This window comes from Candoia aspera, chromosome 1 (genome assembly GCF_035149785.1).
Source record: "Candoia aspera isolate rCanAsp1 chromosome 1, rCanAsp1.hap2, whole genome shotgun sequence".
Classification (NCBI taxonomy): Eukaryota; Metazoa; Chordata; class Lepidosauria; order Squamata; family Boidae; genus Candoia; species Candoia aspera.
Genome location: NC_086153.1, coordinates 332,858,260 through 332,930,348, shown reverse-complemented (window position 1 = coordinate 332,930,348; position 72,089 = coordinate 332,858,260). Strand labels below are relative to the sequence as shown.

General features: G+C 42.9%; 1 protein-coding gene across 1 annotated transcript; it reads right to left on the bottom strand.

Moving 5' to 3' along the window:
* Positions 1–13,993: 13,993 nt before the first annotated feature.
* Positions 13,994–71,615, bottom strand: ATP8B3 (ATPase phospholipid transporting 8B3). Its single transcript, XM_063289193.1, has 29 exons — positions 71,526–71,615; positions 57,519–57,581; positions 55,766–55,857; positions 54,360–54,473; positions 53,337–53,435; positions 51,656–51,717; positions 50,342–50,414; positions 48,629–48,699; positions 46,441–46,523; positions 45,919–46,077; positions 44,322–44,410; positions 42,959–43,152; positions 41,105–41,318; positions 39,676–39,679; positions 38,757–38,796; positions 38,460–38,614; positions 32,172–32,360; positions 31,290–31,402; positions 29,000–29,164; positions 27,762–27,873; positions 26,932–27,007; positions 25,703–25,844; positions 23,884–24,154; positions 22,150–22,373; positions 20,537–20,620; positions 19,223–19,474; positions 17,040–17,166; positions 16,449–16,579; positions 13,994–15,028 (listed from the first exon to the last, which is right to left on the bottom strand). Exons 2-29 carry the CDS (start codon positions 57,571–57,573, stop codon positions 14,666–14,668), a joined length of 3,753 nt encoding a protein of 1,250 aa, XP_063145263.1. The 5' UTR covers positions 57,574–57,581; positions 71,526–71,615; the 3' UTR covers positions 13,994–14,665.
* Between the last annotated feature and the right edge of the window lie 474 nt (positions 71,616–72,089).

Genomic DNA, 72,089 nt, shown 5'->3' with positions numbered 1-72,089 from the left:
CTAGATGTCCCCCCCCCCCCACAGATAACCCCACCTAACACTCCATGGAATTACCCCTTTACCTAGAGAAATCCCCTTTTCCTTTGACCCAACACCCAAACAGCTTGTTGATACCAAAGATGTTCTCCGGTCAGGAGAAAATAAATAAATAACCAATCAGTAGCCCTGCCTTTCTGTCCAGCACAAACCTGGTAAGCCTTTGACAATGTTCTCTGAAATACCTCAAAAAAAATATTTAATGTATAGTTTATGTGACAAAATAATGATGATGATGATAATAATAATAATAATTACTTAGCTAGTTTTTGGAATTTGCAACTTGAAGCTTTATACTGTTAAATTATAATTTTTGCAGAGATGGCAAGTGTTACTATGTTGACATGCTCAATGGAAGACATATTGAATGTTTGGAAAGGAAAGGAAAAACTGGTTAGTTTCATGATTTTTTTTTTTAAAAGAGAAAGATTGAGAGCGAGAGAGAAAAAAATGAAGGTTCCTTGGAGTTTACAGATTTCATATTTAAACAAGTCCTTTAAAAGAAAAATCACAAATAATAGTAATATCCTATGCTTTGGGGATGCGTTCCTTTTTTCTGCTGAGTCATGTCTTACAAGAGTATTTATTATATGTGTTTATGTGTTCAAATGTAATTTAAGAAGGAAAAAACAAAAAAAAAAGAAATGAAAATTTGATTTATGCATGAAAAATATACTCTTTCTTGAAGTAATGTAATAATTATTGAGAGGGGGTGGGTAGGGTGGGCGAGGTTGGATTTGCCGTGTTGTTTGTCTAAGAAGATTTAATTTCAATCTGGAGGTATGTGCATGGATCAATTAATTTCATGTGACTGTGGATGTTTCTTTGTCAATTCTCTCTTTTTCATTTGGTTCTTCCTTTTCCATCATTTTCTTTCCTTTGTATATTAGTGCATTGTTGAAAAACAAGCTGGGTGTTGGAAAAAGCTGCTTTGCAAGTTAAGGGGGAATAACAGCTCATGAGGGCAGGGGGTGCACTTGGCTAGTACGAATTTCAGCAGGTCCAACATCAGTCAGGCAGAAGAATTGTGTCTCCGTCAAAAACTTTCCTTCACCTCCCTGCCCCTTTACCTTTCCAACAAACCCAACAAGTGAACTCTAGCATCTTTTTTCAGACTGGTGTGTTCACTTTTAGCATCCAATCACAAGTGTCTTTATTCAGAAGAGAGAAAAAGAGACAATCATTTGCAAATATATATATGTCTATATATATATATATACACACACACACACACATCAAATCCAATTGATCAGTCAGTTGTCCTCTCCTGTGGTCCTCTTTGAGACAAAGTGACACAATACAGCCGAGTGCTGTTCTGAATTTATGCTGATTCCAACACCTTTTTGAGACAGGTCCTCCTTGGGGTGGTCTGGATGTGAACACACACACACGCACACACAACTTTTGGTGGTCTCCCTCACCACCTCCATTTTCCTAAGACAACACTGTTCAGACGTTCTAAATCCATGACAAGCAGACATAGCTTGGTGGTGGGGCACAAGTTAAATGCTGAAAACCCAAGGTGCATGTCCTAACATCTCCACTAGGGTTGGGGAGAACATCTGCAACCAGTCAGTAGAGCAAGTGCCCATCAGTGTAGGTAATACGGACTCATGTGGCACAGTATAATTTCTACTGTTAGGCGCATGAGGAGTATTTACCAATAAATGACAGGAATCTGTTTTGCGTGAAAATATCTCCAGTTCAGACTGGAAAATGGTTGAAACCCTGGAGAGCTGCTCCGGTGAGTATAGATAAAGTTGAGCTAGAAGGAGAGATCGTTGGCTCCTTAAATCAGGTGTCCATAAAGATGTATGTCTTGTTCTTCCAGAAATGTTCTGGGTTCAGGAGACCTGTTACTTCTGAAATGCACAGTACAGGACCAGCCACACTAAAAAGCATGTCAGGAAAAAAAAGATTTAGCATTAGTTCTCTTTCATAAAGGGGAGATTTGCGTTACCTGGAGAAGAAACAGATTGCTCAGGCACATGCGAAGAGAACTTAAAAAACAAAGCAGGGGTCCCTTGCTTTTTCTGCTTGCATGTCTAGACCATGACCTCGTATCATTCTCAAACAGTATGAAGAACCAATCTTCCCATCAACCAATCATCCTTCCATTCCAACTGAGGTATTAACAGACCACTTTTTTTTTGTCCTGGAGATAATTATCTTGCACAAGAAGACAAGTGCTATACATTTTTGGAACAGTGAGGCGGAAGAGGAGAACATTTTTCTCTTCCCTAAAACATTACACCACAGCCAGTACGGACCAAGAGAAAATCACGCCCTCATCCTCCAAGAAAGTACAGAATACTGAGTAGGTAGGACCTTAGGCCGTGGTCACTCGCCCTAGCAACTTCCAGTCGTCCAACCATGGTTAGGGTTAGATGACCTACCCTGTCACAGTCTTGATGGACAGAACCATTGCAAGCATGTGCAAGCTCCACAGGTGGAACTCCCACGTAGGTTATTTGGCACATGCGCTTTGAGGCACTTTTGGTTCTATTGCCTGCAATCAGTGGGGAGGCATATTGGTCCTATTTCACCCCTTTTGAATTGACTGTGTTTAACAAGGTGTTGTTCAAAAAGGTCAAGATGGGGGCAACAATGGTGCAATCATAGCTCCATTTTTTACGCATGTTGCATATGGCGGAGATCCAAGTGCACCATTGTGGCCATGCTGACTTTTTTTTTTTTGTCATACCTGGAAGGCACACCTGGCTGAGTGTGTCTTTTAATGTAGGCCAGGAGTGTACAGCTTCAAGATCTTGGGAGAGACACACACACTTCTCAGTCTTAGATGTTCCTCCCATGTGCATAAAACTTCTCTAAGGTTGGACTCACACAACACATTTAATTAGTTAAAGGTTGGCTCATTTGTGATTCAGTGTGTTGGACGAACCCAGCCATTCGCTCAACATCTTGGGTGAAGCAGCCCTCTCATTAAGCCATAATATATGATTGGTCTGTTTGGGCCCAGCATGTTTGGTAAATAAGGCTATGATGTTTTCTTAACCCATGTTTAAAGTTAAGTGTGTGGTGTGAACCCAGCCTTAATGTGACCAAGGAGGAAACCATTAAATACATACGTAGCAAATAATCACATTATCCGTATTAGTTATTTTAATGAAATTGAATGCAAATTAAATTAAACCATATTAAGCCTCGGTCTTGGCCACATCCTGTTCTTGCACCAGTAGATGAGTCACCAGTCCATTCTGGTTGTGGACTTCCTGGATAAAAACAGAAGCCTAACTTCCACTGCATGATGCTCCCCAAGGAGCAGCACAAGAGAAGCATTATGCTTGTAGAGCTGCTAGTGGAAATCATAGCAGATGGACATTGAGGCAACTGTTTGTGGCTGCTGATATATAAACCTCAGATAGTGCTGGACTTTTTCATGAAATCTTTCATCGCCATCCTGTGAAAAAGGCTTTCTTCTTTGGGGGATCTTTCAATGGCGCATGGGAACGGAGACCAAATGGTTTCTCTTCTCTTAACGGATGAAACTGAAGGCACAATTCCTTTCACCCTCAAGCATTTTCAAGAGCAGTGTTTCTCAACCTTGACAACTTTAAGATGGGTGGGCTTCAGCTCCCAGAATTCCCCACCACACACCTTAAAGTTGCCAAGGTTGAGAAACACTGCTCGAGACCAGTGTTTCTCAACCTTGGCCATTTTAAGATGTGGACTTCAACTCCCAGAATTCTGGGAGTTGAGGTCCACACATCTTAAAATGGCTAAGGTTGAGAGACACTGGTCTCGAGCATCCTGTGTGGATTGTGCTGCAATCATTTCTAATGCCCTCCCCCAACTTTAAAAAGTTACACTACATGCTGTTTTATTGTGGTGATAATTTTGGCTTTCTACCATGAATTGTCTTCTCCTGGGATGCCTGTCCTTTCAAGGCCAGCATTGCTTGAGACAGTAACTGTGAAATCATAAGGTGAAGGACCAGTCACAGCCTGGTCTGGGTTTAAAGAAACAGTGGACCTCTTCATACAACATGCATAACCCAGGAAGCCACTAACCAGTCATACCTTCTTACCATTGGTTTTGGCAGGACACAGTTACAGTAAGTGGGTCAGGTTTTCTCTATAATAAGGAATACAGAATGTCTACCCATATCCTCCAACCCTATCTGATACGAGTTTTTGCACCAGTAGACAAGTATTGATGCTTCATTCTATCACTCTCCCCTTCCCCACTGGCCAGGCAGGAAACAAAAGGTGTAGCTTAGACACTGCAACCATTTGGGAGCTGTATTTCATGCTGCCAGCCTCAACACTGACTTCTGTAATGGAGAGAATTGCTTTTTCAGCTGCTCTGTATCTCCAGCTCTTCTTGGAGACCCTTCTGGGCAGGTTTGACTATTGACTGAGTTTTGGCCTTTGTACAACACAGCTGACCAGTAAGACCAATCTCCCCCAAACCCAAGATAGTTCAAGATGTTCTAACCCTGCCTTGTTGCTGTCTAGGATTTGGTGTTTGCAAACACCTTAATCCTGCCTTTGACCTAGTTAAGTGGGTTGGCGCTGGCTCAGTTGGCTGGTGTGTTGTAAGCTCTTGCACAAGAAAAGTATTGGCAAAGATAGGTGGCCCTGATCATTCCTGATGCAGGAATTGATCTTCTTAGGAGCAGTAATGTGATCTAGAACATACCGTCTATCCCAAGCAACCTGAGACGGACACTTCTTTTTTCTGTGCTCTCAGTGTGGTTCCAATAATGGTGTTATGGTCTGGGCAGTTGAATCTTGCAATTGAGTCTGTCTGAGGATCAGAATCCAGAGTGTGGAGTTAGGAACAAGTGGGCTTGGGCCTGATTCTCCAACATTTAATCTATTTGGGATCTCATAAATCCCTTGCTCTTCTTCTGCTTCCTTGGCTGAAGATCCATCCAGGAAGTCCATGGCATGGAACTGCCATGATAATTCAGCAATATCAATCTGAGAGTGAGAACCAATGGTATATTTTAAAAAACGCAAATTTTAAAAAAGGTAAATGTAGGTTCTGTTTTCTCAGTCTAATGATTAGGTATAATAAAAGTAAAGCTTCCCTCTGAGCTTGATTTTTGCCAATTATAAGGACACATACAGAAATGGTTGCCATTCGCTTCTTCCAATTTTTGTTTAACTTCTCAGCCTAGGCTCCCATCCATGTACTAATTAGGTCTAATCCTGCTTTAAAATCAGCCATGGCTGACTAGGTGTTGCCATCTGGTGCCTGATTATTAGAGGTAATAAAAGGGTAAAAAATTGGTATCTTTCTAATGCTTCCAAACACTAGAACTTGGTTCACACATTTGTGCCGATTGCTTCCTCACAATTTCAGTGGATAAATAAGCATTAAATAAGCATTGCATTTGAGGCAATATAAAAGGTCTAGTGAGATGTGTTTGATAGACAACAGCTTGTTCACACTTGCAAATCACTCCTTGATGGAGCAGTCATCTGAAGCTCATGCTTGACTGATTTGATTGATTACATACCATTAAGTCAGTGTCAACTATTAGTGACCGTTCTCCAGGATGATCTGTCCCCAGCCTGGTTCTTCAGGTCTCCCAATAATACACCCAAGACTGCTGTAGTTGAGTCCATCCACTTTGCTGCTGTCATCCTCTTCTCTATTCTTCCACCTTTCCCACCATTATGAACTTCTCCAGAGAGCTGGGTCTTCTCATAATATGTCCAGAATATGATAATTTGAGCCTGGCCATTTATGCCTTGGGTGAGAACTCCAGATTTCTTTATTCTATGATCCATTTGTTTGTTTTCTTGGCTATCCATGATATTCTCAAGAATCTTCTCCAACACCAAAGTGAAAGGCATCAATATTCTTTTAATCTTCCTCACAGTTCAACTTTTGCTTGCACAGAATGCATTACCTTCATGATTCTGATCTTTGTAGGTATAGATGTATTACAACATCTGAATATTTTTTCCAAGATCTTCATTGCTACCTTACCAAGTGCTAACCTATGGCATATTCTCTGACAGCTGGTTCCTATACAATTGATAGTCAATCCTAAAAGGAAGAAGCTATCCAACACATTAGTGTGGTATAGCTGTTGTCGTTAGTTTGGCTGCTGTATCTGTTGTCATTAGTTTGATTTTCCTTATATTTAATTGTAGTCCCATTTTTTCACTGTGCTCCGTCACTTTCATTACTAGTGTTTCCAGATTAGTTACATTTTTCAGCTATCATAGTGTCACCAGCATAACACAGGTTACTGATGTTTCTTCCTCCATTTTTAAAGCCATGTTCATCTTCTTCCAGTCTAGCATCCTTCAGTTTATATTCTGCATTTGGGTTGAATGAATCAGGAAAGCACATATAGCTGTATCTTACTCCTTCTTTGACATGGAGCCAATCTGTTTCACCATGTTCCATCTGGACCTTGGCTTTCTAAGCTGTATATAGGTTTCACATAACAACAATGAGATATTCTGGGCTTCACATTTTCCTAAGGACATTCCACAGCTAGACATGCTTGACAGAGCTGAAGGCCTTTTAATAGTCAATGAAGCTCCTTTGACTTCTTTTTGGTATTCTTTGGCTCTTTCAATTATCTATTATGCATCAGCAATAAAGTCTCTTGTTTCTCAGCTTTTTCTAAAAGCAGCTTGAACATCTGGCATTTCCATTTCCAGGACGGTTCTAATCTACACTGGACGATTCTACATACTGTTTTGGTAGCATGTGAAATTAAGGATATTGCATGATAGTTTGCAGACTCTGCTAAATCTCCTTTCTTTGGTATTGCTGTGTAGCTTTTCCAATCTGTTGGCCACTGTGTCATTCTTCAGATTTGCTGGCATAGTTTCGTCAGAAATGTTACTGATTCTTCTTCTGTTGCTTGCCATATTTCTGTAGATAATCCATTAATTCTTGTAGCCTTCCAACTTGGTAATGGCTTGAGTGCTGATCTAATTTCTTCTGGCATCAGATGGTCTTATAAATAGGGATTATCTTCCAAGATATCTTGGATGTTGACATCTCCAGGGTACAGAATTTCAGTATATGCCTCCCATCTTTGTTTATTTTCTTGAATCTATTATTATCTGTCCATTGGCATCCTTTAGCATACTAGTTCAAGGTCTCCTTCTGAGTTTGGAGATCTTTTGGAAGAGTTCCTTTTTCTGTGTCTGTTTCCATCCTTGATGTCTTTACAGATATCATTGTAATAGTGCTTCTTGTTTCTTCTAATGGCTGTCATTGTTGTTTATTCGTTCAGTCGCTTCCGACTGTTTGTGACTTCATGGACCAGCCCACGCCAGAGCTTCCTCTCGGTTGTCAACACCCCCAACTCCCCCAAGGACGAGTCCGTCACCTCTAGAATGTCATCCATCCACCTTGCCCTTGGTCGGCCCCTCTTCCTTTTGCCTTCCACTCTCCCCAGCATCATCATCTTCTCCAGGGTGTCCTGTCTTCTCATTATGTGGCCAAAATATTTCAGTTTTGCCTTTAATATCGTTCCCTCAAGTGAGCAGTCTGCCTTTATTTCCTGGAGGATGGACTGGTTTGATCTTCTTGCAGTCCAAGGCACTCTCAGAATTTTCCTCCAACACCACAGTTCAAAAGCATCGATCTTCCTTCGCTCAGCCTTTCTTATGGTCCAGCTCTCGCAGCCATATGTTACTATGGGGAACACCATTGCTTTAACTATGCGGGCCTTTGTTGTCAGTGTGATGTCTCTGCTCTTGACTATTTTATTGAGATTTGTCATTGCTCTTCTCCCAAGGATTAAGCGTCTTCTGATTTCCTGACTGCAGTCAGCATCTGCAGTAATCTTCGCACCTAGAAATACAAAGTCTTTCACTGCTTCTACATTTTCTCCCTCTCTTTGCCAGTTATCAATCAAGCTGGTTGCCATAATCTTGGTTGTTTTGAGGTTTAGCTGCAAGCCAGCTTTTGCACTTTCTTCTTTCACCTTCATCATAAGGCTCCCCAGTTCCTCTTCGCTTTCAGCCATCAAAGTGGTATCATCTGCATATCTGAGATTGTTAATGTTTCCTCCAGCGATTTTAACTCCAGCCTTGGATTCCTCAAGCCCAGCTTGTCGCATGGTGTGTTCTGCATACAAGTTGAATAGCTAGGGTGAGAGGATACAGCCCTGCCATACTCCTTTCCCAATCTTAAACCAGTCTGTTGTTCCATGGTCTGTTCTTATCTAATGGCTGTCAGAAACTCAATATTAACTTCTTTCCTGAAATATTTGTCTTGGTTTTGCCTTCTCTTCTCTTTTTGGCAATTCTCACTGTCTGTCCGGACATCCAGTTTGGTTTCTTCATCCTTGGCACATTCACATTCATCCTTAACAACCTCTTTGATTTCATCCCACAAGATAAGGAAGGTCCATGAGCTTCCAGAAAATCAAAGTGCAGCTTTTAACATTGCAAAGCTAGGTGAGTGTACAATTTTGGAAGTTTAGATTATGGCTAATTTACATGTTGGAGCAGGTTCTTCCTCTTTGAAACATTTCAAGGCAAGCAAAAATAAGGATTAAAATAAGCTGTGTTGGGTATGGAGGGAAAAGGAGAAGACCTACAGTAAAGATGAATGCAGGCTGCTTTTTCTGACCACATGGCCAGCAGCAGCACTGCATCCAGTTTTCCAACTTCCCAGGGCTTGTAACTGTGTTGGACAACACTGATGAGATAAAATATCAGCTGCATTACATTAAAATTCTCAAATCCTTGAATCCACAGAGATGTTAAGAATTACCTAGACCAGTCTTGTTCTCAGTGTAGGACATCCCAGCTAAAGTATCCCTTAAAGTTATTAACTATATTAACGTAAAGTTATAAAATTTTATTTATTAAGTTTATTAAAGTTGACTGTCTAGTTTCTGTTTAAGGAGCTTAATTACACCTTCTTTGAGATCACTGGTCATTATAGTGGACTGCAAGATCTTTTGGCAAGGTGGCTTCTTCAACAGGAGAGCACATACGATTTATGCAGAAGGTCCCAGATCAGCACACTACTGAAAAGTAAAAAGTTACAAATGTTGTAAAGATCCTTCTTCTGTCTATGAACCAAGAAAGGCAAGGAAGGGCTTAGGGAAATATGCCTGACCTGGTATAGAGGCGTTCTTGACTCACAGGAAACATTTAAGGAATTTCATAAAAAATCCAGAGTTTCAATATGTTCAATGAAATTCCTTCAGGGTGGTGGATGTCGTATCTGTTTGGGTACCTGTTCATCAGCAAAGTCTGACTATGGTCATGCTTTTTGCAGCAAAAAGTTAATGTGACTTCTGTCACACTCCGAAAGGGACACTGCTTTCCTCCACGGATAAGAAAATACCCCAATTCAGATCAGTCACAATTTGTAGCCCTTCCAGGTATTTCCAGAATTCAGGGTTCTGATTGCCAAAATGTAGTGGCATGTTTTTTTTTTCTTCTTGATTTAGAGTTAGGAAATACATAAAAATTGTAGTAACTCCTAAAATTACCATTGCACTGCCTGCTAAAAAGTGGGAACAGAAATGGAAAATCCTGATCCTGCTTCTTCACTGGATATAAGTATCAAGCCCATTCTGCATCACTGCCTACACCTACACTTTACCAAAAGATAAAGGATGACCCCATAATTTAGTTTCTATATTATATATTTCTGGAGCGGGAGGGGAGGTTTGCAATGGCAAACCACTTCTGAAAAACCTAGCCAAGAAAACTGCAGGGACTTGTCCAGGCAGTCTCTGAGAATTGGACATGACTGAACAGGGGGGAAAAAAATAAATCCAAATCCACTTTTTTTTTTTTTTTGCATCCTTCTTTCTGCTGGTGAACATTTCTGAGTTTAAAGGAGAAACTGCATTTGTTTTATTCCTTCCCCTGACCTCAAAATAAAGTGCTCTTGGATGAGTGACTTCCTATTTGTTGGGGGAAGTGACTGTTATTGCTCAGCTGGAAGGATTATGGGAAGCAAGATAGCATTTCAACTCATGCTGGCCACACAAAGCCCCATTCAGAAGCAACTGGTCTAGGACTGCCCATTCTTACAAGTTAACTGGATGAATGCAAAACACCAAGACATGATGTGTTTTCCTTGATTACAGTTTAGTGTGCCGTGTGAGGCTAGTTCCAGTGGTTTGATGGCTTAGGATGTTCTGCAAATGCAATCAGTGGCTGTTCATTTGATAAACTATGGTTAAGCAAAGCATGATGTGTATCCAAACCTTTGCTAGCATCTCCAGTAAATGAATAGTTTTTCTCTGCACTTTGCAAGAGAAAAAAGGGAGAAACAGCTGTAGGAAGGGTTGCTTTTTCTAGTACCAAACCATCATTTGTCACAGTTGGTTCAGGATCAAATGTTTCCTTGCATCGAGCCTTGCAAGGAGGCAACTCAGGAAGCCCCCTGGATTTCTTGAAAGATCTTTACTGCTAGTAGGGTAAAGTACAGAATCTTGAAAACCTGCTGCAGTAGTTCTCCAGATCAACTTATACCTTGCGTAATTAAGGCAGGGCTACTCAGATCAACTTATATCTAGCGTAATTGAGGCACAGCTACTCATGAATCTCTTTCTTTACTTCTCCCCTTCCCTGGCTGACATGTCTCTTTTGCAGCTGTCCTGTTTCCTCCCTCATAGTTCCTGGGCCTTCTAGAACACATGGAGCAGAAAGAAAATAGTTGTGCAAGGGACAAATGAATCCATGAGGGTTGTTTTTCCCAAGGCAAGGGTGTTGGGTGGGGGGCATCAAAAGAGTCAAGATGGCATCTGTAGCCACGCAATCAAAGCACCTCCTTTTTAAAATGCATTGCATGTACAAAGCATGTAAAAAGAAGGTGGGACTTTGATTACACCAGTGCAGCCACCATTTAAACTTTTTTGACCTGAACACTCCTGCCCCAAATAAATGTTTAGTAATAGCAACAGGTACATTTCAGGATTTTCACATTTGAGATGCATGGTGTAGTAAGGTAAGAGGAATAAAATTGCTCCGATTTGGACATATAATTTCACTTTTGATCTACTGGAGATTTACATATTAAAATGACCAACTTCCCAAATGACTGGATTTTTTTTTTATAGTCATTCCATCTGGGAGAAAAGGAGACTCACTGCGATCTGGAAGGGGGTGGTGAAAAACTGGATCTAGCCACCCAATGTGTGGGGTTTAAGATGAACCAGTGGCATAATCTGGAATTTCAGTATCAACATTTGTGTCTTGTCTATCAAAGCTGTGCCGAGTAATTCAAATTTTGTAACTAAGGGGAAAAATCTGGATCTAGAAGTGTAGATGCCCAATTTCAAAATCTGACATAGTTTTTACTTCTAGTACAGATTATAAGTTTCATTCCCCCCCCTTTTTTTAATTTGAATGAATAGAATTAAACTTTGTTTTTCAGTGTTTGGGTGACATGCTATTGTTTTATTCTGTGTTTTTCCAGTTCTGTTCTATGATTCTTTTCGCTTATTTTTAGCGACCAATTTTAAAAAAGAACGTATGTGTTGGGCACTTTATCAAATAATAACAACAGTAGAAGCTGTTTGTATCATTTGCAGCTGGGTTTTAGCGTCCAGTAGCCGTGCTACATCTTTTTGACTGATTTTTGAAAGGAAACCAAATCAAACCAAATCCGACAAACAGAAAAATCTCTGTGTTCATACTGTTATATACTGTTCCATGACTATGTTGTACGTTACTACAAATTTCAGGTTCTTCAATAAATTATTTTTGTCATTCACCTTAGCTCCTGCAGCCCATGCGTATAATAAACTTGCTGCACATGCTCCTCATAGAATCCCCCATTAAAAAAAAATGCAAAGATACAATTTACGCTTACTTCTAAAAGAGAGTATCTGTCATGAGTAAGGATGGTTGTTAGGACAGTATCTTTTAAAAGATCCCAGTCTCACTTGGTGAGCATTTGGGGGATGAGAACCTTGTGGGTGGAGCCAATGTGGGGTAGTACAGGTAGTCCTCCACTTACAACCACAATTGGGACCGGAATTTCTGTTGTAAGTCACTACGGTCATAAGTCGACTCACCACATGACCGGACCGGAATTTATGACCATTTTTATGATGGTCGTTAAGCGAATCCAGTTTCCTGAAGGGACGTTTTTTGCCAGTTTTTGCCAGAAACCGGCAGAAAAGGTTGCAAATCGTGATCAGGTGATTGCAGAACACTGCAACCAGTCATAAATGCGAGCTGGTTGCCAAGTGCCCAAATTGCAATCATATGACTGTGGGGGTGGTACAATGGTCATAAGTTCAAGTACAGGTCGTAAAGCACTTTTTCCAAGGCTGTCATAACTTTGAACCATCATTAAATGACAGACATGTCGAAGACCATAGTTAAGATGTTAGACAAGGAGCAGGGAGACCCAGGTTCTAGTCCCTTTTTAGCCGCAGAAGCTCATCGGCTGACTTTGGGCCAGTCCCTCCCTCTCAGCCCAAGAGCCCATGAGATGTAGTGGGGAAGATGCTGGTCTGGTAACAAGAGCGGGGACGCTTTTATTTGGAGCCTGGACAGGTTGACACTTCCTGCTCTAACTGCCTCCCAGAACACAGCATCCTGGGAGGAGCAAAAGGGCAGCCTGCAGTTGAAGATGGCAGAAGGGCAGATGGAGTGTGCCCCATGCACTTGGATATTCACATCCTGCAAAACCTCATTCTAGTGCACAGGGCAGCTTGAATGAGATCATTTTCAAGACCAGACAAGACCAGACAGACTTTGCCAAAGTGCTGAGTCAATTTTATTTTAGAAATGCTGGATTGTGCAAAACTGTTAAAACACCCGTGAATTGAACCCCAATTTTAATGGAAGCCCCAGCTTTCAAAACATAGCTGGAATATACATCATCTCTCTCTCTCTCTCTCACACAAACACACACACACACACACACACACACACACACAGACCACACAGCACACACAGACAAATTCTGCACGCTGCTTAAGGGGAAATTCATTACATGGGGCCTGCAGACCTACAGGTTTATTCCTGGAGCCATGCTGCTTCTGTCCAGCAGAAGGCAGCTTGTACTGGCAGAAGTATCACCAACCATATCATTCTGATGCCCTCTAGAGCAATGTTGCTCAAACCTGGCAACTTTAAGATGTGTGGACTTCAACTCCCAGAATTCCCGAGCCAGCCTGCTGCCTGGGGAATTCTGGGAGTTGAAGTCCACACATCTTAAAATTGCCAGGTTTGAGAAACACTGCTCTGGAGGATCCACTCAGTATGGCACCCAACACAAACTAAATAATACAACACAGGATGGGTAACTAATAGCTTTTCAGAAATTACTGGACTACAACTCCCAGCAGCCTTCACCACAAACTATGGTGGCTGAGGTTGCTTGAAGTTGTATTTCAGCAGCTTCTGGAGGGAGGCTGGTTCTTTATCCATTACGCAACACTTGTTTTCTTTTCTTAAAAAAAAAGCTTTGCAGAGAATTTTATGAACAAGTTCACTTTTTAAAAAAGAAATATGAAAATACATCCTGCTCACCTTTCTCACAGCCAGGAAAGGTAGATTAAAATCCACTTTTTAAAATAAATCTTAAAAAGCAGATTGAAAATTACATCATAGTATTACTTTGATTCTCTGCCCACTGCCTGTAAGGACATGATAGCTGAATAGAGCTTCCATAAACAGGAGCAGTCTACCTCTAGATACAAATGCTGGGTAATAAGCAGGTGGCACGAGGACTGACTGTTGGGGAACTTCCACAGATCTCCCGACCTGCTGTTTGAACGTTTGTGCTACATTAGATGGTCCTGCTGTTGGATCCAGCTGCACTTCTCTTATTTTCTCAAATTACATGAATTGGCATTTCACAAGTTAGCCGCAATGAAACTTGAATACCAGACGCTGGGGACAAAAAACAGAGGAGGGCTATTGCCACGGTGACCTATTCATGGACTTCCCAGAGACCTTTCACTGGTAATCATGGCAAAGCGTGCGCTGTATTGCGTAGCCTTTTCTCCAATTTGGGAGAGAAGCTTTCTTTTTGGCACAACGGACTTGGCTTTGCAAATCAGTTTGACAGCCAGGCACATATACCTGAACCACATTTCAAGTGACAGTGAAAGAGAAGTATAGTATGCCTTTCTTTGAGCACTTACTATCTGCTCTTTCCGTAACATCTTCACCATCAGAGATGGTGGCTTTCTGCAAGCAAGGATTTTTCCTTTACCAGGAGCTACCCTGCACAGTGCAGAGACTTCAGGGGCTGTCTAGGGGAGGCGACCTCAGATTGAGATCTGCAAAGCCCTCCAGATGTGAACCCGGAGCAAATACTGTTTTGCTAGGATCACACGGGCCTACCGGTAGACACAGACTGCCCACCATCTCTAGGTAAACCTAGCCAAAGTAGGTTATCACTCACAAGATTATTGCACAAAATAGAAGTAAACCTTCAGATACTGGCAGGAAAAAAAGGATGAGAACATCTGAACGATGAAGTCTGAGACAGGTGTCTCTAGGGTTTGAATTCAGAATTTTACAAACTACAATCAGACACTGTCTGTCGAAAACTTCTGCCAAGGGCAGTCCTCAGTTTCAGGAAGAAATCATGGCGTTCAGGGCAAAAGTCATCCCTGTGCAGGGCAGGGAATAAAGGCCCAGCAGTGGCCATTCCTGTTATCAGTGATAGGTTGGCAGCTTTGTCTCCTTCAAGAGAGTTGGACCTTCTGCTCTGCAGAAGCCTCTTTAGGGGCAGTGTTGATTTCGGTTGGCAGTGGGCTGTCTTTTCCAGGGAGGTGGGTGCTGCAAAAGCCATTCAGTTGGCTGCGGACACGGACACCCTTGATCCGTAGACTGGCTCCCCGGGAGATGAGGTCAGCGTACCCTTCCTTGTGGGAAAAGGCGTAGCTGGAATGCCTCTGGAGTGAATTCCTGCTGGCATGAGACATCAGCTCCACGGTTGTCTGCTTCTTCTGCATCTCCTGGACTTGCAACGTCTGAAAGAAAAGGAAGAAGGATGATGGATCATTGTATAATGTATGTACCAGCCTTCCTGAACTACAGCTCCCATACTCCCTCAAATCAGGGCATCATGGGAATTGCTCACTACAACAGGAAATTTTCAAGTTGGAAAGAGTCTTCCTATTAAGCGTTAACACATCCTGGCCATGCCGATCCTGCTGTGGCTAAAACAGCACCGTCTTTCCACAACAGGGTCACTAGCGGGCTTTAGGGGGAACCCAAAGTTTTATCCTAGCAAGCAAAGTTTTCTTCGAGTCCAGATCAACCTAGTGACCAGGGATGGCTGCAGGGAGGGGCTCAAGAAGTCAGATGGCAGTCACAACTATGTGGCCAAAGCCCCACCCTTTTTTATATGTGTCACGTGGGTGTGGCTATCACCCTGACCTTTCTGAGCCCTTCCCTGCAGACACCCTTGCTGGTGACTTTCTGGACCTCGACAATTTCTCAGCAACAGTCTCAAATTGGTTTTCCACTGGCTTCTTCCAGATATTTTGTCAACTCCCCAGCCTAACCTACAACTCTGGCATTTCCTGGTGATCAGTATTAATTCAGATCCAACTCTGCTTAGCTTTTTGAGGTCAGCCAAGGTCTGCTTGATGCCACCATTTCCTGCACTTTACTCAAGTAAAAAACATATTGGGGGAAGGCTGGGGAACCTCTAAAGATGGGGGTACCAAAATCAGTGTGGATTGGAAAGAATCTCTGTTTTTTTGTTTGTTTGTTTCGTGTCCAATGTAGGTTGGGATGTGGTGAATGGAAAACAGGGAATAGGGATGGAATGGAATACTCTGGTCAAGGGCGTCTCTGGCTGTTACCCAAGTAGCGGTATTCCTTCCTGGTACACTGTGTTGCAGGGCTCACTGGTTCTCTCTACTACTAAAATGAAAAAGCCGCCAACTTTCATCCTATTAACCAACTCCTCCCTAAACCCTGAGAAAGCAAGGCTAGATTTGCACAGTGCATCTAACTCAGCCTTTCTCAACCTTTTGACCCTGGAGGAACCCTTGAAATATTTTTCAGGCCTCAGGGAACCCCTGCGCATTCAGGCTCAAATAGAGGCCAGAAGTTACAAAATTATTCTATTCGTTTCATGTGTACTGTAGGCCTGTCTATATGCATTAACAGTGTTCTTAAACTGAAAATAAAGAATGTGAAGTTGCCCAAATTTAAAATAATTTTTTAAAATAAATCGTGATCTCCCAGGGAACCCTAGTGACCCTCACGGAACCCGAGGGTGCCATGGAACCCTGGTTGAGAAACCCTGCTCTAACTGGTTACTAAAATTATCTAGCTTCTGCGTTAACATAATACACTGAATCAGAAACAAACTGGACTGGGTTCACACAACATACTAATCATTACGACGCCTACCGTTTCAGCCAATCTGGCTCATCAAGCCACTCTTCTGTGACTCTCCTCCACCTCCCCTTGCAACCAGACCCATCGAAGCCCCTGGAAAGCAGGACTCACCTCTGACAGAGTTGGGGGGCTGGTGATGCTGCGCACAAAACGGACAGCGAGGGAGGGGACAGTGTTCACCACAACACAAAGCAAGATGACAAGCAAAGCAGTCGGGTCAGACAGAGCATTCCTGGTGGCCTCTGGAGGAGAAAGGAGGAGGCTGTGAGCAGGATAATTCACCCTACTTGCTAAAACTGAAACTTGAGTTTGCATAACAGTGTGGTGTACAATCAAATATGCCATTTTATGGCTCGACCTGATGACCAGGTTAACACCATGTCAAGACAGTGGATAGATTATCTAAATGTAACTGAACCACAACTGCCCAACCCTTCTTCCGGCTTCAGGGATGGACCAACCAACCCCCTTCTTGAGCCGCTGCACCTCTTTTTAATATGACATTGAAAATTTTGGTTTTAAGGTAGGAGAAGCTGGGAGAAAATAAATGGGGGATCAAATTTACCTCATTCTCTTTCTTTTAACATCTTGGAACCACACTGTAAATGTGACCCAATCCCCCCCTGGAGTCAATCAAGCTTGCAGCCTAGATTTGCACATGCAAGAGAAGACCCCAGACAGTTACATCTGGAGGCACCTTACCAGGAAAGGAGAAAATCAGGGGAGCAGCTCTAAAGGCTTGGAAGTTTTGAGTGATGTACGTGAAAAGGCAGTAAAGCACAAGGCTGAGCAAGATGGCCAGAGCAGAGAAGAATGTCCAGAATTTGATCTCCATCATGATCTGTGCAAGGAGGGAAGGAAAAAAAGGCGCTGTCAGAATTGTGCCTGGAAAACTGGTTGATTTGGGGGAGGAGAGGGGTAAAACTGGCAAAGGAGAATGGAAAGAGTGGCTGTAAAACCTGGGCATACATGTTGCATGCAGCAAAATCTCTCACTTCCATTGCATTCATTTCCTACTTAAGAATTATACTATGCCCTGCAGCAATAATAATAATAATAATAATAATAATAATAAAAAAAAAAATCTGATCAATCATGTCTGATTCTTGGAGACTGCCTGGATAAGTCCCTGCAGTTTTCTCTTGGCAAGATTTTTGGAAGTGGTTTGCCATTGCCTGCTTCCTGAGGCTGAGAGAAAGTGACTGGTCCAAAGTCACCCAGCTGGCTTTGGGCCTAAAGCAGGACTAGAACTCCTGGTCCCTGGTTTCTAGCCCGGTGCCTTCACCCCTACACCAAACTGGCTCTCATATGCCCTGCAATAGATTGCTTTAAAATAAATACTACAGTGTCAGACATGCTGGTCCTGTTCCCATAATATATTTAACTGGGTTAAGTGAGGTTAAGATGGAGTCAATCGACCCAGTCAGCTAATCCTGAGAGGGATCAAATAGACCCGGTCAAACTAATTTTGTTCAGCTTATGATTTCATGGGAATGGTTTGCTAGTCCTGAGACCAAGACAACATTTTAGAGAGGCTCTGTAAAAATGGGTCTTGGGTTCTCTGTCTCCCTGGCAGTTTTGGTTAACCTCTCCCCCACCCCCCCTGAAATCGAGTAGAAACAAATGGGAGGTGAATAGGACCCTGACTCCTAGAAACTGTCCACAGCAGTGGTGGCATCAATGTGGATTTCCCCCCCTTAATTATCTGTCTCTGGAAAAAAAAGAAAAAAGGAAGTGGGGCAGGAAGTGATAACCACTTAGCTTGCTTGATAACGGCAGAGAGGTCCGCAAAAATGGCAGTCCCAACACAGCCCCACCATTCCCAAGCAGGTGCTCAGAATGCTGATGGTGCTCCTGGTTGGGCCTGGGAGTGACGGGGGTGTTCCTGTTCAAGGACCAAATTCCCACTGGACAGTCACTTCTCCAAAGAGCTGATACAAAGAACTAGGAAGCTTCAGGTTTGCACTGAAGGAAGACCAGGTTCAAGAGAACTGAGTTCACCACACAATATCCGTAGGCCAAGATGGGGGTAACCTAGGAAGACTGAAGGCTGAAGGATCTGGGGAAAAGACTGAGGGGATGTGTGATATCAAGGTTCAGGCATGTAAAAGCTGCCATCAGGAAGATGGCTAGGAACTCTTCTCCCTGGCCATAGAAATAATGGATCTATCTATCTAAATTTTGTATAAATATAAGGAAAAACTTCCTGATGGTAAGATCTGTACAACAGCGGAACTGTCTACCTATGGAGGTTGTAGGTTCTCCATCTCTGAAGAAGTTTAAGAAGAGGCTGGGCAACCAGTTCTCAAAGATGGTTGAACTGGTTTTCCTACAGATTTCAGAGGGTGGGACTAGACTGATTTTTGGAGTCCTTTCCAGCTCCAAAATGCTATGCTTCTATTCACTCTCACCTCATGGAATATCAAATATCTGCTTTGCTTTACTGACCATATTGCCAGAACAATTTTTTTAAGCTAGAGAATGGGCAGGTGCAAGTTTAAAAAAAAAATCTGGGAGACAAACATAAGATCCAGAATAAAGCTTCTGGGAGAAAAGCAAATGTGGGAAAGACTGAACAAATGGGATGGGTTGTTTTTTTTTAAGTACCAGTTTAAAGCTTTTTGCATTTTTTTTATTGCATTAAAATAAAATGCAATAGAGGCAGGATCTTTCTAGAAAGGCTTCTTCCCTTTCTCAGCACCTCCTGGAATGACCATGCACAATCCTGGGCCAGCTCTTTATTCATTTGATTTTGGTGCCACCTGACTCCAGACTATATCTGGGCTGCATCTTTAGGGATGTTTTTGAAGGCATCTGCTCCTAAATCCACTCCCAGAGGAATTCATGGAGAAATTCTTTCCCACTCAACTTCCCCACCACCACACAAGCACACTCACCTCAGCAATGACGGTTAAGATGGCGGAGGTTGCAATAGTCATAGCAAAGGACTGATAATCACCAATGACCTGGATGCCAGCTCTGTCCCCCATGGCCCACATGGTGATGTAGAAGTTGACCAAAGAGACAAGAGACCCATGGACAAAGGACAGAAAGAATGTCCGAAAATTGAAGAAGAGGTCTTTCTGGCCTGCCTTGTACAACTCAGGGAACTGCAGACTTTTCTTGGCATTCACATCCTAATGGGAGCAAGAGAGAAACAAGAGACGGCAATCAGGCCAAGGAAAGGGGGAAGAGGACTTCTTGGAACAGCAGAACAGACTGCCAATTCTGGCAGTTGCAGATTAAACTTATCTGGAGGGAGTCACACTGGAGAAGATTACTGTAAAACAGAGGTGCAACTTAAACTCTGTGGTTTTCCCCCTCCTGTTTCTTTCTATTGGCCCCCAAAATGCTCCATATATGACCCATTGAACCGTGGTAGCAAACAAGTGAATGGTAGCACTGTTTTCCCATCTTTGTTTCTTTGCTTTTTGCAAAATAAGAAGTAAAACAGATGGGTTGAACCTTCGATAAACTTAACCTCTTATCTTACTTAGCCCTTACATCCGCTCCAACAATGGCAGAAAAAAGCCAGAATTTGACACTACCTCTCCAATGACATCATCAAAACATCGCTGCACCCTCTGTACTCAGCCATGGAAAATATTGCTCAAAAAAAGGCAATAGTTGAGCGTAAAATATTTCCCATCTCTGCCTCAGTAAAATAATATGGTACAAAATCCTATTCAAAAAGGGATACTGCTGCCCCCTGCTGGTGATGGCAGGTATAAAGGTAACAATCAGATCTCCAGTTCCTACACAGCCGTGTTTCTCAATTTTGGCAACTTGAAGATGTGTGGACTTCAACTCCTAGAATTCCCCAACCAGCATGCCAAGTGAGGAATTCTGGGAGTTGAAGTCCCCACATCTTAAAGTTGCTAAGATTGAGAAATACTGGTTTAGAGGAACCAAGCTTGCTTGTCTCTTTTCCAAGAAAACACTGCCACTTCTTTCCACTTGTCTTCAGATCCTTCTTCATGGTTGTCCTCTGAAATTTGCTCTGCTAAACCTAGCTATCCTCATCTAAAACACCAAAAACACTTTGCACTCTTGGAGGTTGTGGCCAAGTGGACTTTTTCTTCCTGTCCTTAAATCAGGGATGTGCAATTTTTTTTTTTTTTGCCCTAGGGAGGTGAAGGATATTTATGAATATATCAGTGACCATCTTTAAAACATTGGGCAGCACTGAGAAAACATACCTGTTCAAACAAGCCCAAACACAGTACTGGGTACGATGTGTAGAAAACATTATAAAGGGCAAGGAACCAGCCCTCCAGCAGAGGCTGAAGCGAAAGGGGAAGAAAAGGAAAGGAAAGAGAACGTTAGAAAGACACCTTGAATCCCACAGCCAGGGCCGTCATTTTCTTCCTCTGCACGTTCTCTATTAATGCATTATCCAGAATCAGAACAGAAAAATCTTTAAAACCTGCACACCCCTATGATTACGTTTCTGAAGTGGACCCGTTCAGCGATTTGCCCTTCTTCCATTCTTTCAACCCTTCTGAACTATCTATCTATCTATCTATCTATCTATCTATCTATCTATCTATCTATCTATCTATCTATCTATCTAATTAATACACTTCTTGGGTTAAAACAGTGTTTCCCAACCTTGGGATTGAAGTCCACACATCTTCAAGCGGCCATGGTCGAGCAACACTGGGTTAAAATATGTCAGCACAGTGCACAAGAAATGCATTAAAAAAAAGAAAGAAGAAAAGGGAGAAGATTTTACGTATGATATTTAAGACTGTAAGCCACCCAGAGTCACGAATGTGAGAAGGGCAGCCAAATAAATAAATAAATAAATAAGAGCAAATGCAACAGCAATAAATTAAAAGCATCCCATATATGATAAGGGTAAAGGTACATAGGGGAAAAGGAAATCTAAAGACCTTGATTTCACGAAGGGCCTTCTCTAGACGGAATCAATCTACATCTGGGGAGGAACAGCTGGGCGTCCCCAGCTGTCACGAAGTTGGAGGGGCAGCTTTTCAACTGCTGTGCCTATGTTGTGGAACAGCCTCCCTGTGGAAATTATGCCTGATGGTCCTAAAATGTGAATTCTTCTGGACAGCTTAAACAAAGGAGTGGACATCATGCATTACTGGTAGATATTTTGCTTTTAGGAGGCGGTGATGTTTCTTTTCAACCTAACTGCGGGTGTTTTCACTGTATTATTACCGTATGCGTGTAAACCACAGACAGTCTGTTGGGTTGTGGGGGGAATCAGTGGAAGGAGGCAGAAGGAGAAAAAGAAAAATACATTTGTGCATGGCATTCACACACATTCCTAAAATCGGGTGGCTCGTGAATATCAGGGAAGATAACATTCCAGAGACCATGGGCCATCACAGAGAAGGCCCACAGTGGTTGTGGATAATTGCTAGATGTCCATCTACAAATTACAGGATCAGCAGCTAGATCCCCTGTGATGATCTTCATGGCCCCCCAATCCAGGCAAGGGCTTTGTCTCTGCATGCAAGCACCAACAACAATTCTGCTGGACTGCTGGTGAAGATGCAGCTGTGCTTGCATCTGCATAAGGAGACAACCTGAAAGAACCTCCAAGGAGCCCTGCCAAGCCTTCTGCAAAACGGGGCTGCCTCAGTGCCTCTCCCTTGCCCTGTAATGGTAACCGACATAAGCATGCCCAGGTAAAACACATTGGCAGGCACCATGGCTGTTCCAAGGCCATGGAGTGAGTTCAGAAGACATTTATGCTGAGAACCTTGTCACATAAGCTCAGAAATGAAAGGCAGACTGAAAGGCCCAGAGTCAGGGATGTGGGGGGAGGCAAATTAAAATTCACCTGTGCTGTGAAGCCTGTATAGAAAGCAAACCAGATTTGCACCATCATGCCAGCAAACGTCTTGAAGAAGAAGTAGCGGAGAAATTTGCAGATCCGGAGGTAGGACCACTTGCCATGGACGAAGAGGAGCCTCTGCAGATAGCAGAACTGAGCCAGCGCATAATCACTGCACTGCACCGCTTGCATTCCCTCTTGCCCACTGATTCCAACCCCTATGTCTGCAGCTGGAGAGAAAATGAGGATGGGGTAGCGTTAGACCACATTTCAATCCTGACTTCAGCAATTATCTATGGCTTTGTGAAAAGCTCAGAAAAGTTTCCGGCTGAGGTGGGGATGGGGCAAGATAGATTTTGATCTCTGGAGAACGCGACTACAAGTCCTGTTTGCATATCGTCCCAACTTCAGTTCCCAGATAGAGGCCAAAAAAGAGTGGAAAACTGCCACCTGTCCAGATAAACCAGGTAGATAACCCTGTCACTATGAAGCCTGAGGCAACTTTGACCAATTCTTAAACAATCCTCAACAAGAGATCTGTTTAGACTTCCTGTAAGGGAAAGTTCTCCCTTCCTTGCTGCTTGGAAATGAAACAAAGCTAAAGACAGCTTCCAATCAAATTCAAGCTGAAAGAGTTTCAACTTCTAAGCTAGCCTACAGGCATGGGATTTCTGAAGTCTCCCATCCAAGTACTAACCAAGTTCTGTGGGGCTTTTCAAGGTTGGTCCTGAGGACTTCAAAAGAAAAGCAAGAAGGGTACAGAGATAAAGGAGGATGTAAAAAAAAAAACAGGGAAAGAGAAGGGGGTCTTCCCTGGTCCCACTCTCCCTTTCTTTGGCCATGTGACCTCTGAAAGATAAAACCTCAGGGCAGATGGCCTTTAATAGGAAAAAAATTCCACATCCCTGGCATAGACAGTATCGACATATCAGAAGAGACACCAACAAGGCAAACTGAAGGGCCTCATGGAACATCACATGATGAAATCTGATGAGTTGATCAGGGCATCTGTGGGAGGGGCGATTTCAAAATGGCAGGAACCACCAGGTGATTGAAGCCCTTTTCATGTGTGTCGCACACATCTTATGGACACAACAAGGGTGGGGCTTCAATTGCCTGGTCATGCCCACCTTGTTAATTTTGTTGACCCCCTGTGGTTGAAGTTGCTGTCACATCCCCCAGTTCTCTAAAAGAAACTTAATTGGGTAGAATTCATCCATCTTAGAAGCTTTTCCAAAGAAAAATGGCCCCCGAGGTGCCAAAAGGTGCTGGGATAATGGTTACAAAAAGGCCCCTAAGTGTGCAGCCAAAATCAAATCTGACATGTCCTCAACCCCAAACTTCTCTAGCGCGCTTTCTTTTCTCTCCCACCTGTAAGACCAATCTAGCTCTTTCCACACAGAAATGAAGACTTTGTGCTTATAAAAGTTAAGCTCATTTTTCCATGGTGACACTGCCATCACTTACATGGGTCCAGTTCTGCCATGACCCAGACCAGCCCCAAACCCTCCGCCTTACCCAGGCAAATCTAATCAACTGCAAGTTTAAATCCACCTTCCAAATGTATTGGACTATAGTTCCCATCAGCCACAACTAGCACAGCCAACGACTCATGGCTGGTCCTGATGAGAGTGTAATCACAGTGCATCTCGAGGGCCCTTGGCTGAGGAAAGCCAGTTTAAGATCATAACCTGGCTACCCAAGCCTGTATCTTTGAGACCAAGAAAGGCAGAGGCTCACTTTTAATCATGTTGACATCATTGGCCCCATCTCCAATGGCCAAGGAGATGGGGTTCTTGTGTCTCTTCACCATCTGCACAATAAGGGCTTTCTGCTTGGGCGTGACCCTGCAGCAGATCACAGCTTGGCAGGTGGTGGCCAGTTCCACAAATGCTTTTTCAGTGTGGTTCCTGTGGTCCTTGCTGGTGTCTGCTCTCTGAAAGCCCAAGTATTCCAAAAGGCCTTCCTTCTTCTTTGCTTTCTTGTCCTCCTCCATGTGAAAGATTTTATCCTGGGGAGAGAGGAAACCAAGACATAACCCAGGGGTCTGATTTCCTTGTCCAAGATTATAGCTGTCCTACCTTAGCCATTAGAGCAGTCAAAGGTCCCTTAATTAAAACATGGACTTTTCCCCACCTAGATGGAAACTTGCCTCCTTCTGCATCTATCAGTTTCATCCTGGTTTACTATTTCCCCAATGAGAACTCAGAGTAACCTCAGAGTGCTCCATTCCTATTGGGAAGGTTCCTCTTGACTCTTTAGAATATCCCCCTGCCCACAGGATTTCTTTCTTTCCTTCAGGAATTTTTTTGGGAAGTCTGCAAATATTCTACTCTCTAGGACATGGGCAATGCACCTTTGGCCCTATATAAGCATCAGCACATAGAGGTTGCACTCAGTATATAAGATGGAATTGGCAAAGCCTGGCCAGCTAGCTACATACAGACATCAAATACTGCTTTTGCTGACCAATAATAACCCCAAATTATCCCAGGCGTGAGCATGGCCCAACGTTTGACTGTTGTCAGGGGACATTGGAGAATCTATGGCTCAAAATGGACCTCTTGAACTGTGCAAGAGCTTAAGGCACCCATTTTATTTTTTAACTCCCACAAAACATAAACTTTTATCACTTGGGGTAAATTGTGCCATTTTGTATTTTAACTATTTAAGGGGAAAATGAGGGCCTTAAGATTCTACAAGATGAAAGAGGATGTTTGATGACCCTACTTAGTGCTTGCTCCAATCTGCAGCTTCAGTGGCATTTAGAAAACAAGCAGACTTTATCTAAAAGTGATCCTAGCTGGTCAGAGATCATACAAGTATGATGTCATGTCAATGATCAAATCGGGCTATATGATGACACTATAAAAACCAAACCAACAACAGGACAAAAAGTATTGCTTTCCTTTTTAAGAGGATTCTTCATGCCGATGGAACTAATCAAATCTGGCAATACATTGCTATTAAGCCATATGCAATGAGGGAAAACCCAATGCTAAACTCTGATGGCGTCCAGTTGTCACATATTATAGGCTGCAAATTGAATGCTTACTTCACAAGGTAGTCTTGTGATGTAATGGTATGTGGGAAAGACCTTGGGAGATGGGAGGGAAGAGATGCTGCTTTGGGAATGGTCAGATAAGAGAGGGCATAGCCCACAGCTGCATAATGGGTGGAGAAAGAGACTCAGAAAGGACCCTCCCTAACTTTTCAAACTGTAAAAGAGACAGCAGGAGATTTGTACTTTCAGGCTTGCAAGATTCTGTTAATGTAGCCTTACAATAAAGTAGTATTAGCATATCTGGTTGTGTTTCCTGTCTGGTCTGCCTGGGAAGGCTGACATGTGCTCCAGCCCTGAATGAAAACAATCAGGATGTCCAAGATTAGCTACCTGGATCTCATGGGGATGGGTGGGCTAACTTATCAAAGGTTTAGCATGCTTGATTGATAAAAGCACAAGCTTTCTCCTATCAATGTGCAGGAAAGTATCTTATATTTCATAAACAAAATACTAGTTACTGTAGAAGGGAGAGACCCATCAAAAATGTTATCTTACAAGGAAATCCCCAGTGACCACCAGTGCTTTTTTGCCATGCGTTGAGGATGCTTGGAAAGGCGGAAAAGAGCTGGTGTTGCAAAGGACTTCACCACTGCCAGCCAAACTGTTGCTGCTGTACCAAGGTGGTTCAAGAATCTCACTGCAAAACAAGGTGGGTGGAAAACAAGAGCAGGGAGCTTGAACCAAGGAGCACAAGTCATCATACAGATTGAAATCACCAGCATTGACCCACTTGCCCACGTTGCATCTGCAACACATATCCCAACCCTCCAGCGGTTGTGACATCAACAGAATATTCACGAACAGTTTAACTTTTGAGTCCGAGATTTATTGATTATTTATTCATTTGATTTCTGTAGCCGCCCATCTCAATAAGTGACTCTGGGTGACATGCAATCATAAAAAACAGAACAATTAAAACAATACGAAATAAATATATATGGTCGCTGAGTAACAATTGCCATAGATGTTTCATATAGCCAAGAAATGGGGCCCTTAACACAATTGGGGCTCCAGGCCTGGGCACATAACCAGGTCTTCACAGCCTTACAGAAGGCATATTTTATTATTATTTGATAATAATATTAAATATTTTATTATTATTATTATATATGATTAATTTATTTTAATATATTATAATATTATGGAAGGCAAATGTGGGGAAAGGTTCTGCAAAGAAAAACTAAAATTCAGGGATACAGCCCATATTTGCTCTGCACTCAGATAACCTCCCTACAAGATAGAGAGATGGACCAGGAAGATATCTTGGGCCCAGCTGGAATACCATAGCGAAAAAACAAATGAAATATAAGTATCTGTTGAAGTTGACACTCTAGATGTCAACATTATTTGGATGAATGTGATGATGAAGTGAAAGAGGAAGTTCAAGATCAGCCCCAGACATTTCCAGACACAAAGGGATCGTGCAGTTTTGGGGAAAGGCCTCTGTATGAACTGCATGAGAACTGCACATTCAAGACAGTCAATATGGGTTATAGAGATTAATTATATGACTGTTTGAGCATAATTCACGCACAGAAAGCCAGTCTGGTGTGATGGTTAAGGTGCTGGGCTAGAAACCAAGATACTGTGAATTTTAGTTCTCCCTTTGACTGCAATTGGTTTCAATGGATCTAGATCCAACCCTGGATTATTTTTCAGTTTGAGTCCATTCCTTTCACTTGCCCAACCACAGACATCAACACACATCTTTCATGCCTCCCTACCTGATTTCGCTTTCCTCCAGAATGGTCATGTCTGCTGAAAGGAGTTGGCAAGCAAATCCAATATTGACTGCAGTTTCTGCAAACACAGTTAAGACCAGAAATGGGATATAAAAGCTGGAGCATGGCATGTTCTCTTCTATTTCTGTTTCTTTTTTTGCAACAAGGTTTTTTTTTAAGACTACCTTAAAACAAATGGTTTTTGTAATACACAGATATGCCAAATATCAAGCCCCATACAACTGGGCAAGATCAAGGAAGCCAGAAATACACAGATTTCAACAACAACAACAACGTATCTTTAAAACTCATCCGGAGTAAATACAGAAACTTGGAAACTCCTTGATAGTGGTTAGTTCCCTATCTAATCTCTGAAGGATCTGAAACGCTGCTTCCCAGATTTCTCTCCACCAGGGCCAAGTTGCTGTTTATGAGATAAGCTGTTCACTACCTTGCTCTGGGTCTCTCAATTTTTGAAGCCTCCTCTCTCTTCCATTCCTTTCCCAGTCTTCCCACAATCTCTTACATCTGAATTGATTGGTTTTTAAACGTTTTGTTTGCAGTCCAACTTGTTCAGAAAAGATGAGCATACACCACACACAAAGTATGGATATCTCCATCTGAATGTGTTAAGGGTACAGTGTGTAATGCATTTCAGGTTTGTTTATACAGTTTATTTTTTCCAGATTCTGTAGTTAGTAGAATCTGGACATATGTCTTGAAGCAGAGTGACATCATTTGGATGCCTGCAAACTTTTTTCTTCTTCTTCAGAAAAGGATGTCATTTCTGAAGGATTCACTGGGACTAGAAACTCATGAGTTGGCTGATGTACCTTGCTTATCTCCAGTTAGCACCCACACTTTGATGTTCCCCCTTTTGAGCAGATGAATGGTCTCAGGGACCCCTTCTTGTAGTTTGTCTTCTATGGCTGTGGCACCCAGAAGCTGAAAAGCAAAACAAGAGATGGGTCAAAAACTAAAATAAAACTTCACAGAAAGGAAAAATTGGCCAGGGGAAAAGTCATTCTAGATTTGGCATTTTGAAAGATTGCCCAGCTCCCTTTCCCTTTCCCTTCTCTTCCTTTTTTGCTTCTTTAATTACATTCATTTAGGGTGCATGTGTCTGAAACAAACAAAGGCATACATTTGTTAATCTCAGGGTGGATCTCAGATGGGCATTGCATCCTAATGGACGAGCAAGTGCTTCACTTGCGAAACACGCAACAGAAACTCCAATCTCCAGGGTGCCATTGGTGCCATTTTCCCTTAAGAAACACCTCCATCCCTGAATGCTTTAATGCCTGGTCTTTTGGTCAATTATGGCTTCTGCGCATGACTGAATACAACATGTGTCAGAGTTGCAGTCCTCCATGGTTTGGGAGCACAGCTGCATGGAGGGCTAATCCCTGTTTGTTTGCCTGAGAACAGCCAGCTTTTAAGCTCTTTTGTGTGCCACAGAAAGGTGGTTCTCCTGAGCTTTTGCTTTGTTTGGGTTTTCAAGTAGTTTCTTTCAATAAACATTTTTACTTTTGCAAATTTGGGAGTATTGTTTAGAGACGTGCACATTCAGACTGAAGCTTGCAAAGATGCTTTAGATCTGATGTGGATCAGCAACTCCTTAAAGCAGTGTTTCTCAACCTTGGTGGCTTGAAGATGTGTGGACTTCAACTCCTAGAATTCCCCAGCTAGCCATGCTGGCTGGGGAATTCTGGGAGTTGAAGTCCACACATTTTAAAGTCACCAAGGTTGAGAAACACTGATCAAATGTGACTGAAGGTATTGTTACACACTACAAGAATGTCCATTTGTGTCACCACCCCTCGTTACCAACATACACATTGATGAAACACTGCAAAAAGAAAGAATTCTTGAAGTTGTACCATGCCCATCCCAGTGGGGGTGCATTATAAATAACATGTTTTGGTTTTAGCTACTAAAACTGATTATACCAGCTGGTGTATGTCTCTTTTCAGCCAAAGCAAAATCAAAGCATTTCAACTCCCAGAAATGAAACAAGAGCCAAGATGTCACTTTGACTTGGCTGTCAGTCCTGACCAAAGCCAACTTTTACCTTGAGATTCTGCTCAATCTCCTCATATACTGTGTCCAACGCTTGGGCCCGGCCCTGTAATAAGACGCTAGCAGCATGGTGTCTCTTGCTCCAGAGGGCGTACTCCTGTTGATCCACCTCTTTCATAGCCAGGCACAAAGTCCTTAAGGTCTCTGCTGCAAAACTCTGAGAGAGAAGACAAGCATGGGCTGTTAAGGAGGTGGCCTTTGCTCTGAAACTGTGTGCCTGTTTGTGACATTTGCATCCTACCGGAAATTCACTGTTGGATTTCAACAGTGTACATAGCACTTCAGTTATTTATTTATTTGTTTGTTTGTTTTATTTGTCACCACCCATCTCCGCCCCCTAGGAGGAGGGCCTCTGGGCGGTTTACAACAAAAATAGTCAATAAAAACAATAAACATAAAACAATACAGTATATAAAAATATATTGTATTGTTTTGGGAGTTGAAGTCCACACATTTTAAAAGTCACTGTGAGGTTGGCTGAGTGAAGAGAGAGTGATTGGCTCAAAGTTATCCACTGAAGTTCATTCATGGCTGAATATGGATTTCTGAGGAGTCCTTGGTGCTCTCTGAGCTTGGTTGTTTGCTTGCAGACGTTTCATCACCCAACTCGGTAACATCATCAGTGCCATTATGATGTGTATTTACAGGGCCGCAACTGTGGGAGGCAAGCGGGGCATGTGCCCCGGGTGCTGCGCTGGGGGGGCACCAAAATGAGCTCTAGGGGAGTGCCAAAATGAGCACGGGGGGCACCAAAATGGTTGCAGAATCCATGTTTGCCCTGGGTGACCCAGACCCTAGTTGCGGGCCTGTGTATTGATCATGTTATCTAGTCGGGTAATGAAATGTCTGCAAGCAAACCACCAAGCTCAGAGAGCACCATGGACTCCACAGTTCAACCCTGAGCTACAGATTCTCGTCTGTTGGATTTCTGATTCAGCAGCGTAATGCACCATATAGGGCATCCAGCCAGGATGGTGGTGGTTGTAATTAAAACAATCAAGATGACATCTGTGACTGTAAGATTGAAGCCCCGCCCCTTTTAATGCACATCCGGGCACATAAAAATGGGATGGAGCTTCAGCTGCACAATCATGGACCCCATCTTGGCTTTTCTGATCCCCTTCCTACGGATGTCTCTGGAACCACATTGACTTTTTTTTTTTGGTGGAGCTGCAGGTGAATGGAGCAATGAATCACCAAGCATATACACTATCCAAGTGCCACCACAAAATTCTAAGAAGTAATGTAATGTAAATTCTAATCTACATTTAAATGTGAATTCTAATGCTATTTAAATAAGAATTTTCATTAATGTATGATTAATGTCAATGAGTTATTAAGGCTAACAAATAAGGCATTCATTCATGTGTAATTAATATTGGTTAATTTTTATTCTCATTTGATGAATCATTATTAATAAATGATATTACTCGCATTAAGGCACAAATATCCAGACAACACCCTGATTATTGTGTCTCTCTTAATTCCTGAGTTTCACCTTATGATATTGAAAAGGGAGTTTGCTCTTTCCTCCAAGATTATATTGGGAATATTTGATAGTTCAGTTCCTCTTCACATGAAGATGCAGCCCACAAAGGCCTTCGTTTGCTTTCTGCTTGAGTTACCCCTCTGGCCACCTAAAACTATCCTCTAGTCCAGTGTTTCTCAGCCTTGTCAACTTTAAGCTGTGTGGACTTCAACTCCCAGAATTCCTCAGCCAGCATGGCTAGCTGGGGAATTCTTGGAGTTGAAGTCCACACACCTTAAAGTTGACAAGGTTGAGGAACACTGCTCTAGTCCATGACATATCCAGAAAACTGGGGTTGAGTGATTTCCTTTCTTCTTCTTGTGTGTCTCTGCTCAATCATGAAATGTGCTGGTAGCACTGGCATTTCTTCTTGCCTTTTCTCCACAAAGTACAAAACAATGTATATGTCTACATTTAGGCCTGCCACAGCACAGTAAGATAGACTAGGGTAAGAATAGGAGTTCTGCAGAACTTCAGACCACCATAAGAAGGTGTCAGAGAGAGGCAGAACAAAATATTTTTGCTGCCACTTAGTGCTGCCACCTTCTGGGTTTTTGCAGCCCAGATCTCCCAAGATAGTATTTCCATCACCTTCTGGGTCTGTGCCTGGACCTGTGAAGTTTCATGTCAAAAAGTGGCAGCAATATCACATCAATTCACAGGCTTCCTCCCTGTGTAATCCAGGAACATGATTTAGTTTTTCCTACCCCTCTGTCTCTGTCTTTCTCTTTTCTAATCTCAACACAAGACTTACATCCAGTGCCTTGATGGTGCAGCCCTCATTGGTCCCGTCATTGTGGAGTCTTTCTAGGACCACGGTATCTGCCCCTTTGGTGTAAAGCTTGATACAGCCTTCAGGGTCTTGCACTGAGAAAAAAGAGACAAGGACCTTTATGTCATTTGCTTGCATTTACTGTGCTTGCTTGCTTGCATGCTTGTTAGATTCTTATCCCACTTTCCCACCAAGCGCTCAGTTCTGTAGGATAGGTTGAACTAAGAGAGAGGTACTGGCCCAAGTTACCCGTGAGCTTCTATGGCTGGGGAGAGACTTAAACCTGGGTCCCCCTGATCCTAGATCAACCCTTTAACCATGGCCTCTCATCAAGCTTTAGCTTGATTATTACAGGTGATTAGGAACTGCATTCAGGTGAGCATATGGCATTCCATAAAACTGAGTTAACAGAATGCTAGCACAGAAATGGACTTCACTTCTTCAGTCTACCCCACCTATCTCCCACTTTATTCTGCCTTTAAAAAGTTGAGTTTAATTTTAACTTACCCCAGTTCAGCAGCAGTCAAAGGGAGAACATGGAAGCCCACAAAAAGCCTTTGTCAGCTGCCCTCACCTTTCATCTGCTGATTTTGCCTGACATTTTAAGGCAGTTTTGTTTCTCACCAGATTTAGTTAGTTAGTTAGCTGCATAAATTTACATGCCACTTCTTCCTAGAGTTCTAAGCAGCTTACCAAAAAAACCAGTTGCTTCTGCCTAATCCCCCTTAAAAATAAATTCTCCACATTTCCAAAGGTTTTCTTTCCAATCCTGCACATTTGCCCAAATATCCATTAGAGAAGCTACTTTGCAGCTCAACAGATATGCACAGAGAAATAGTTCCAGAAGAATCCACAAACACTCACCCAAAACAGACATCCGTTTCCGTACACTGTTGAAGTCTAGCAATGCCAGCACCTTGTAAGTCCGTTGTACACCCAGCTCACTTATAGTGATGGTATCTTGGGTCCGGGAGAGAAAGACGTAACCCAGGTTTCTGGCGGCTGTCACCAGGGCTTCTTCATCTGGCGAAGCTGCTTGGTAAACAAGCTCACCTAAGCACAAAAAAAATTAGACCATAATCAAAAGAGTATCCCAGAAGTTTGGTTTTAGATTTTTTCCAAATATGTTAAGTTCAATTTTCGGAACTTGTGTTTAGAAAAAGTCCTTGTGTTAAAATTTGTATATATTTTGTGTAAATTATGGATTTAAAACAAAGGCATTTTTGTTTACAAACACATCAAAATTATCATTATTGCACTCCCGCTGCCTAATGTAAGTTCTGCAAATCTACATGTGATCCATTCCCAATGAGTTTGGGGCAGCTTACAAAAAAAATAAACTTACGAAACCCAGGCATTAAGCTCTTGAGACCTGGAGCCCAAACCACACTGAAGGTCCCTCCTGAATCTTACTAGAAATGCCAAAAACTGCTTCATGGATCAATGCAAATGTCTGTTGATGATGTAACATCATCAGATGCTCTCTCTTCCCGAGCTGAAAATGGACACCAATGAAAATCATTAGTGGTGATTCCAGAGCAGACAAAGATGTTAAACTCAAGCACTTAGGAGAACTCTTTCAAGATAACTCCTCTTTAAAGGTAGTCCTACCTCTTCTTGGGAAGTCTTGTATAAGCACGTCAGCTGATTTCACCGGTACCTGCTTACTTCATCCCCCTGTTCTGTACTCACCACAATACGGCAGAAAATATGGGGAAAATATTGGCTTGCAATTGTAACAGATGAAGTGTACAAAAATGCTTTGAACTTGTAAAACATTCTATATCTTGGGGGTGGGGGGTGGGGAAGGTCTGGTTTGTGGAGACTTTTCCCAGGGAAATCCACTTGAGGCTTATACTAACTTCTTTAGATATCTTGCCTTTTATTCTTCCTGACTTTTAAAAACTCTAGTGTATTTTTTTTTATTTCTGCTGTGGCTGTTCTTAGGCTATTAACGGTTGCCAGGAATTGTTTTCTTTATTATTGCTCTTTTATTGTGTCTTGTAAACCATTCCACAAATGTTTAGTTGAAAGGCAATAAAAATCCTCACAGGATTAGCATGAGCATAAAATGCGTGTATGCGATGTGAGGGGAATGAGAAGCCATCTCTTGGAGCCTTTGAGTAGAAGTAAGATAATAGAATAAATAAATAGAAATCACCCTGTGATTCTTCAAATGCTGTGATGTGTCTATGCCTACCAAGATCAAAATTGGGCAAGCCATGGTATTCCCTGTGACACTCCATGGAAGTGAAAGTTGGACTTTGAAAAAGCAGAATAGGAAGAATATTGGCAATATTGAGTATTGGTGTCTGACCAATGCATAATGAAGTAGAGGACCCACTGTCCCCTTTGTGGATTGGTACTTATTAGTTAAGGGGCATGCAAATTCCAGTGATGCTATAGGTCATATTATTGGGCATGTACACTCACAGATGGGCCACCCTTAATGGATGGGTCATAAATGGGTCAAACTAAACACAATCCATTGGAGAAAGAAATAGTAACCCATTCTAGTAATCAGCAAAGAAAATCAAATGGACATTATCAATTAGGACAGTTTTAATGTGATCCTAAGAGCCAGTGTGGTGTAGTAGTTAAGGTACCAGGCTAGAAACCAGGAGACTGTGAGTTCTAGCTCTACCTTAGGCATGAAGCCAGCTGGGTGACTTTGGGCCAGTCACTCTCTCTCAGTCCTAGGAAACAGGCAATAGCAAACCCCCTCTGAAAATCTTGCCAAGAAAACTGCAGGAAGTAGTCCAGACAGTTGCCAGGAGTCAACAGTGACTCAAAGGGGCCAACGCCCTCCTGCCAAAAAAAAAAATCATGATCTTAGAAGATAAGCACTGCAGGTGAGAAGGTATCCAACAAGCTGCTGGGAAGAGCAGAGAGTACTAAGTCCAAGTACCACTGGCACTTATGATGTGGCTGGTTTAAAACCAAAAGGACATCCAGCTGCAGATATGGCCAAAGACATCACATTGACCATAAAGCACATATTCTCAAGGTCATTGTTTTCCCGTTTATACCAAAAGGCTATGAAAGCTGGACCATTAAAAAGGCTGAATGAAGAAAAAGGGATGCCTTTGAATTGCTGGAACAAATTGCTGAGAATTTCTTGGACTGCATGAAGAAGAAACCATTCAATATTAGACGACTTGAAATCACACTGCTTACTGGAAGTACTAACAATGAAGCTGAAATATTTTGGACCCATGGTAAGAAGAAAAGGGTGACCCTGAGGCTTGGAAGATTGAAAAAGAGGCTAACAGAAGACAAGGTGGCTAGATACTATCACTGATGATACAAGCTGGAGATTACAAGAACTCAAGCCGTTACTGATAGTTAGTTTTGGCGACATGATGTCCATTTGGTCACAAATAGTTGGAAACACTTGAATCACTGCAGCCTGCTGGGTTTCCTTCTGAGCATTCTCTACCCAGCATTTATTTGCCAGAAAAATATCTGGATGCTCTTTTGCTTGAATAGACCAAAACAAAGTTAGAAAACAATCAGGACGGTGGTAAGAAGTGCCACTGGATTGCCCCTGCTAGCAACTAAGTGATGGTGAACCTGTCAGTTTGGAAAAGGGAGCCAACCCAGGACCCATTGCCAGTTTCTCTTCCTCTGTCCTATCCAGATGGGTGCTGCCCAGTAAGTTCCTCATTTGACATGGCACAGAAGTGGAGACTGGCAAGTTGAGCCTCAGTTGCCACCAGATGGCAGTGCAAAATTCCAAGGAGAGGTGACTAGGGCAAAGGCAGGGTAAGCAAATGAAGCAAGAGAGATGGAGGATGAAAACAGAGGGCTGATGCTGGGCCTGAAAGAGCTGTAGACCGGCCACAATGCATCTGTGCAGCACATGTGCTGCTTTCTCACATGCATCAGGGAGCACACCCCACTGGGGAAGAAGAACTTGGCCTGCACCTTCTGTCTTCCATGTGTGGTACCAATGGAGAATGACCAGCCTAGGAGAGATTCCTTCCTACCCCAAGCAACCAGGGAAGTGGATATTTAGAAAGCTGGATTAGCAGCAAGGAAACAAAAGGGTGTAAACATCCAACAGAAAAGGTACCATTTCTCTATTACTTCCACAGCTTGCTAAGAAATAACCTCCCTTAATTTTTAGAAACGGAGTCAACAAATAGCCCAGGGCTATAAAGTTTCCAAGCAGCTAGCATTTTTAACCAGTGCTAATTTGCCATTGGCAAAGCTGTAGTGGGAATACTTGGAATACTGTGTCCAGCTCTGGTCGCCACAATGCACGAAGGACGCTGAGGAACTGGAAACAGTGTAGAGAAGAAGACGGTGAGGGGCCTGGAGGCTAAATCCTACGAAGAGCGGTCAAAGGAACTTGGTGTCTTTAGCTTAAAGAAGGAGGCTAAGGGGGGGCCTGAGAGCAGCCTTCCAGGACTTGAAGGGCTGTCCCAGGGAAGAGGGTGGGGATTTATTCCCTATAAATCCTGAAGGCAGGGCAAGAACCAGGGGGTGGAAGCTCTGCAGAAGGAGATCCGAACCGGAACGAAGAAGGAATTTCTTGACTGTGAGAACTATTAAGCAATGGCTCCTGAAGTTGTGGGGGCGCCATCACTGGAGGTTTTCAAGGAAAGACTGGACAGCCATTTGTCCAGAATGGTATGGGGATTCCTGCACTGGGCAGGGGGTTGGACCTCCAAGGTCCCTTCCAACCCTATGATTTTATGATTCTAAACTTCATAGTAACCTATTCTGTTACCTTGGTGTTTGGTTTTTGCTGGTGCAGAGACATTATAAATGGCATGGTTATCATAAATATTGATCTTGACACAGGTACAGTAAGCATAACTGTCACCAACGTTTGTTTGGCTGTTCAGAACAAAACTGTATCTCTTTCAACATCAGCAATGGGATGTCATGTTGGAGCCAGCATTTTTGGTAACTTGGGGAGGTGCCCTCAATTGCACATGTAATAGGATTAGAAACAGAAGGAGAGGCTCAAGTGTCATTGAATTAATTGAAGTTTCATAAGAAGGTTTTAATCTCTTCATATCCAATGTCAGACAATACCGGAATCCTTCTAGCATTGGCAAGGAGATGCAGCAAATCAAATCAGATGGTTGAGATGCCAACACAACAACCAAAACAGGTGGTATCTATTTCAGTGAGATGGGTCCTCCCAAGAAGTATTCCAGTCCTTGTGTAATGGTATGTGGGAAAGATCTTGGGAGACAGGGCCAAGAGACGCTGCCAAGGGAATGGTCAGATAAGAGACAGCATAGGCTGCAGCTGGATAGTGGGCGGGGCAAGAGGATCAGTTTCTCGGCCTGTAAAGGAGATGGCGGGAGGATTGTACTTTCAGAGTTGCAAGATTCTGTTAATGTAGCTTTACAATAAAGTAGAATTAACTCATCCAGTTGTGATTCCTATCTGGTTATCCTGCGAGGCCTATATCAATCTTGCAACTCTGAAAGTACAATCCCAGCCCCATCTCCTTTACAGCCCCTGGTCTCTTCTGAGCCTCTTGCCTTGCCCACTATCCAGCTGCAGCCTACACTGTCTCTTACCTGACCAGTCCCTTGGCAGCGTCTCTTTGCCCAGTCTCCCAAGGTCTTTCCCACATACCATTACACCTTGTGTGTTGTCTACTAGCCTTTACATCACCTTCTTAGAGGTACATGGTTTTCAAATTGTTTTCACACCTTGATAACACAGCATCTGCTTTGCACACAGACTGTCTGCAGTTCAATCCTGGGCAGGTAACAAGTGGCCAGAAGAAGTTCTCAGACTTGGAAAACCATTGCCAGTCAAAATAGACCATGCCAAGTCATTGCCTGCCATTCACTGCTTTTCAGCTTCCTCCCAGCAGGTTTTCTCCTCCTGCTCCAGCCGGAACAGAGGAGGGTAGCAGGGTGGACCAGCCAATGCAAATAAAAGCAGGGTTGCCTCCCAGTGCAAAGGAGGGGGAATTCCATCCCTGTCCAAATAGCAAGAACAAGGATGTGCTCTGGTTGGCCTTTGTCAGCTGCACCAGTGGCAGGCTGACAAATCCTGGCCTAGGTTGTGACAGCGTCTTGAGGTGGGACATGGAACCCACAAAATGACCTGGAAGGCCATATGCAAGTTTGTGACTCATAGCATTGGCTGTACTCCTTGACTCTTCTGAAGCACTTAGACAATGCTTGCTATGTGCTTCATTCTAATCCAAGTATGGAGAGTGTGGGCATCACATTCCCCATCTATGCATATTGGCTACTGTGCATTAGCGCCATGCTAGTTTATACATGGAAGCTGAGTATAAGTCACTTGTTGAGATGGGCGGCTATAGAAATCAAATCAATCAATAAATAAATAAATATCATGTTTCTCACCTAATTAGCCAGGACACTATACACAATTACAACCAATGCATGTTGGTTGTGCATATCACACTTTCTAAGGCCACTTGGTACCACCTTTCCAACTGACTCAAATGATAGTGGTTGGGTATCTCATATACCCATGCTGATATACATATTCAGGCCAAAGCATGTCATACTGTGCATCACTTTCAACAAAGGCACATTTGCTGCAATATGCCTCTACTTCTAAGCATGTAGTGGTTACATCCACAAGGCAAAGATTTCCTTGGAGACAGATGATTTCAGAACTCTAGAACTATACCACGTTAAGTTCCTTTTTGTCCTCTGATGATACCTGGTCACAGACTTCCTTCTCCTTCCATTGGAGTTTGTCCCCACCCTGGGTATTCACCTGCCTCTGACCAGCATGCTCAAAAGACCTACAGTTGGGCTGTCAGAGTAATGTCAGAAAGATTAAGCACTGCATTGGTTTTCAAAGACAACTGGCTTCTCAGAAGAGGAGGCAAATACATGTTTGAAGTGTTTCTGGAACATAGCTTAGACATTCCAGCCCGTCCAGTTCCCATCTGAACTTTCTTGATGAGTACAGACGGTCCCTCTGCTGATGTCAAGTTAAATCTTTTCCCCAAGATCATGGCAGAATTTGAAGCCCACACAGAGTTCAAAAAGTCTATGCTGTGGACAAGGGGCATCACCCATGCAAAGATGAGGGCCTGAAGATAGGCTTCTCTATTACTTCCAGTCCCAGCCTGTTCTAGCTTTCTCATGAACAACTCCTGCAACGCTGAGATGAACAAAAAGTAGAATCTACTACTAGTCCACTCACTTTCTTTCTCTTCCACCATGACGGTGTGACACAGGGCAAGCAGCCGCATGTATTCCCTCGCTACTGTGTCCTGGTCCTGCCGGATAGTATCCAAAAGCAGCTGATTGTGAAACTCCAATTTCTTGTCTAGGTATTTGTTCCAGCTCACAAGGGTATCCTGGGAGAAAATGCAAACAAGGGTTAGAGATGGGCTTGGAAACCATCAGGATATCTTACCCGTTAGAATGGTTGGCTCTCAAACAGTGTAAACCAACATCTTGGGAAGCAGGGAAGACCATACAATGCAGGGGTGGGACATTCTCTTTGGTTAAGGTCCACAACTCAGCTCCTTACTTGCCAGAGGGCCCCAGGACATGGGAACATCACTGGAGGGAATGGGGCTAAACATATTTTGCTCAGTTTAAGGGGGCTTTCATTTCCTATGGCCTTTCGTTTACACCCTTATTTTGGGGAGTGGAGGGAAACAAAACAAAGTGAGAATTGTATGGCTGAAATTTTGCCACTGAATTTTAGCAATGTCAACTCAGGCTCTGCGGGAGGGGGTAAGAGCGCAAATGGGAACTTGGAGAGTCACAGATGACTCACAACCTCTGGGTTGCCCACCTATGTTTTACTGGCTACTCCTAAATCTTGGTTCAGTAAGTCCACCTCATATTGAAAACTGACTCTCTAAGCCGGGGATGGGGAACCTGTCGCTTTCCAGATGTTGCTGAACTGTAACTTCCACTCGGTATTCATGGTTCTCCATTTCATAGTCTCCTTGTGAGGAGTTGTAATTCAGCAACATCTCCAGGACACAGAATATTTTCTCCAACACTCATAATAGACAGACAGCCCGATTTAAAATCAGTAGTCACTAATCCATACCATGTTACCTTCACTAATCCATACCATGTTACCTAATTCCACTCTTTTAAAAGGGGCTTAATTAACACTTTGGAGAAAAAAATTATTTCTATTATTACAATTGCCAAATTCTTTTAACAAGTCTCTACCTTCCCCTAGGATTTGCCAGGCAGTCTCTAGAGGTTAATTCAACCCCACTGCACTCAAAAGTACAGTATAAGCTTTTACATCCGCAATAAAGAGTCAGAGCATCTTCCTTTAGCCTGGTACACCCAACTGCCTTGTGAGGCTTAAATGAATGGATGGAATGAGTGTCTGGAAGATGCTGAGTTGGGGAAATTCTTTCATGCAGTGGTACAATCCTGCCACCAGCTGGTGGGAGGTTCATCTAATTGCTAGTGCGCAATGCTCTTTCATGTGGCCACAAGAACAGAGGCAGATCTACAGCAGGAACATGCGACATACCATTGATTTGCCTTCAGTGTTGTTCGAACCTACAAATATTTGTAAAGGGAAGAAAGAGAATATTAAGGGCACAGTGCTTGGCAGTTAAGCACATGTACATCCTAGGAAAGCTAACATGCACATAGTCCAAGAAACTGATTTCTAAGGAAGAATGCAAATTGTGCACTTGGCAGGTCAAATATGCTATTTCTACTAGATTCCATCATAGGCAAAACATTCCTCAGGGTAGAAAATTTGGAAAGAAGAGCTTGTTTGCCTGGGAACAGCCACCTTTCCCTCTCCTTTGTGTGCCACAGAAAAGTACTTTTAAGCTTTTGCTTTGTTTTGGTTTTCAAGGAGTTTCTCTCAATAAATACTTTTACTTTTGCAAATTAGAGAGTTGACCTTAGAGATGTGTGTATTCAGACTGAAACTGGCAAAGGTGCTTCAGATCCAATGTGGGCACTTTTGCTGTACTGTCAGCAGATCCTTTAAGGAACCACACCTTTTTCTGGATTAATATGGTAGCCGTGTGGATTGTGGTTTTCCAGGGACTCTGCACCAACCTTGTAAACCCTAGGAAAGGGACAACTCCTTTAAGGATTTCTCAATAGGTACAGCAAAGATGTCCACATCAGATCCAAAGCATCTTTGCCTGCTTCAGATCTAATATGCTAAGATGTATTATCTTTAATCTTGGTTACAAAGTTTAATGGCTTGGCACACTGAATGAACATGCTCCATTTGGTTAGTTGTCTTGTTCAAACCCTGAAAATGGGTTGATTCAGAAGTGAAGATAAACAGATTGCGTGAATTCAGCCAATATGTATCCAAGTGCAGGTGTTGAGGTTGTACAGCATTAAGTTAAAGCAGTGTTTCTCAACCTTGGCAACTTTAAGTTGTGTGGACTTCAAGTCCCAGAATTCCCCAGCCAGCATGGGGAATTCTGGGACTTGAAGTCCACACAGCTTGAAGTTGCCAAGGTTGAGAAACACTGGGTTAAATCATGGCATTTTATCCTGGAAAAAAAGTGTTTAAGAAGTAATAGGAGAGGCATCTTCAAATATTTAGATAAAAAGCCCTGAATAACTCAAAAATTGGCATGCTCATTTGTGTCCTTTTGGGTACTTGTAATAAAAGAATCAGCTATAGATTTTGGACTTTTTGATCCGTGGATCAGCATAGCTACAATTGCTTATTATAAATACATGTACACAAGCCTCTATCAGCAAGATTCAGACTTATTTGAATTCTGCAACTTAGTCAGGTGTTTGCAAATCTCCCCATTCTAAAATCCCCAGTACATTTGCCTGGATTCTGAATCCATTCTTTTCCAAGCCAACATTACCATAGATGGTTCCATTGATACAACATTTCTTGAAAGTCATGATGTTCTGAGTCAAAGTGCCTGTTTTGTCTGAGAAGATATATTCTATCTGCCCCAACTGGTCATTCAGACTTGTACTCCGAGCTTTGGCAGGTGTGTCCTTTACTGCATAATACATTTCCATGTCCCAGTTGATGAAGCAGCTGTTGACCAGGTAGATAAATTCTAACCTAGGGCAGAGGGACAGCAATGATCAGGAAGACAGAAGAGATGTGGCACTCTCTTTTGGCTGAACTTAAGAAAGAGACAAGGAGATGTAGCTAGCAGATTTGGGTTCAAAGAGTCCTTATTTAATCCTTCAAATCTCCAGGAAGGGCTGGGAAAGATCTGGTTTCAAACTCTGGAGAATTGCTGCTAGTCACAATGAATCAAAGCTGATAATCTTTAGCAGTGGGGTCTCTACGTATGATATTGCTCTCCTCTTATCATCCCTTTCACAGCTCAAATGTGGCGTCCTTGGTGCTCTCTGAGCTTGGTTGTTTGCCTGCAGGCGTTTCGTTACCCAACTAGGTGACATCATGAATAACTAGGTAACATCATCAATACCAAATTGTTTGCTTGCAATGCACTGATGATGTTGCCTAGTCCGGTAATGAAACATCTGCAAGCAAACAACCAAGATCAGAGAGCACCAAGGACACCACAGCTCAACCCTGAGCTACAGATGTTCTCTTCTATTGGAACACCTCAAATGTTTCCACTGTTTAACTCAGCAGTTCAGGAGGTGGGAGACCACAGGAGGAGGTCAAATTTCAATCTCCCTTCTGGGATTTCTAAGATGGTGGGAAATACTCAAAAGTAGAAGTGTTGGAAAAAAGCAATAGACATGGTTAATATTAGCTGCATTTCTTGTGAAGAGGTGGGAGACAGAGAGTGAAAGTTCAGATGTTCTCATTCTATGTACTGTAAGTCTATTTTTTTATCTTCTCCCACTCATACCTGCTGTCAGTTATTAATTTCAAAATCTGTTTACACTATAAAAGTGAGAGAAAATATTCCGTAACTGTTGAGGTTAAAATTTTATATTTGCTATAAAATTACTTCAACTTGGTTCAACTGACTGAGTAAACTTCCAGTTTAAACCTTGGCATAAATCTCTTCATTACAGTCAGAAATAAATTGCCTCAAATGTCAAGATGTTTAAACTGCACAAGACTGTCCAAAAAACAATGAACTCTCACTTGAGTTTATAGAAAGACCTTGAAATCTCGTATACGTTTGCAGGCAAAATCTCATGAGCTTATTTTGTTCTCACAGGATTTCTTACAAGAACACAAGCTTTCATGACATTTGGCAGTCAAGAGATTTGGGCAATTAAGAATATATTTTAAAATATCTGGGGGATCTCCATAGCTGCCACTTCAGAGCATCTTATCATTTTGGGGCACTGTGTTGCTGCCTCTTTCACAAATCATCAGACCAAAGGAATGTATTCTATTAATGGAAAAGTTTTCAACTACCGAACAAATCAATTCTCCAGCAGTTTCCAGCTGATGTGGACATCACTGCCATTGACCAGCAGAAATAAAGCCTCAGCCAATAAGACACTGCATGTTTTCCAGGAGAAGGGTTTCCATGGAAGGTCCCATTATGCGACTAAGTCAAAGCCAACCCAATGCCGCACAGTGGACCCATCATATTCAAGCAGGAAACAGGTGGGGAACCTATGGACTTCTAGGGTTGCTGAGCTGCAGCTGTTCTCAACTGCTCCAGCCAAGAATGGGAGATGCTGGGAGATGTATCTCTGCAGTATTCCGAGGATTATAGGCTCTCCACCCCCAGTGTGGGAAAAGAAAGGATCAGAACATACGTGATGAGCATGGACATGGGGATGACCAGGCTGAGGAGGATAAGGAATCCCCAGAATGCAAAGAATGCATAGCTGACTGCACTGGTGTGGCTGTAGAAGACAAAAAGGTAGCTGTGCTCCTGGAGGAACTTGGTGGCCCATATCCCCGAGCCAATGGCAAGGCTGAAGGAGATCAGAAGGAGACTCACTGTGATCTATGGAAACATGAGACAATAAGAATGTCATTAGCTCAATTTGAAGAAGGGTTGTGAAGGAAGCTCTCAGGGCCAACCTTTAGCATCTCCAAATAAAAGTGGGGAAAGATTCCACCTAAATCAAAAAAAGAGCAACTGCTAGTCAGCATACAGGCCAGGCCTTTCCCAATCTGGTGCCCTCCAGATGCATTCAGTACAATGCAAACTATACAGAAAGAGACTGACGTAGAATTTGGCATATACAGGTAGTCCTTGTTTAGTGACTGTCTCATTTAGCAACCATTCACAGTTATGATGTGAATGAAAAAGTAACTTTGCAACTAATCCTCACATTTACAACCTTCACAGGTCTGTAAAACAAAGGAAAGCTGAAATAATATCGTAAGCACAGTCACGGTTTCATTTAGCAACTGCTTCACTTAACAACCAAGGTCCCAATTGCGGTTGCTAAACCTGTAGAATGATTTGGTTCAATTCCCAGGAATATAAATGCCAGATTGCAAACACAGGAACCCTACATTTGAATAATCTTCCCTGCAGAAAGCAAACTTATTAGCCCAGGATTCCCAGACTGTTTGCTCTCTCCCTTAGTAGTCATTTGGAACTAGAGCTTTTAATGAGTATGGAGTATTTATGATTTTTAGAATTGGACAGGATCACATTTTATGGACACCCAGGTTCTGGGGTATCTATGTTAACGTTACTTGTTTTTTTCGTGGTTTTATGTCAGTTGTGGAGACAGCAGGATAGGAATACTGGGAAGGAAGAAATAATAAATGTATCTTTAGGCAGTCAAAATATCTTATTCATAAGAGGGAACTTTAATGTTTATGGAAATAATTCTGTGGGTTTGGTTCTCAGGGACATTATGAGACCCTGAAGGTTTCTAACGAAGTCCTCTGAAAAAGTAAAAGTGGCATTTGTGTAGTGGGGGGAGGGGTGTCAAAAAAAAGCAAGATGGTGGCTTTGGCAATGCCACTGAAACCTCATCCCTTTTATCCATGTGTCAATGTTACACTCATTGTAATGAGTGCTGCTTTGATTGTGCTGCTGCCATCTTGCTGTTTTTGACCCCCTTTCAGATGCTGCTGCTAGGTAGAACCAGGTCCCTCTCTTATCCCTCCAGTTCCTCCTGGCCACGTAAACCTTGAGTAGTAGGTAGCTTTTACCATTAGCACGAGACGATCCATCAGACGGCTGAGTTTTGTTTTTTTTAACTTGATCTTCCCACAGTTTTTCATGATTTTGGTATTGAAACCTGGAAAAGAGACATTTGAGACAGTCAGATTTAAAACAAAATAAACACAGCTGCCACAATGGGAGAAACCAGTCACGAAATGCCCTGTAGGCTTGAAAGGTAAACTGGATTCTCTGCCACTCAGTGCTCTGTGCCACCTCAGTTCAAAGTTTGATATCTGGGGACAGGTGGGCATGGGCTCAAACCAAGGGCCAGGCTGCCACCAACTACCATTTTTAAATAATGTTGAGAGCTGGCACATTATTAGATCCTGATCGTTTGGTTGTTAGGTTCATTTATTTATCTATCTGCTATTTTTAATTTAAAAACTCTAAGCGATTTCAAAGCACAGATTTGGGTGCAACTGTTTTCAAGTGAAGCGAGAGAGACCTTATCTGAGATTATCCAGAGCCAGAAAAGCATGAACGGGTACGGTCCGTTCCTTTAACACTTCCTGCTTGAGGAAATGTAGAAAAGGGAGCAGAGAAGGTTGCCACAGAGGTGGGCTGGAATCTGATCGAAAATAAAAGTTCATTTGGCAGAAGTAGGCTGGGGCTGGTTAAAAGATTATGGAGAAATTTAGATTGGCGATGAAAGGATTATAGGGAAGTGGAAGACAGAGTCGTAAATCCAATCCATCTCCAGTTAAGGTGGCAAGTGGCTTCTGTGGCACCACTGATAAGTGGTCCTTCTCCCTTCGGATGTCTCTGACCAGCTGCTGAAGAGAAGGTGGAGCAACTCCGTTTCCTGTTTCTCTAGACAGCAGGACTGACATTACAGAGAAGCAGGATTTGGAAAGCCCTAGGAAACACCTCTCAGTGGATGACAGAATAGTTTGCCTTGGGAGGACATGGATGATACATTTTTTTTGCTGGAGAGAGATGACAACGACAGATCGTCCTGAGGCACTGATCTGCAAATATTCCACTGTGAGAGCTGCATCGTATTTAAAGATGTTGCATTGTGCAGCAGATTTGGCCTACTGTAGGTGCCCTCTAAAGCCCCTTCCCTGTCCTAACAGTCAGAAATCACACTGAGACGAGGAGTAGGTCTCTAGTGTTTATTAAAGGTAAAGGTAAAAGTTTCCCTTGACATTAAGTCCAGTCATGTCCGACTCTAGGGGGCGGTGCTCATCTCCATTTCAAAGCCGAAGAGCCGGCGTTTGTCCGTAGACACTTCCGTGGTCATGTGGCCGGCATGACTACATGGAACGCCGTTACCTGCCCGCCGAAGCGGTACCTATTAATCTACTCACATTTGCATGTTTTCGAACTGCTAGGTTGGCAGTGTTTATTACTGCTACATTAAACAGAATCCTAACAAACTGAAGAAGCGTGGGAAAAACCCAGACAGATAAACCACAAAAGTTAAGGCGGGTCTGATTTGTGTCTCTTTGAATGGCTGCTTAATTCCTCAGTACTACGCATGCGTTTTCCCCCCTGGATAGAGGCCCCTTCCAGCTCGCCATCAGTACTCATGACATTCCCACTCTGATTCCATGGAAGGCAAGCCTGATCTTGCTGACTTACCTGCATAAATAACAAGGCCATAGCAGACCTCTGTGTTACGTATTCTGCAGCCACGCAGCAGGATTTTCTCACTATCCAGAGAGTATTTCTCTCCGTGCCATTCCAGGGTGCCGACAAAGGTATGTAACCGGCTGTTTGGCTCTTCGCAGACCACCACTCCTGGAGAGTTGAAGGAAGAGGTGAGATTTTGGCCTACCTGCTTCTCCTCTCCAAAGAAATTCTCTTTTCCCTGCAACCTCACCATCTCTTTTAGCATTTATCTAAATGGTGCATTTATTCCAATCAGGGCTATTTATCAAGACATGTATTCCTTTATTTATCAAGCACATTTCCCTCCACGAGATGGCCCCTAAAGTCATTTACAAAATCAAAACTTAAAGAGCAAAAGGAAGAGAATTCAGTTACAGCAATCTGCAAGCCATCTAAAGCCCCAGAGGAACCAGAGCAGTAATAAGTGTAAAATTGCCAATCCCATGGAACCATTTCTGAAAATGAAAAGAAGGGATCTTGGTGAACACTGACCGTCAAAGGCAGCCATGTTCTCCTTGCAGATCAGCTGCTCATGCGTGACCAGGAGAGCTTGTCTGTATTTTAGGTTGGTCTCTCTGAAAAAGGCAGAGCGGAGTCAGCTTAAAAACAGGAAAATGAGTGGAACTTTTCTATTGAAAGATGGTTTCAGTTTCAATTTAATGGAGAACATTCCTTAAGTGAACACAGGGATGGGAACACATGCCACTTTCTTTGGTTTTCTATTCATCTTCCTCTCTCTCTCTCTTTTCCCCCCTTTGATGGTGTTTTTTTGTGCATAAACAAACCAATGCCATTTCATCAAAATTAATTTAAGGTCTAACCAGAGCCCTGCCAAAATTATTTCCTACCTTGTCCCTTCACTTCATCCCCAGCCCAGGAGTGAAACAGGTTTAAATCATCCTTAGCTGTACTGGTGTTAAAATAATCCTTTTTGCCCTTATTCCAGCACTTTCCAAGAGCACCTCTGAGATGTGAAAAATTTATTAGGCTTAGGAGTCGTCCTGCCTTGCCTGTGGCATGCCGATGCCCTGGTAACTGGGTTTTTCAGTCATGTCCTTAGGACACTGCCTTCATCTCATGCACAGCCCATAGCTGAGACAGTTTAAAATTGCCCTTAGCTATTCCAGTTTTAGAGTAGTGTTTCCCCTCTTCTCCCAACATAGTTTTTGATGCAGATACAGCCTGATTGGTTTGGTTCCTGATGTGGTCAAGGGTTGGGATCGGCCCAACTCTTGGTGGCCATTTAGGCTGCTGCAGACACAGCCCTTTCCTCTGCTTGCTGCCAATGCCTTCCATGGCCATTTTGGCTTGGGCTGCAAGAGAAACCAAACTTCTACTTTTTACAGAGGCCTCTACCTGCATAATGCCTGACTGGCATTCTTCACTTAGCACTTACAGGGGCTCCTTATATACACAGGTTTAGCGCTCTTTTTAAAGAGCGCTAAACCCGGGTCTAGATCCAGGTTCAGAAATAGCTCAATGACAGGTAACAGTCACAGAGGCACAGTTGAAAGGAGCATTGGGAGAGCCATATCCTGTGTTCCCTTGCATGCCTGCTTTGCCTCTGCCACCTGTTAGCTGGGCAAACCCACCCTTTTAAGCATCCATCTAAACTCAATCCTCCTCATCCATGTTAATGAGAGAGATTGGGGGTTGTTTTTCTCACGTACGCACCACTTGGTGAGAGGAGAACCAAAGCGAACCCTTTCCTTAACTTGGTGCAAAATAAATAAAGACAGTTCCATTCTCCAGGTGTGTTACTATGAAAGAGGAGGGATGAGCAGCTGGGGCTGCAAACTTTATGCTGCCATCCTTTTCTTCTGACTCAAGGACTGCTTAATAGCACCTTTAACTTGGATATGAGGAAGAAGCTATGGTACACTCAATCCCACATCGTACAGCATTATTCTGAACTGGTAGATCCTCCCTCCCTCCCTCCCTCCCTCCCTCCCTCCCCCTTCCTTCCTTCCTTCCTTCCTTCCTTCCTTCCTTCCTTCCTTCCTTCCTTCCTTCCTTCCTTCCTTCCTTCCTTTCCACTTTTCTAAATTTTACAATGTGCCTTTTTTAATATACATGTATACAAAATCTGGAAAAAGTGTGCACTCAGACCCCCTCTGAATTAATTAAAATTTAAAAAAAATTTTTTAATGGTCACTCCCGATTCCACTCAAGTGGTACATTCAGATCAGCCAAGGAGACCCTGCTGGTGAGTCACTGGGGGCTTGGAGTCGAGATGTGCTTGGCCAAATTGCCCTTCTAATGGAGCTTTCTCCTGGGGGAAATATTGCTGGCCTTTGTGTTTTCTCTCTAGGTTTCAAAGGCAACATACAAATATACATTCCCCCAAGCATTTCCAAGGCCAGAACTGCTGCAGGACGAAATTCTTTTTAAATAATAGGAAATGGATAAATGCTGTGCTTGCAGAGTTTGATTTTTATGGCACTGGTTGATTTTGTTTGATTTTATTATGGCTGATTTTCCTGGAATTGCTTTATTGGTTCTGCTTCTGTGCAGGGTTTTGACAAGAAGGGTGATGGTGATGGTGATGGTGATAATTCCTAGAGTTGACTTCTTAGTTTAAACTGCAGTTCCTTGAAACAAAGACCTGATATTTGAGAAGGTTCATTTTCTATGTACAATGAGAGGGCAATAATTTAAAAATAACCAGCAACTACATTACCCATCTATGTCCATGGTCTCCACGTAGCAGAGGCTGTTTGGCTCTGAACTGGAGAGTAAGAGGAGGTCAGCCTTGAAAAGAAAGCAGAGAGCTTTGTTGATAGACACAAACAGGGTCACCAATTATGTCATCACAACTGACAGATTGGGCCAAGGGAAGGGAAGAAAATTGTAGTCGTGTGGTCCACATAAATAGATTCAAGCACCTCTTTAGGATCACCTCTCTTGCTTGTCCCAAGATTAGGCCATCATTTGGCATCCATGGTCATCTTCTTTAAAGTGACAGCCTAAACCCATTTGTTAGAGAGTAAACCAATCTGGAGTGGATTTTGCACGAATGTAGGACAAGTATCACCAACCTGTTGCACTCCAGATGTACTACAACCTCCCTCATTCCACAGACAGTATAATGAATGGCCATGCTGGCTAGAGTGATGGGAAATACAGCCTGAAACTTTGGGAGGCCGCCAATTTGGGGAAGGGTGTCATGAAATATAAGAAGCTGCCTTATACCATCAGCTCAATTGTCCAAAATGCATCCTGTATGCATTTTGGTGCACCATTCTCCAAAGATAGAGACTTTAGTTTCTAATTTTGCATAATGCAGTTTTAAGAAGCCATTTCCCCTAATGCATGTAGTATGTTTTTTTGTACAGTTTTTCCTAATATATTTGTTCAAACAGTGGTGAACTGCTTTGCAAAATTCAGAAAAGTGAGAAAGTCAGATGATTCCGAAAGTTCAGTTCATGTATTGGTACAAAACTGCAAACTTAGGTAAATCCAAATTGGAATGTGAGAGCCAGTTTGATATAGTGATTATGGCATCAGGCTAGAAACTGGGAGGCTGTGAGTTCTAGTCTTGCCTTAGGCACAAAGCCAGCTGGGAGACCTTGGGCCAGTCGCTCTCTCTCAGCCTGGGAAGGAGGCAATGGCAAAGCACTTCGGAAAAACCTTGCCAAGAAAACTGCAGGGACTTGTCCAGGCAGTCACCAGGAGTCAAGACTGACTTGAAGGGACCAAAAAAAAAAAATGCTCTAAACAGAACAAAACACTGGTACCCTGATCCAACTTATGTAAAGTCTCCTTTACATCAGCTCATCTCCTGATGATTTCATGGACAAGTCTGGGTCGTTTTTCTGGCAACAATATGGATGTTGTTTTCCATTGCCTTCTTTTGGGATTTATTTATTTTTTTAAGCACCATTTTTTAAAAGTAGATTTTAGTGATCTAGACTGCAGCCCTGGGATGGATTTCATGATTTCATGTCCAATTATACACAAAAGCAGCATCCCAGTGCATATGAGGGGGAGCACGTTAAAATCTGCCCTATGCTGCCAGCAATTTCATTCAAGCCTCTACATAAGAAAGGGCATCCACTTCAAACCCCTAGAGCCAGTCTAAAGATGGAGATTTGCAGGCACAGAAGTTTTCAACATTCTGCTCTTTTGTTCTGAACTGAAACATAGTTGTCGCAATTAGAAGAGGCAGCTCCTTTTAGGATCTCAATTTTTTTACCATTCTTGAAATAATCTCACCAAATCATTCGCCTTTGTTTGTTTGATACCTCTAATCCTCATCTTTCCTTTCAACCTAGGAAATTTGCTAGAAAAGCTAGAAAGTCCTGATTGAAGCTTAGCCATGTTTATGTCTCTTGAGAACTTACAGCTTATTCCAGGGAAGCCTTGATTAAGACAAGAAGACAAAAATTCTTACCGGTACCAAGCTGTCCTTGTGAAGGCAAACAATATCACCCACTTGTATATCACTCCATTTCTGTTTGCTGAAACTGGGGTTGATGGGAGAGATAATAGATGGTCAGGCACATGGGGGAATCAGCTCTGTGGAGCCTATGAAAAGGCTTGGGCACTTGCGGCAATAAGCCAAAAAGCTTGGGGGTGGGGGGGAAAGAAGCTGAATTTGTAGTGAATGTCACTCTCAAGAACTGTTGGAGAACGCTTCCCCCCTCTGAAGAAATTCAGTCCAAGGGTTGCCCTCATCTCAACTTTCCCTAGCGCAATAGGGTGAAGACACAGGTGTTCTTTGCACACAGCTCTAGAAACTGTAAGAAGACCTCAACACTAGACACCAAGTTCATTTTTGCAACGTTGAGTATGAAATATGTTCTTGTGGGCTTATCTCCACGCTCCTTGTTTCTTGTGGTTTGCTTCAGTGTTTGCTGCCTGATGATTCAGTGCCATTGAAAAAAAGTAATCTATATACTACTAAAACTCTCATGTTTGTTTGTTTGTAACCTTTAACTGAGCAAAATGGTGCACCATAGGCCAACAATTTTTGAACCAAGGTACCTCAAATGGTCTAACATACAGAATGCCTCCAAAATCTGGGACCTGTGACTCCCATGGAACAGAAATTTGGCAAATTTTATAAAACATTTTATGACATAAAAATAATCATAAAACATTTTATGACATAATACAAAATGTGATAAAACATTCCCTGTGGTCAGCTCCTGATGTTTGACTGGGCTATACAGTTCAATGTGAATGACATGGGCTATTTTCAAGGCAGATACATCTCTGAATATCTCCCTGAATTTTTCAGAACTTTTCCAGTGAAGGCAGTACATTAGATGCTCTGCCATTGTTGAAGGCATTGAGGAACCTGGTAAGGTAGTATCTGTGAAACGATGACCCAATGGCTCACGGGTTGTCTAGTAATAAAACAATAGGCAAAAATCAATCAAATCAACCAAGCCATCCATCCCATCTTCTTTGGGTGATTCTAGCCAATCAGCAGTCAGGTAGAAGATCACATCCCAAACTTTTCAGAAGTAGGCAATGGATTCCTACTCTAATGTGGGTCTTTTGGCAATGCCATGAAGGTCTCCATATTTGGCCATGAGATGACATCACATTCAGCATAAGGAAGCCGATTAGTATGAATAGCGTCCAAGGAGGGTATATGTATAAGATTAATTATTCACAGACTCTGTTCTAATACTTAAAAGGATAGTACTTTTCAAAGGAGGTAAACATGTCTCTGAAAGCATCTTCCACATTGGCTCACCTTCTCCCTGTCAAGATCTCACAAGGTCGGTTGTTGATTTCCCCATCACTTCGGTGCCGTGCCTGAGAAGCAAAAAAGAATGAATGGATTGCATTGGTACACTGAGCTTCTGTTCGTCCACAACTTCCTCTAATCTAGGATTTCTCAAACTTGGCAGCTTTTAAGTTGTGTGGGCTTCAAGTTGAAGGTGTCTAGTGTTGAGATCTTCCTATGGTTTCTAGAGCTGTGTGCAAGGAACACCTGTGACTCATATTCCATCAGAATTACCTCCATCAAATCGTGAAAAGTTTATGCAAGCTATACGTACAAGGAATGGGCTTTTGCAATGCTAGCTAAGTCACTGATCCTCTTTTGCCTCACCTGGGTGCAAATAATTCTGTTCTGTAAAATGTAATGTATTTAGTCTTGCTCAACCTGAGAATCCCTGGGCAAAAATAGAGTAGGGTTAACTGCTATATTTCTGCACTGGAATTCTCAGGTTGAGCAAAGATGGAGCAGCCTGCTTGTTTTTCTCTGCAGACTTTTCTTGCCAAAGGCTACCTTCTTTAAACACAGATTACACCTAACTGTATGGTGCAAGACCAAAAGTGCAGGTGGACTCACCTGAAGGTAGGTGGTCCTTACTCCTTACAATCGAAGGGAAGGAGCTTTTAAAACCTCCAGTCTGAATCCTGGTGGGTTGGGGACTCAAAACAGAATTCTCCTGTTCTAGTTAGGCTCAAATAAAAAGCAGAGGGAAATGAACCAGAATCCTCTTCTTCCTCTTGCTTCAACCAGGTACTTTACAGGTAGTCCTCGACTTATGACCACAACTGGGACTGGAACATCCATTGCTAAGTGACGCAGTCATTAGGTGAGTTGCACCTGATTTTACAACCTTTTTGGCACAATCATTAAGCTAATCATGCAGTCATTAAATGAATCCAGCTTCCCCGTTGACTTTGTTGGTTGGAATCCCCCTGGGAAGGTCGCAAATTACAATCACGCGACCCCAGGATGATGCAACTGTTGTAAATACATGCCAGTTACCACACGCCCAAATTTTGATCACATGACTGCGGAGATGCTGTGACAGTAGTAACTGCAAGGATCAGTCGTAAGTCGCATTTTTCAGTGCCATTGTAACTTTGAACAGTTGTTAAACAAATGGTCATAAGTTGAGGACTAACTGTACTAGAGTTGTTTCCTTTTCAGTTCCACTTCAAAATAACACACAGCAGGCCTGATCAGCAGTTTCTTACTGATTAAACAAGTGAACAACAACAACAGACCTGGCTTCCCTGTGTGATATAGCCAATGAGGGATCCTAGAACAAAGATAATACCAAAAATGACCTGTTGTCTACACCAGTGTTTTTCAAACTCGGCAACCTTAAGATGTGTGGACCTCAGCTCCCAGAATTTGCCAGCCAGTGCATTGGAATTGAAATTGGAGGTGAAGTTGAAGTGCACAGAGCTTAAAGCTGCCAAGTTTGAAAAATACTGGTGTAGACTGTTGAAATACCTTGCCTTTTTCTTCTAAGGTGACTCTGATAGACCTATCTGATACAGAATGATCCTACTACCTCCAAGAGATGCTGGCTGGGGAATTCTGGGAGTTGAAGTCCACACGTCTTCAAGTTGCCAAGGTTGAGAAACACTGAATTAGACTGTGCAGCCACTGAAAACAAGCAAATACTTACAACATCATCAATTAAGTCGCGGATGCCTCTGATGGACAACAAGATAGCAAGGGGAAGGAGGAGTGCGAACCAAGGCAGTGTGGAGATCTGTGGGATGGTCTGGAACAGAAGGCAAAGTAGAAACCTTTTTTTATTTGAAAGGAGGCCGAAAGGGAGAAGTTTGCACTAATATCTTCAGCAGGAACAAGGCATCCTTGCCCGTGTGGGGAAAGCAGAATGAAAAGAGGGCATATATTCTTGTACAAGCAAGGCCAGACAAATAGGCAAGGCAGAGGCCTTGAGGCCCACAGGCACAGAGGGCTCTGGGTTTCCCATCAGCCTACGTCTTCCAGAAGCCTTAAGGAGAAGGAAGGGAGGGAGTGTTGAGGGAGGAAGAAGCAGCCACCTTTGCTATAGAACAAGGTGATGTAATTTCTCATGTTTTTTTCTCCCCACCAGGAGTGCTCTGGAGGGGGAATCAAAAAGTCATGATGGCAACTGTGACCATGTGACTGAAGCTCCTGTAGTAGCATGTGGGAATGACCTTGGGAGACAGGGTAAAGAGATGAAACCAAGGGAATGGTCAGATAAAAGGCAGCTCAGCCCACAGCAGAAAAGTGGATGGGGCAAGAGGCTCAGAAGAGACCCCCCCTAGTTTCTTGGGTTGTAAAGGAGATGGTGGGAGAATTGTACTTTCAGACTTGCAAGATTCTGTTAACATAGCTTTACAATAAAGTAGAATTAGCTCATCTGGTCATGTTTCCTGTCTGGTCTACCTAGTAAGGCTGACAGCTCTGCCTCTTGTTCACATGAGTAATGCATGTTAAAAAGGGGCAGGGCTTCAATCATGTGGTTGTAGCCTTCATCCTGATTCTTTTGCCCCACCCCTGTGGATGCCACATCCAAAAAACAGAGTGGGAATAGAGCCTCTTTAGAGGGCTGAAAGCCTCTGGCCTCAGAACATGTTATGTACAAATCTCAATAGAAGGGTAGAAAGGTCCTAATTTTGCTGCTAATCCAGAAGGGAATAAATTGCTCTCTTACCTGCAAAAGAATGATGAACAAGAAGTATAGATTAGCTATCTGGTGAAACTGTTCATACAAGTTGAGAGGGAGAAAAGTGAAAACGTTGTACTTAGATGTCTTAATGGCATTGTCCTGTGAATGATAAACCAGCAAAGAATCACATGGAATTCAAGCTAATTTATTAACACATATAAGTTTTCAATATTCTAGAGGGGACGGACCCGTCCCTGGGGGAGCTGGGGGTGTTGACGACCAACAGGAAACTCTGGCGTGGGCTGGTCCATGAAGTCACGAAGAGTCGGAAGCGACTAAACGAATAAACAACAACAAGTTTTCATAGATCATAGCCCACTTCATGAAGTGAAGTGTGAAGAAAGGAATATTATATATGCAGGCAGATGTTCCTGGCAAGAGGGCAGATAATAAAAGAAGAGGTGAGAGATAGAAAGACCTCTAGAAGTGACCTTTAGCTAAAAGTAGTTAAGTATGATTACAGCTCAACTTTTTTCTGATGACATCAATCCTTTGCTCAAGGTGGCCACATCTGAGACTGGTGATAGTCAAGGAACCCTAACCCATTCTCCACTGGTTTTTAGGTACTGCCATTTCTGCTGTCAAATTCATGCCCATTTATTCTTTTCCATAAAGCTTAACTTAGTGGGTGACCTCTAATGAGTCTTTCCCAGTTGCACCTAACCATGGTCTGATAATCTCTTTTTTGGGAGCCTGTAATGGTATGTGGGAAGGAGCTTGGGAGACAGGAGGAAGAGCCACAGACTAGACAACAGTCAGACAAGTCTGCAGAAGGAATGGGGGCATAGCAAACATCTCAGAAGACACCCTCCCTAGTTTCTTTTACTGTAAAGGCAAGGGGGGAGAGATGTACTTTGAGACTTGCAAGATTGATGTCAGCCTTCTGTGGTAATCCAGACAAAAAGCACACCCAGAAGTACTAGCTCTAAATTTATTGTAACGTTACATTAACAGAATCTTGCAAGTCTGAAAGTACATCTCTCCACCTTCACCTTTCCAGTCCAAGTTCCATGGGATTTAATCCCTGGGTCCATGGCATAGCTTTGGCTCTGTTTAGCAGCTGTTTTAGGCTGGATGGCTAGAAACCCCTAGAAGATTGTTGCATTAATGGGTTGTGTTATTCACTGAATCTATAACACACACACACGTTTTCCTTGTGAACTCAAAGGATTGGTCCGTATACTCCTGAATTCTTTCTTCAAGGGGAAAGAGTTTCTCCACAGGTACCTTTAATGCAAAAGCTTCTGGGAAGCTCATTAAACTTAAAACACACACACACACACAGAGAGGGAGAGAGAGAGAGAGAGAGAAGTAGAATATAAAGAGTGTTTGAAATCCCTGACATTTTTATTCCTCCCTCCCTCCCTCCTGCTGCCTCTGATAAGACTTACTGCATATTTTTTCTTCTTCAAACACCAGATATGCCTCTTTCGAATTTGTGCATGATAAGCCCGGTCATTAGCCTTCACCACCCATGTAAAATCTGGAAGAAAAGGACGGAAAATACTGCAGATGAATAGGCACCAGATTTTAAAAGTTGCAATGTGTTTGGAAAGGGAAGCTAGCACTGGCGTGTCCATTCTGGGAGTTGAAGTCCACACATCTTAAAGTTGCCAAGTTTGAAAAACACAGCTTTACCGTATCTCTTTAAAGCAACTCCCTAAGCATGGCTGGCTGGGGAATTCTGGGAGTGAAGTCCACACGTCTTAAAGTTGTCAAGGTTGAGAAACACTGGTCCATCTCTATGCATTTTATTTTATGCAATTAAAATCATTTTTCTGAGAAGGGGTCCGTAGAATTCACCAAAATCTCAAAGGAGCCCTGGGGGGGGGGTTCCTCAAAAGGTTAAGAACCCCTTGCAACAGTACAAATCTCACTAAGAAGATCCTCGGAGGCAGAACAGGAAAGGCATCTAACTGATCACCTCACAGGCTCTTCCAGAATGAGTGGAAGCTCAGTGGAAGCTCAGAAACCACAAGACCTCTAACATCTGGGATCTGAGCATCACCTCAATCCTCCATATGTATGTGCTGGGAGTTCAGGAGGCCTCAAAAATAGCATACCCTCTGTGGTCCAGTTGAGCAAGAACCCCCCTCTGCAGCAAAATCATTGTTGGCTATGCGTGAATGAAGGTTCTCCACCATTAACTGTAACTAGACAACCCGTGACCCATTGGGTCATTGTTTCAGAGACATTTCCTTACCTAAACAGAGAAACAGAATGACCACAGACAGGCATAAAAGCAGTGGGAGCAGGAGCAACTTGTGACTTCCTGCCAGCTTCCCCATTGACCTTCCTTGTGGGAAGCTGGCAGGGAGCTTTGGAAATGACGATCACGTGACAGCGGCTGACTGTGGGAGTGTGGTGGTGCAGCAGTGTGGTGGTGCTGAAGCGGCCATAACTTTGCCAAATTTCAATCCCACGGGAGGAATGGGTCCCTGATTTTGGGTGTGTTCTTTAAGTTAGCTCATTTGAGGTATGTTGATTCAAAAATTGTTGCCCTATGATGCACCATTTCACCCAATTGAGGGTAACAAACAGGCAAACAGGAGAGTTTCAATAGTATATAGAAGATGTCTCACTATCATTCAGTCTTCCTTATCCCATCACCGAGACATGTGTAACCAGCTCTCCCCGCTAACTACCCTCCTCAGCTCAGAAACAGCCAGGAACAGGCATCTTGATTTAGCCCTGGTCAGTGGAGGGGAGCTTATGTGAGGAACAGATCCACACACCTTTCAGTGAGATACCAACCATTTGGGGATCTTAGATGGGTGAGTGACTCACATGAAATGACCGACAGCACACAAAGAATTCCTTGTTATTGATTACAGTACAGAAAAGTTTGCCAACAAAGTTTGCCAACCTCAGGTTCAGGGAGGAAATACCAAGGCTTGTAAAAGCATCTCTCAAAACAAAATCAAGTTTTTCAAGCTTCTGGTTGTTGTTGTTTTTTCCCCCAGCTTGGATTAAACTAACTGGAGATTAAACTAAAGATGGGGGCAAGCTTTAGCCTGGAACAAAAAATCCTTCCGTTATCCACAGTGAGTGCATGGTTCAACAAACTTTATCTTTTTAAAATGTTTCAAGGTGGCTTCCCCTGTGATTGGCCAAAGGTGATTCATCAAGTCCTCTTTTACTCACCTTGCCCTGTTTTAGTCTCATCCTGGTAACTCCCAAAAGACTCCTGGGTTGGCATTTTGAAATCTAGAAAGCAAAGAAATCAAGTTGGCTATGATCCCAACAGAGCTAGGAGATGCTCCCAGTAGGATTTGTAGCATATATGATTACAGGTAGTCCTCACTTAATGACCATTTGTTTAGTGACAATTTGAACTTACAACAGTGCTGAAAAAAACAATTTATGATCAATCCTCTCACTTAAGACTGTCGCAGCAGCCCCACAGACACTTGATCACGATTTGGGTACTTTGCAACCAGTTTGCATTTATGACCATTGCAGCATCTCATGGTCATGTGATTACCATTTTCAACCTTCCTGGCCAGCTTATGGCAAGCAAAATCAGTGAGGAACCATGTGATTCGCTTAACAACCACGTGGTTCACTTAATACCTATGGTGATTCGCTTAACGGCTGCTGCAAAAAAGGTCATAAAATTGGATCAGATCACTTAATGACTGCTTCGCTTAGCAACCAAAATTCCAGTCCCAATTGTGGTTGTTAAGTGAGGATTACCTTTATGACTCATAGATACATTAATCCAGGATAGTCTGCTCACCCCTTGTATATTCCATTGCCATTGCAATACCAATTTAGCCATTGTTGCAATCTGCACTCATTTTCCAGGGATACTGTGTCATGGGTAGCACTTACAGCAGCCTTTCCCAACCTTGGTGCCTCTCAGATGTGTGGACTTCAACCCCCAGAATTCCCATCAAAAGCCAGGTTGGCTGGGGAATTCTGGGAGTTGAATCCACACATCTGGAAGATGCCTGAGTTGGAAAGGTTGCGCTGTGATGAGGGGAGACCTGGGTTCTCCATTCATCCTTGGATCTTACTATGTGATGCACACAGTCGTTATCTTTCAGCCTGATTGCTCTTGCAGAGAAAACCGGGGAATCACATGCTTTGATTTCCTGGAGAAAGGGCTGGGTATCAATTTAATGAATAAATACATGAGAAATAGTTGCCTTTCATACTGAAGCCGAAGCTAGTGTGAGATCATTCCCATTCTTATCCTTACACACTTAGAGCACTTCCACATTTTCACTCACCTGCCCTTTGAAGCATTTTTAAATTTTTATTCATTTATTGAATTTATACAGCCACCCATCTCACTTGCAAGTGACTCTGGGCAGTGTACACAATTAAGGCACAAACTAACCATCACCAAATTCAACCATTAAAACCAATTAAAAACAGTTAAAAACTACAATTAAAAACTACACTAACCAAAAGAGAGGGGAGAGTGCAACCCATACAATTGTTCCCCTTGCTGCTGATTATGGGGTGGAAGAAATGGGCAAGGGTCATCATAAGGCAGCATTTCTCAACCATGGCCACTTTAAGATGGGTGGACTTCAACCCCCAGAATTCTCATCAAAAGCCAGGTTGACTGGGGAATTCTGGGAGTTGAAGTCCACCCATTTTAAAGTGGCCATGGTTGAGAAACGCTACCATAAGGGATCCCCACAAGACAATCAGAGCTCTCTCCAGCTGGCCAATAGTGCTTGCAAAGTTCATCATTCAGTTGGTGTCCTGTCTTCTGAACTACAGCAGCTCCTGGAGTATCAAAAATCCCTTAACACTCAGGTCCTCACCTGGGATGCATTCATTGCCTAGTTGTTTTCCAAAAGAACATGGATTATTGATTCAAGGGCCAAGGTGCCTGGCTATCAAAATGCCATGTTTATCCATACAAATTCCCTTTGAAAGCTATGATAATGGCAAGACACCATCCTTTTGCAGCTTTCTCCAACCGCTGGTGCCATGGATATAGCTTGCAAGGTAAAGCCTGCAAGTTTGTTTGTTTGTTTATTCGATTTTTTTTATCCCACCTTTATTATTGTTATAAATAACTCAAGGCAGCAAACATACCTAATACTCCTTCCTCCTCCCATTTTCCCCACAACATCAATCCTGTGAGGTGAATTGGGCTGAGAGTTGACTGGCCCAAAGCTTTGTTGTATTTTAATTATTAATTAAATTATTTATTTATTAAATTTATGTAGCCATCCATCTCACGCCCATGACTCTGGGCAGCTCCCAAAGCTAACAATCGAAAAAGCAATACAACATCAACCCCAAAATATCTGCAAAAATCATTAAAAACATTAAAAACCATGAAACGATTAAAACCATAGAAACGTAGTCGGCGGGAGAGCACCATTCATTTTCCTAAAAGTACGACCAAGTTGGGGGGTATTTTTCTTGCAGGGGAGTGAATAATAATGTCTTGCTTGAGCCCAGAGGCAGGTTGAGGTAAGCTTCTGATGCGTGTCACTTATGTAAGGAGGGCAGATCAAACCAGGCTGATTTTTTTTACAGACATTGTCTAACAGCTTAGAATAATTAAGACTGGATTCCTTGATAAAGGCAGCTTAAATACCCCTAGGTTTCAGTGATAAGAGGCAGCTGGGGCCCGTGCTCCAGTGCAGCCTTTCTCAACTTTTTGACACTGGAGGAACCCTTGAAATACTTTTCAGGCCTTGGGGAACCCCTGCACATTCAGGCTCAAATATAGGCCAGATGTTACAAAATTATTATATTCGTTTCATGGGTAGGCCTGTTTATAGGCACTAACAGTGTTCTTAACCTGAAAATAAAGAATAAAACTTACTTCTTTAATGTGAAGTTGCTCAAAGTTGAAATATTTTTTTCAAATAAATGGTAAGCACCCACTCTCCCAGCTTTCTGGAAAGGAGTAAAGACCTGGCTCTGCTGTCTTGTGTGGGGGGTGAGGAGGGGTAGCCAACCCTGGGTGTGGTCGGCACCCTAAAAGGGGGAGATGGGCGGCGAGAAAATTTGACAAATAAATAAATAAATAAATAAATAAATAAATAAAGACACTCCCCAGAAATTAAGAACTTTTTACTAGCCATCTCTTGGAACATATTATTTATTAAGAAGACTGTTTTTATTGTACTGTTTTATTGTTTTACTGTTTTATTGTATTTTAATTAATGTTTTATTCCTATTTTATGTAAACTGCCCAGAGTCGCTCTCTGAGTCAGATGGGCAGGGAATAAATTTGACATATAAATAAATAAATAAAAATCTCCCAGGGAACCCCTAGTGATCAACCCTGCTCTGGTGAATGGGAAAACTGCCCACTCTCAAACTTTCTGGAGCTGCCGAAGTTTTGCAGCCCAGCCAGAAGGAAACCAGGTTGGCTGCCTGAGGGTGTGTAATGACTGAGGCGTGTACGGATGCAAGAGCCTCGTTGGAAACATAGAAATGCCCTCGAGTGCTTCCCACAACAAAGGGCAGAGGTGGAATCTAGGTTGGTATTACAGCCCGGCAAAGTGCTCGAACCTTCCTTCCCAAGGGCTTAAACAGGCCCACCCCTCTTCTGATCGCCTCTTCTCCACATCAGGAGAAAAAGAAGCAGGCAGGCTAGTCCTACAGAAGCATAGGAATGGCAGCATCAATGGCTAGTTTAATCCTGACTGCGCAATAGTCCTCATGGCATGGGATGGAAGCCTGCAAGGAGCTGGCCGCCTGCCTCCCAATTCTGGGAGTCGAAATCCACACATCTTACACTTCCTGAGGGTGAGAAACACTGACTTATAAGCTTTAAGGATGCATTTGGAGTATTATCTGGTTACCATACCTGCCTTCCAATCCAACCACCATGTCTGTCCTCCTGGCCAGATTCTCGCTTTGTGAAAAGGAATGGAATTGAATGCTGCTGAGGGCCCGGGTAGACTTAAGAAAATTATTGTTTAATGCTTGCTTGCTAACAAGACAATATTAGATGCCTGTGGTTAAGTTTCAAGAAGACGTGGGTGTCACGTTCACCGTTCCAATGTTGCCGGTCCATCGTAACGTTTCGCATGTCATTTGGCGGATGTGTGTTTCGTCTGGGAGGGGAGGAGGATTCCATCGCGTGGGATTGTTGTATGTTAGCAGCTGGATTGGAATGTGTTTGGGTTATCTCGTGTGTTCAAGGTTCCTTTCCCAGGACATCAGCAGAAACGGTTACCAGCACCTGGGGGGGGGGGAGTTTGCAACGGCAGGGCGAGGGGAGGGATTACATTTGAGCCGAGGGTTTTTAGTTTGTATTTGGTGCGCTTTTGTTCATTCTCAGCTTTCTCTGTATTTGCATACTATTCTTTAATAAATCAGATATCAGTAAGTTCCTGCTTGTGAGTCTGAGTCTATTAGAGTAGGCAATCATTACAGTGGGCTGGACAGGTGACTGACAGACTGACTAGTTTCAAGATATTCAGAAATCACAGAACGACCTAGTTACGAGACCGCCAGCTGACCTAGCTGTAACCTAAGGGCTAATTAACATAGTAAAAAGCACACCCCTAAGGTGGGGGTCTTAGAAAACATAGAACTTGCTAAGGGATATTATGGGATAGCATGTAGCATGTAGAGTTACTACGCAAGTGCTAAAAGAAATAGCCAATAAAGAAATTTTGTTGCCTTTATTTCCTTGCTAGAAAACATATAAAAAAGAAGTTGGGTGTGATGTCTGAGGCTCTTGCACTGGGCAGGAGATCTCTCTTGCTGCTGTGCACAGAAATAAAAGTGAACAAAGGACTTTCCTGCCTCAGTGTGGTTTACTGGGTGACAACTCGTGCCAAGTCACGGGCCTTCTTGGCAAACACCGCAAGCACCCCAATGCTTGCCATAAGAGTAAAGCACTCATCCAGGCCACCATTCCTCTGTCCCCTTAAACCACACTCTTGAAGATCTCATAAAAGAGGTCTTTTAAAGTTGTAATCTGTGGGGGCGGCAAATGTGGAAATCACAGGGTTTTCCCCATCTCTTTATTTAAATAACGCAATTATCTCTTTTCCTAGTTGGAGAAACAGTCTCCTCTGAGATAACGCAGCTTCCTGTATTTTTCTGGACCTGTGATGACACCAGAGAGCCCTCTTGGGTGGTTTAGAGGGCCCTGCCAGAGGCCCGTCAATGTTTTTTTTATAATGCTTGTTTTTATATTGTGGTTTTACTCGATTGTTGTACGCTGCCAAGAGTCACTTCTGGTGAGATGGGTGACTCTATAAATTCAATAAATAAATAGATAGATTGTCTATGTTTTTATAATGGCTGTTTTTATAATGCTTCTTTTTATATTGTGGTTTTATTTGATTGTTGTCTGCTGACCAGAGTCACATAAATAAATCCAGAGTAATCCAGTCTGGAGGGGATCCAGCCAGAGCCCTTGGGAAGGCAGAGATGGGCAGGAAAAGGAGGAGAAGAAGGAAAATATTTGGTGTCTAGGAACTGGGAAAAGAAGGAACATGATTGCAATCTTTTGAGGGAGATGGGCGGTAATTAAATTTGAATAATAAATAAATAAATAAGGGATCTAGGCAAAGTTAGGATGGGATCCAAGATAGTACACTGGACCTTTTTCATATGCTTCAATCAGTATTTGTGCTTTTTTTTTTTTTAAACTATTCAATCATGTCTGATTCTCGGAGACTGCCTGGACCAAGTCCCTGAAGTTTTCTTGACAAGGTTTTTCAGAAGTGGTTTGCCATTGCCTCCTTCCCAGGGCTGAGAGAGAGTGACTCCCAAGGTCACCCAGCTGGCTTTGCACCTAAGGCAGGACTAGAACTCACAGTCTTCTGGTTTCCAGCCTGATGCCTTAACCACTACACCAAAATGGCTCTCATTTGTGCATGTAAAACATGACAAATAAGCTACATCTTAGCAAAATTTAAGGGATAGTAACAGGATCGTATCTATATCTCATTGGAATGTTAGCCAGTCTAATCACTGGCTGGTTCATCTTTGTTTGAAATTTGAGGGATACACACACACACACACACAAACACACACAGATCACTTTACACTGAAGCTTCTTTCTCAGCAGTCTCTCAAACTACGTCCAAAGCCTGAGCAGCCTATGAGACATCCTGTTTATCTGTCAAAAAGGAGAGATGCCAATCCCATGACCATCCAAGACAGACTAACAAGTGAGTAATGTCCACCTACAACTCTGTCCCCAAATTATGTTTATGAAGAGGCGCATTTCCGTTTCCCCTCTTACACAATACAGTCCATGGTTTTGGGCCTTGGTGGCAGTTAAAACAGAAAAAAAGGCATAAAGGTAAAATTATTCAAAACTTGTAGTGTCCATGAAATCGTAGGAACAAGTAGAAAATGCAGTCTCTATAAATTATGAACTAGGTTTCACTGGGTTAAATGTTTCCCAGAAACTTACTCTTCTGTTTTTAAAATCAACTTTCTAGATACTTTGGAGAATATGGCTGGAAAAATATTTGTGAAGTCCAGCAGAGCCTTAGAAACCTGAGTGGACTGGGATTTATCACTCCCAAGACTAGAATAAAAAGACCAAATAATGCAGAACAAAACCAGTTATGCAAATGATATAAACATGCCTCATTACAGGTAGTCCTCACTTAATGACTATTCGTTTAGTGATGGTTCGGACGACAGTGCTGATAAAAAGACTTCCAACCAGTGCTCACATTTATGACCGTTGCAGCATCCCCATGGTCACGTAATCACAATTTGGGCGCTTGGCAACCAGTTCGCATTTATGACCATCGCAGCACCCCATGGTTATGTGATCACCATTTTTGACTTTCCTGGCCAGCTTCTGGCAAGCAAAATCAATGGGGAACCGTGTGATTCGCTTAACAACCATGTGGTTCACTTAATGACCACAGTGATTCGATTAATGACCATGCAAAAAAGGTCGTAAAATCAGGTCTGATTCACTTAATGACTGCTTTGCTTAGCAATCAAAATTCTGGTCTCAATTGTAGTCATTAAGCTACCTGCATTACATAACACAAAAGTCAGCTATCTGAACTATTTAGCTTAATAACAACAACCAAAGCTTCTAGTCCTTATTGGCTGTCAATGGGGAAAAAGCAAAATTAAAAGCAATCCAACTGTCAAAAGCAATACACATAGAAAAATAGCTGTTGTTTATAAAACTAACTTCCTAGTTCTCATGGAGCCTATCCTGGGTACAGCAGGGAAACAGCTACAGTACTGAAACCTTAAGTCTGTGCCATCTATTCATTGTTTCTACTGTCACTAACAAAACAAGAATACACTGTTGAAAAGGAGAGAAGGGAGGAGGAGCAGATACATGGAATAAGTATGCTTCATACAAGTTTACCTGCATTTAGCCTGCAGAATTCTTTACTACAAGACATGGAGATGGCTGCGAACTTGGATGGCTTTAAAAGGGAACTGGATAAAGGCATGGAGGATTATCAATGGCTGTTAGTCTTGGACTCAGGATTAGCTGGTGGGCAGCAAGCTTCCAAACACAGGAGCAGAGGAACAACGGCAGGAGAAGGATAACTCTCCACCCAATGCTTGCATGCACTTAAGAGGCACCTGGTTGTTTTTCTTAACACTTTGTCCCACGTGATTGCAGAGTTCACATGTTTTTGCAGAGTTCACATGTTTTTGCGCCTAGTTCTTTACCCCAAAGCTGCCAGCGCTTGATGAGATGAGAGATTGTGCCGATCAGCTGGCTTGGTGCAGAGCCTGACGCTGTTCAGGGTGAAAAGTCACCCAGCCTAAGGCAGGACTAGGACCTGGCTCTTCCCGCTCCTAATCCAGGACCTTCACCACTTCACCACCCCGACTTTCTCTGGATGACCACAGGGAGAAATAAAATGCCAGACTAAGATGGGTTTTGAGCAGGGGCATTCTTTGGTTTGTTTGTTTATTTATTTATAAATTTATTCACCGCCCATCTCCCCCTCATGGGGGACTCTGGGCGGTTTACAATAAAATGCAGTTAAAACTTAAAACCATTTCAGTATAACAATACAATAAAATAAGAATATAGTAAAATCTAAGTGGCAAGAGATTTTAATCAGTCCACGAGTGTAGGACGCCCCTCAAAATCACTCAGGGCACTAGCCAGCCCCAGGTATAACTATTCCCCCTCCCATTCCAAGCCTGCTGACAAAACCAGGTCTTTAGTCATTTTCGGAAGTCCGGGAAGGATGTTCCAAAGGGTGGGGGCTTCTCCATGGAGAAACTGTATCCAGCTATGCAATCACTAGGTGTCGAAAATGACTCAATGGCACATCATCATCATCATCTTCCTTAGGTTCTCATGATTAAGAATGCAGTCAGAAGAAGAAGGAAGAGAATAAAGCAAGGAAAATAGTCCTTTATCTCTCTCCTCCTCCTGCACTCTCTTGCATAGCTTTCGCTCATCAGCCAGTTAATTAAACCAACAAAAGCAGATGCTATTACAGACAGGCTGGTACAAGCCTTTGAGCTGCTGGCAAAAAAAACCAACAGTCTTTCAGCCTAGAACTTGCTGGAGATTGGCCACAAATCCAAAGCTGGCTTACCTATGCATGCAGCCCATGAGGAGGACCTTAAATAGCCAATTACAGTGAACTTTCCATTAAAAGTACCAGATCAAGAAACACTTTGCTCCCAGAAGAGGAGCCAAAGAAATTATCCTGGTCTAAGATGATGGATTCCAAAACTGATCTACTTGGTGCATCTCCAGATGTTGTAAAGGGGAGCTAATTGTCCCACTTCAGAGTTATAGGCTGAGTGTTCTTCATGCAAAAATATGCCTCTTGCACAGAAAAAGTTAGCCCTGTAGGCTTGAGTCCTTTGAGATGACATGCTAGGCTTTAGAGCTTCAGCTAAGGAATTCACTCCTTCATGCATCAGTGCCTTTTTTTTTCCCCAGCCTTTTGCAAAAGGCTGAAAAAAGTTGAATTGACGCAGTAAGAAGCAGAGAGATGCTGTGCTCTGGATTTCTATATGTGGAGAACATCTGTTCTTGGTACTAATGTACAATTGGGCACTGGTAGGTGTGTTGAAATTGCAACTCCCAGCCAAGAAAGGCCAAGTTTGGAATTTGGGATGTGGTACTCCCAACCCTTTTAAAGGCTGCCACATTGGGGAGGGCTCAGCTGGACAATCATTCAGAGGGAACCTCTTGAGAACTGGATGGGACTTTTTCAATAAAGATCAATACAGTATTATTTTGATTTTAATCTCAGAGATGAGATTTACTTTTTTTCTTATGCCTATATGCCTCTTTAAAGTCTGGATATGATTTCTCTTAATCATTGGCTATCTTCAGGTTTTCTCCATCCCTGTTCTTGGTTTTAATGCTGATTGCTATTAATGCTTTATTTATTTTTGTCTTTCTTTGCACTAATTCGATGCCACCTTTTCACTAGATTCCTTTTAATCTCAGAAGCCACCTGAAAAGGAAATCAGCATAAGAAGCATAATTAAGCCATACAAAAAAGCAAAACCTCTGTCAGTGATCTTATTATTCTTAAATAATACCAACAATTAAAGGTCATAGTGGATAAACACCCATTTTGAGATGTGGGTGGGAGAAGACCTTGTTTTACAAAGATTTCCATATCCTTGGAATTAAAATCCAGCACATGGATTTTAAGAAAGCAAAGTACAGACACTTCAAAATTAAGCTCCCACCCATCAGCACACCATGATTTCCATTATGCCAAGTTTCATGCCAAGGATATTTTAAAATTTGCCTATTCAAAGCGCTGGATGGACATCAAAGTAGATTATCAGGAAGAAACAGCTTGTAAACTTTCTCCGCCTACCAGAGTGAATCGAGATCTTTCTGTTGTCGTCTTTGAAAGCAACTTTGCAGCCCAACTGTCCCTGGAAAATCCTCAAAGTGCCGTTGCTTTTAATCTTTGGATGGCCTTGCTCAGAGAACGATCGCTCTTGTGCCATTTCATCGAACTGTCCATATTTAGTCTCTTAAGACTCTAAACCCTTTGGGACATGGACTGGTCCTGTTGTACTTCGTAAGGGACCATTGCTATGGTGATACTTAAACAATAACAATTATTTCAATTCGTTATAGTATTTAGGTCCAACTTCTCTATGTGAAGAGGCAATCAAGTAATAAAAGCAACAGAGGCAAGAGCAATCAAACAACAAGGAATAGTTCCTTCCTTCTTTCCTTCCTTCCTTCCCAGAACATTTTCTGAGGGGGAAAGGGACAGGCTGTGTTTCTGTATGAACATGAACACGTTAACACCAAGTAGTGTGTAGCTTCAAGGTATGTAACTAATGCTACACAAACATTGTGCACAGTCTCAAGTGGGTGTCCATGAATGCAATACTTCTGCAAGTGTGTAGACTCAGTCTGTAGGCATGAAAGCAGGGTGCTTTGTGCTCTGCAACTGCCTCTTTCATGTAGTTCTTATCTACTGCACTTTCTGGCTTTGGGATGGGAAGTAACTCCTTGGAGGTTATTTCCTAGCATATTTTTAATTCAAAGAACAAAAACACTCCTGGCTTGGAGCTGGTGGAAGATGACCTGTTGCAGATGTAATCAATTTAAAGGAATTGTGGAGTCCTTGGTGCTCTCTGAGCTTGGTTGTTTGCTTGCAGATGTTTCATTACCCAACTTGGTGGTATCATCATCATCATCATCAATCATCATCCAAGCTCAGAGAGCACCCAAAACTCCACAGTTCAACCCTGAGCTACAGATATTCTCTTCTATTTAAGGGAAGCTTTGACTTTCTCTGATATACTGGAATAGGGATTACGGGTGCTTCAGGAATGCTTTGAAGTTGCAGAATTGGGGTGCCCCATGGATATGAGGATATTCTGCACTTCTGACTTGTTCTAGAGATGCAAAAATAAGATGGCTCAAACCAAAGATCCACCAGGCTCAGTATTCTGTCTCCAGCAGCGGTCAGCCAGATGATGCAGGGAAACCATGAGTCTTAAGGTGGCAGCTCTCTCCCTTTTTGTCCTAGCACCTGATCCTCAGAGGTAGACTGCCTCTGAACATGGAGGTGTATATGGACATACAGTGTTTTAATAATCATGAATACATATGGAAATAAGAATTGGCTCCCTTAAATTTATGAGAAGTCCTGCTGAGCCATCATCCATCAAAGTCCATAACCCTATTTCCAACAGGTGGCCTTTGGGAAGCTCACAAATAAAGCACCAAAGTAATTTGTATTTATAGATAGACTGCTTCTGCATCTGGAGGCTGCATCTGGCTATCTATAAAAGGACTGGAAAAGCCAGCTGGATTAGACCAGGAACCTTTTCTAAGAGTTCTCTGATATATTGAGAGCTGTTGTTCTTTGTGCACAGCTCTCAATATATTTCCCAGCTGGGCACTCCCCAGCTTTAATAGGATTACAGCTCCAGAATTCTGAAGCAACATGACCAGAAATGCTGAGGATTTTCTCAACTCAGTGGGAAAGGATGTGATTGGGAAAAACTCCCATTGATCGCAAGACTAACCACAATGGGTAGGATTGACAAACCATCAGATTCAACACCTTAATCCCAACAGAGGCCAGTTAGATGCCTCTTGGAAGCCAATACATACAGCAGGAAGAAACAGCTTATTTCCCATTCTTTTCCCCCATCTATTTGTTTATTTACAGCAGTGTTTCTCAGCCTTGGCAACTTGAAGACATGTGGACTTCAACTCCCAGAACTCCCCAGCCAGCCATACTGGCTGGGGAATTCTGGGAGTTGAAGTCCACGTGTCTTAAAAGTTGCCATGGTTGAGAAACACTGATTTACAGGGTTTATACACAGCTCCAGTAGAAACCAATTCAAGCGGTTTGCATACCCCATTTATGCAAACCAGAGTCTAAAAGGCAAATAACAACATAATACAAAGCACAGTGCCAGAGATAAATAAAATTTGTCATTCATTGATTTCCACATTACAGGAGAGAGCAGCTCGTAACATTCTCACCTACCCCCAAGGCCAGTGGAAAAAGCCAGGTTTTAAGGGCTTTTCTGAAACTCAGCATTGTTGGAGTTGTCTGGAACTAGGGAGAGTGCTAAGAAGGGGCAACAATTAGAAAGAGACACTTCCAAGGATCTAATTATGGCAACCTCAGGTCCCTTCAGTAAGATGTTATCAGACAGGCCAATCAACTGGGGAAAGGTGGTCCTGAAGATATGAAGGCCTTTAAAGGTGACAAGCCGTATTTGAACCGCACCCAGAAGCCAACGGGTAACCCAATGCAGCTCTCAAATTAGGGGTGGCCCAGGGGCAGATTTTTGAACCACCCGTGAGTACCTGAGGCCCTGCATTCCGGGCCCACTGCTCCTTCCAGATGCTGTTCAAGGGCAGCCCCGTGTAAAGCACCTTACAAGAGTCCAAAGGCAAGATGACTAAGGCATGAAGAAGAGCAATTATGGTAATAATTATTGTAATAATTAACATCATTCTGTTGAAAATGAGAGATATACGCCTATAGCAGTTGTGGCTAATTACTATTTATTTATTTATTTATCTGAAAGATTTCTATGGCTGCCCGTCTTAAAACACAACCCTGGGTGGCTCACAGCAACAATAAAACCCAGAGCTATGGAAACCATAAACCATTAAAACCATAAAAAAACATAAAATCAAAACAAACCATAATCATCTCCTTGGGATGCCCCACCACCAACTCCAGGCAGGCTCACTCTATTCCAGCATGAGGTCTTGATGGCCTTCTGGTGGGCTAACAGTGGGGGGGGGGGAGTTGCTGGATCGCCAGGGGGAGGGTGTTCCATAAGGTCGGAGCAGCCATGGAGAAGGCCTGCTTCCAAGGTCCCACTACGTGGCAACATTTCAGAGGAGGGACCTGGAGTGTGCCTAACCTATCCAATCTGGTAGGATAAGGTAGGCACCTCAGGAAGAGGTAGTCTCACAAATAACCTAGTCCCACGCCATGTAGGGCTTTAAAGGTGATAACCAGCGCCTTGAATTACACTCAGAAGGTAAATCTGCGAGCCAGTGTGGCTCGCACAACAGAGGGATAATGTGGGCAAACCTAGAAACACCCAATACTGTGCGCACTGCTGCATTCTGGACCAGTTGTAGCTTCTGAGTGGTCTTCAAGGGCAGCCCCACGTAAAGCACATTGCAGTAATCCAAACAGGAAGTGACCAAGGCATGAGTGACCGTGAACGTTTGAATTTTTTCAAAGGGAAACCAGTGTGTTGGAGTAGTTTAGGTGTTGTACACCCAGGTTCTACCCACTCTCAGCCACAGATGTTCATTGGGTGGCTTTGGGTCAGTCACTCTCTCCCAGCCCAACCTATTCACAGGATGTGGGCAAAATAGGGCAAGGGAGTGCTTTGTATGCTACCTTGAACTCCTGAAGAAAAGGCAGGATATAAACCTAGTAAATACATAAATGTGCCCCCCTCCCAACGTGGCACAACTCATGGCTCTGTAGTCACGTCCATTGGGGTGCCCATTGGGTTCCACTGATTTTATTTTTACAGTATTTTAATTAAAAAGAAACAAATGGGAATCTACCATAGCAAAACATTTATGTCTAAAACATTTCTAGGCCTTGCATACGAGGGCTCTTAAGCACTGGACAGCTTTTTCAAACAGTCCGTTCTCCTGTTTTTCACAGTGGGCAAAAAGATACTTCTGAAAAGGAATGAACGAAAGAAGTCGTTTTCTGCCCAGCGTCTGCCAAGAACTTTTGACGGACCTTCTCTTCCTCCTATATGAACTTCTCAAACTGCCTTTTCAGACTAGCTAGAAACAGCATGATAGGCAGTTCCCCAGGTCTATGCTGCATTGTGTAAAGGATCCCTTTCTCCTGCCTGCCACTTCTTCCTCTCATCAAATTTGATTTTATAAATTTCTATTCTCCCCCTTTCATTCAGAAACAAAAGATATCAACCCTGGAACCTATCATCCTTAAGATCTCAGTCATTCAACCTGGCCTCTTCAGCACGTTCTCTGATTCTGCACTAGCTGACGGTCTCCCTGGGCCGAGTGTGCTTCTGTCTCTAAGGTGCCTGAACAACAGCACCCCTGGGTCTTCCTGCAGCGCAAGATGTTTTCCCTGCTGCATCTTCAGCCACCACTGAGTTCCTAGGCAGAAGAAGCTTGGCGTCTCCCAACTCGTCCTCTCTCCCTCTTGGGGCTCATTAGGGGTGGGGAGGCAAGTAGACCAGTGTTGTGCATTGCTGGCAATGAAAGTTGGCATGGCTTACCTATCGCCTTCCCTGCCTGCCAGGATCAACTCTGTTGCCCTTCTCCAGATCTCCAGGATGCTTTTGCTGACCTCAAGTGGCTTCCGAGCTGTGGCACACAAGATCAGCTTTGCCAAGGCATGGAGGCTTTTAAAAAGCAGCACAAAGGGAGCGGGGAGTGATTCACTCCACCCAATCCCCCGCACTCGCTCTCTCGCTTTCTCTCTCTCTCTGCTGAAACCTGTCCCATGGCGATACCTGCAAATCTTGCTCACCTGCACCTTGGAAGCAAAATCTTTCCAACTCATGGCAAGGTATGTGATATTCTCTTTCACTTCTTCCCTGCTCGACAGGCATTTTGCGAAGAACAGCCCAAACACATCACTGCCACCCAACACATTTTCTCCCCTCTTTCCAGCTCTTCTTCAGCCCAAACCCAGTTTGACCAGTGGGTTGTGCCCAAGGCAGAGGAACTACATCATCCTAGGTCACGCTTGACCTACCAGGCTCTTGACCACATCGTTGGCTTCCATCCCAGACCAGTTCTGCTGAGAATGCCTCTTTTTCCTCCTCAGCAGGAGCACA

Bases quoted from the DNA above. Each gene is read 5' to 3' on its own strand.
- ATP8B3 (XM_063289193.1), bottom strand. From the start codon at position 57,573: ATGCCAACCCAGGAGTCTTTTGGGAGTTACCAGGATGAGACTAAAACA. The intron at 46,078-46,440 runs GTCAGTGTTCAC...TCAACTCTCCAG, and splicing joins GAACATGGCTGCCTTTGACG to GAGTGGTGGTCTGCGAAGAG. The intron at 19,475-20,536 runs GTATGTTTTCTC...TGCTCCCATTAG, and splicing joins GTTTGGGCTTGTTTGAACAG to GATGTGAATGCCAAGAAAAG.